We start from the raw sequence: 70721 nt of genomic DNA, 5'->3' as shown, positions 1-70721 counted from the left end.
TTCACCGTTCCAGCCGAGGGGCCCCTTCCTTTATAGCTGGGGACCTTGAAGCCCAGCTTGGTCAGGGACTTGCCAGTATCACACTGGGATTGAGGACTGGCCCTAGGACTACCCTCAGCCTTTGGAGCCCCAGGGCCAGGCTGGGAGTCAGAGCACCACCCTACTCCGTCTTCTTAGAAAAGTGGCCCAGACTGCTGTACCACACTACTGATGTCGTACAGGGTCAGAGACCCACAGCCGGTCTGAGGCCCTACGGAGGCCTGGTTCTGAGATGAGGTGTCTGGGAGAAGCCCCCTTGGACGTCCTTTCTCTAGCGGAGGCAGAGCTGGGGTGCTTTGACCTACTAGAAAGATTTCAATGGCTCCCACTATACTCAGCAGACATGGCGGTCCTTCAGCCTACTTACCCCCCTGACATTTTACAATTTTATTTTCTGTGCTAACATTAGAGGACTTTCTATTAAAAGCTAGCTTTCTGATGTGGAAATACAGAAAGACCACCCACATGAGAACAGGCAGAACCTTTTTATCTATAGCTGCTCTAGCAAGGGGGCTGGACGCCGTCACTGCATTTGGCCAAGACTCGCAGGCAGGCAGAGGGAAAGGGAGGGAAAGCTTCACAGTGGAAAAGGGAGGCTCAGGTGAGCCCTGATGGAGGCAGCCGGCCTGGGGAAGCAGGGGCAGCTCACTAGAAAGGGGGCTGCCTATGTGTTTGGTTAGGAGAGCATATATATATATATATATATATATTTTTTTTTTTTTTTCTGGCAGGTCCTAAGTTGGAAGGAGGGACAAAAATTAGGGAAGCTGCCAGTTATTAATCAAGTCCGGGCCATTTGGGGCCAATTGTTAGAAGGGTTATTGTTTGGCCTCCCAGGATCGTTGCTAGAGAGAGTGGTCTGACTTCCTATGCATTTGGCTGCACAGGAATAGCAGGCTGGCATCCCGACTGGTTGCTGCAGACTATGTTCTACTCGTATGTATGCCCTGGCCATTGTCCCATTTGATATTTAGTCTCTCCCTGGCTTCTCCTGAGGAATCAGAAGAAAGACCTTTGGCAGCTAGGCAATCCAGATCAACCTTCCCTAGGAGGATGACTCAAGAAGCTGAACAATAATAGCCCCCAAAAGTCTTACTGAAAGCATCACTAAGCGAGCAAGATCCGGAAGAAGACAAGAACCCAGCGGGTGAGCCTAGACGTTCCAAGCTGCTTTTGCTCTGGAGGCATTTCCAGTTCCAGGGAATTAGCCTGAAGATAAGCTTCGTTTCTGGTTAGAGGGCTAGACGCCAAACCCAGTAAGATGTAAGAGGAAATTTCACCCGATTTTTAATGTAGCTCTGCCAGTTTTCTTTTGGCAATATGTCTTCTTATTGGTGATATTGATCTTGATCAATTTTTGGCAAGTGTCTCCACTGCTCAGAAAGAGACAAGCAGCCCTGAAATCCAGGGACCATGCCTTAGGGTGCTCCTGCTGAACATGAACAATTACTGAAAACATCGACCTCAGAGAAGCCAATTCCATAATCTAGTGTGACTCAGAACATCAACTAACCACAAAATGGTCCAACAGCGCCCTCTCCTGGGTTATGTGAGCAATTGCTGCTTCTTTACCAACCATAGCTTTAGCTGAAGATAACTTCATCACAGAATTACTCCTGCTGCCTGATAGCCTCCCATCCAGAAAAAAGCCCTGTTTTCTTAAACCCTCCCCCAGAGTCAAGGCCCAATCTCATGAGGCCTTTATAAGACCCACTCCCTGAGTCGCCGCCTTATGATTCTCCAAAGCCTGTGTTCTCCCTTGTTACTGCAGCAAGAAATAAACCCAACTTGTTCAACCTGGTGTCCTTCGCCTGGAGGTCTTAACACTGAAAAGTGACTCTGCGTATCTCTCTCTTTGTAGTTAATACATATCCTGTGGGGTGAATTTGAGATTATACTAATAACTTGTTCTTTTCAAACTCGTGCCCGCTAATTTTAACGTTCGTTGGTGGATCTTGTCTGTACCACTTATTACTGTAGTGTTTGCCTGATGGTAGTTTTCTTTGTCCTCGTTCTTCTACATGTATTAACTGGAATTATTCTGTACGGAAGGGCTGCCCTTTGCCCCATCGTTTATTAGATTATTTAGCAATTTGTTCCAGCTTTGGCCATTGGGAGCGCCTTGAGATTGGCTCCCATGTTCTTTTGACAATTGCTGTTTTTTTGAGCACTTTCTCACTTTCTGGCATGAGAAGATGCTCCAAACTCGTCTTGTAGCCTCCCTGCCTCAACCCGGGAATGAGACATTTTTCTAATGATCCTGGTGCCTTTTTACTGGAGAATGGTGCTTAAAAGCCAAGATCCGAGCAGAGCTGTCCATGCTCCTGGGGTGTCCCTTGTTGAGGGTCTCTCATCAGCAGACAGGCTAGGAAATACATGCATGTCTGCTGACCCATGTGTGGACATGCATGTGTATTTCTGTGTCTATCTGTTTGTATGCATATTAAAGTCCTGAGTTTATATTGATACCTTTGATCCCAAACCAACACAATGGGACTCATTTTAGCCTTTCCTCACTTGTACTTCTTTTTCCAACAGTGAGAAACCCAGCTGTCATTATTATGATATTCTTACTAATTTTTTCAGTTCTAGTCCAAGCCTAAAGTAGTTTCAGAATTGCTTGCCACGCCCTTGGAGGAAACACATTTACTGACTACGTTACAGCATTTCCTTTTTTTTTTCTTTTCTTTTTTTTTTTTGAGACATAGTCTCGCTTTGCCGCCTAGGCTGGAGTGCAGTGGCACGATCTCGGCTCACTACAACCTCCGCCTCCCTGGTTCAAGTGATTCTCCTGCCTCCACCTTCTGAATAGCTGGGATTACAGACCCATGCTAACATGCCCAGCTAATTTTTGATTTTTAGAGGAGACAGGGTTTCACCATGTTGGTCAGGCTTGTCTCGAACTCCTGGCCTCAGGCGATCCATCCGTGTTGGCCTTCCGAAGTGCCGGGATTACAGGCGTGAGACACTGCACCTGGCCCACCACAGCATTTCTGTGCGATTCTTTTGTTTTCACAATGACTTAGGTGAGCTCTTTTCCTCCCTGCTCCCTTCAGTGCAGCTGTGCTCTTCATTTGCAGTGCTGTTAAACTCAGGTGCTACTGTCTGCATTCCATTTTGGGTTTTGCTTGTTTTTTGAGTGTGTGAACTCTACTTTAATTCTAAAAGTCACACAAAAGGCTAGAGATGCAGAGTGTACCCCTCCCCATCCTATTACTTTGTTCTCATCCCCCTGGGTACCCCTTTTCCACCCTTCTCTTAGGTGACCAATTTCTTTAGCTCCTCATTTATCCTTTTCCATTTTTCTTTGGCACAGACGAGCACGTACATGTCTATTTTCTTATCTCTTTTTGAGATAGTTTTGCTCTTGTCACCCAGACTGGAGTGCAATGGCACCACCTCTGCTCAGTGCAACCTCCACTTCCTGGATTCAAGTGATTCTCCTGCCTCAGCGTCTCGAGTAGCTGGGACTATAGGCATGTGCCACCATGCCCGGTTAATTTTTGTATCTTTTGTAGATACGGGGTTTTACCATGTTGGCCAAGCTGGTCTGGAACTCCTGACCTCAGGTGATCTGCCCGCCTCGGCCTCCCAAAGTGCTGGGATTATAAGCATGAGCCACTGCGCTGGCCCATACTCTACACGTTTAATATGTAGTAGTTTCATTATTGTTCAGTTCAAATATTTTATCATTCCCATTTTTATTTCTTCTTTTGCTCATGGTTTATTAGAAGCATATTTCTTTAGGTGTTAAAAAGGAGGAAGAGCTCCACAACTGAGGTAAGGGTATTTCTAACACATACTTTAAGTGAAAAAGGCAAAACACAAACAAGTATCCATAAAATGTTATCCTTCAGGTAGGAAAGAAGGGGATGTAAGAAAATAGACATGTAGGCCGGGCGTGGAGGAGGAGCATTTCTTCGTTTGCTCTTTCTAGCAGCCCTATGAGCAGGGTCATCTACGTTCTGCAGATGAGGAAATGGACTGAGAACTTTTAGACAGGGAGTGTGTCTTCTTTCTCTCTGCACCCCGATGTCTGAGAATGTCAACTGGAAAACACCTAGGGCTGCAAGGCTGTGAGGGAAGTCAGGAGGTCCCAAGGGCTGCCTGTGGCCACCCTAACTTGGATCTGGAACACCTGTTCCTCCTCACTCATTGCTGCCTGGTGTGGCTCCACACGTACCCACTCCTCCAAAAAATGGCTCTGGCTAGGTTGGGTTTACTGTGGATTATTAGTGCTTTGATAACTCTGCCTGCCCCCTCCCTCTGCCCTCTCTCTGTCCCCCTAGCCTCCTGCTCCTCCTCTGGTCTCCCTGTCCAGTCATGCTGCCACTGTCCTGCCTTTATTCTGTAGGCTGAAACATTCCTGCCTCCTGCTTCTAGTCTTCAAGTAAACTTTCAAGTAGCATATGTTCCTCAAACATGGCTCTCAGTGGGCACATCTTACCAGGAGTGGAAAAGGCTCCCCACTGCCTGTCATTGGTATATACACTTCTAGAAAGCCCTCCATAAATCCATTTCAGTAAAAGGGACATTTATCACTGCTAAGAAGGGATGGCTGAGCACACTAGTTCTTCACTTAACAATCAGAGTTATTTGCAGAATCTCCTTCCTACACATGCTTTTGGGATTTCAAGTTTGAATTATGACTTGAGTCTTACTCTGTCACCCAGGCCGGAGTACAGCGGCCCAATCATGGTGCACTGCAGCCTCAACCACCTGGGCTCAATCAATCCCCTTAGATCAGCCTCCCAAATAGCTGGGACTACAGGTGCACATGACCATGCCCATGTGATTTGCGGCCTCCCAAATGAACTCTGACAATTTTTTATTTTTATTTTTTGTTTTATTATTTTGTTTTATAGAGACAGGGTCTCACTATGTTGCCCAGGCTGGGCAACTCCTGGCCTCAAGTGATCCTCCTGCTTTGGCCTCTCAAAGTGTTGGGATTACAGGTGTGAGTCACCGTGCCTGGCCTGACTTAATTTTTAATGAAATGTGTGTTTCAGTAGGGTTTCCTCTGTCCTGCATGGCTGATTATTGTACTGAGCCATGTCACCCGTGCCCAGGGGACATCTGTGTTCCAATCAATGGACCCCATTGCTCCCTGTCCTTGCTCACAGGTGCTCAGGTTGCTCCTCCCCTCAAGCTCTTAGACTCATGCATCAAAACGTCCAAACAAGGTCCCTCTGTCTTCCAGACATCCATCTCTTCTCCTACAGTGTCTCTTCCTGCCTGAGTCCACCCGGGTTCACTCTGTCCTCTGCTTGCCCGTGTGTATAAACCATACTCCTCAGAAGCATGCAAAACTGCAGGCTGAGACCTTATTAGGCTGGGCCAACGTGGAGCGCACTGGGACTGCCCTGCAGTGCAGGAGTCATGGGGCGGCCACTGCTCCTGCCAGTTCAGGAGTGGAGGAGGAACATTTCTTCATTTGCTCTTTCCAGCAGCCCTATGAGTAGGGTCATCTATGTTCTGTGGATAAGGAAATGGACTGAGAACCCCAGATACCTTCTTTGGAGTGGAGGGAGGGTGAAGACAAGGTGTGTAAAGATGAAACAGGGGAGCAGAGAGCGCATCAACCTTTACCCAGTACAGGAGGCAACAGAGCCATCCATAGAAAGTGATAGGGACAGGAATGCAGCTGATGCCCTGGGGCACTGGAAGGTCTCTGTGAATAGCAGGCAGCTGTCCTTCGTGGGGCTTTGGGCTGAGCTTTGTGGTCAGGGCCTTAGACTTCATCATTGTCTTAGTTATCTCCACAAAACCCTTCCAGACCAGACATTACCCTCATTTTACAGACCAGGAAACTGGGTCTTAGAAAGGCTAAGTAATTTCTCCATGTGACATAGTTGGGAGGTGATGAAGCCAAGACCTGAACACTTAACCCCATACCCAGGAGGCGATCAGCTGTGGGGAGATGCTGAGCCCTCCGACGAGGCTGCCCACACAGCAGGACCGCTGGGCTGCTGCAGGGGTGGGGAGACGCCATTTTTATAATGAAATGGAGAGACCCATAAGGCAGGCATAAGTATTGCTGAGACTTTTATTTTTGATTCTAGAGAGTCCAGAGTACATGATTTGATGCAAGGAGGGCTGCCTTATCTTGGAGAATCAGATCAGGAATGTTCTGGGCCCCCCAGTTCTACCGGGTAAGGGCAGCACAGGCCCCATAGGTAGGCGGGGCTCATCAAACACATTCTCAAGACAACCTTTTCCAATCTGGGCAACATAGTGAGACCCCAGCTTTAGAAAAAATAAATTAGGTGGGCATAGTGGTATGTGCTCTTAGTCCCAGCTATTCAGGAGGCTGAGGCAAGAGGATGGGTTGAGCCTGGGAGGTTGAGGCTGCAGTGAGCAATGATGGTGCCACTGCACTGCAGCCTGGGTGACAGAATGAGACCCTGTGTCAAAACAAACAAACAAACAAACAAAAACAAACAAAAAAACAACTCTGTGCTCCAAGGTAATGGGAGCTACTTTGGCATCTGTGGCCACCCACCGAAAACCAGAGCACGGGAAAAGCTTGCCAGGGAATGCTGATGGGGGCTACCATCTCTGGGACAGTGGGAGAGGCTGCTGTGCTGGGGATTGCTCCAGCTTCTGGTCTGGGGCTTGGGGCTCCCCAGCTGTGCCTCTGCACCCAGGGCCCTTGGATTTGGTCTCCTCCTCCATGGCTATAGGGACCCTACAGAAGCGTCCTCTCAGCCTCCATTCTTCTGGAAGGCTTGGGACAGCCTGATGCAGACCTGGGGACTATGGCTAGTGAGACTGGGAGTCCCAGACAGAAAGCAAAATGGGAGGGGTGGGAGGTGCAGAGGCCCTAGGCTGGGCCCGTGTGGTTGGAGAAGAAGGTTTAAGATACAGTCAGGGAGGCTCTGAGGGCTGCCCAGACACAGTCTCTGAGGGGCCCTTTTGAACAGCATTAGGCTGGTACTAGCCTAGGAACCTCTAGGAAAGGAGCCAGGCTCACCCAGGGCTGGAACTTGTAATAGTTGAGGTGTCCTCTTCAGCGTTGTCTGTCTCCTAAGCATCAGGCTGGGGGGCTGGTGGACATCAGGCAGTGTACCCAACATGGGGCAAAGGGGCTTTTACAGACAGTGGAGCCAGGTGCTGTGAGCAGTATGAATGAAGGCAGGCCGGGAGCAGGGCCATGGGCCTGGGCTCGGGAGGAAACCGCAGAGCAAAGTGGGCTGTATCCCCAAGTGAGGAGTCCCGGCAGGGGGTGGATAGGAGTTGACTGGCTCAGGTTGAGCCCCACTGGGCTACACTGAGTGTCTCAGGCCTCTCCATCTCAGGCCACGATTGGTCCTGGGGCCAGCTGTGGTGGAGGTTGCAGCAAGGTCAAAGGGCAAGAGAAGTAGACAAGGCTAGAAGCACTAAATGCTCTGGGAACCCCAAGTGTGACTCAGTGATGACTGTGGAAGGGAGGGCAAGGCGGGTCACCTACTGAGCAAGAGGCCAGGGGGCAGCAGTCACACAGTCACTGGCTTCAGAGACCAGACAGGAGCAAGAGTCGGGCCTTAGGCACGGAATAGCATGCCCTGTTGCTGCCCCCGAATACCCACTAGGCTGTCCTAAAGTAGACTTTGTCTAAAGCCCAACAAGAAATGGTGCATGCCTCGGATGAGGCCTGGTCCTGCAGCTGGATCTGAAGAAGGACTGGAGCATGGGAGTACATGGGCACTGGAGTTCTCTCTGCCTCTCCTCTCTGGCTGCATCTCTCAGCAGTGCCAGGGTTCTCTACTCCTGAGTTTCGGGAAACTGTCCCAGGCTGAACTGAAGTCTCAGTCCAATTTCAGATTCCCAGCAAGGAGAGTTTGAGCAGGAACTTGGGTGTTTTGTCCATCTGACCATGCAAAAGGAGGGGGGGCACTATGTGACTAGCTTACACTCGCCTGGGAGGTTGGAGATGCAGGTTGGAGGTGATTGGTTTGCACACTGGCCAGTGGTCCCAGGAAGCTCCTAGGCACATGGGGAATGTCACGTGTCCAGAAGATGCATGTGCAGTTATGTACATACATGTATGCCCTACATGCGTGTGTGGGGATGCTGTGAAAACTTCAAAAATTATGTAATAAAAATAAATTTTGTAATAGAAATATTGTTAAAACTTCAGAAAAGACACAAAAGAAACTTAACTGATTATCTCTGGACAAGTGGGACTGAGGCGTTAACATTTAGCACTTTTGTAACTAAAAACATTATTTTGTAATAAAACGTTTCATAATAAAATAATTTTAAATAAAAATATTTATCATAAAGATACTGAAATTGAAAATAAAATACACATTAAATATTTTTATAATAAATATGTAAAAAAATAAAGTGACAAACACTTCACAGTATATCAATGTTTAAAACAAGAAAATGAAGACATACATAAGTATAAAAAATGCAAAGCTACAGAAAGGTACAGAGTGTTTGGGTGAGGGTAAGTTCATTTAGTTCTGTTCCAGGCATTTGATGGTGAAACCCAGTTCCCGAGCTGGGGATTGGGGGGTGAGCACAGGAGGGCACCCAGCCCAGAGATCAGATGTGAGAAAAGGGTCAAGGAAGGCTCCTCGGAGGAGGTGACCCCGAAGCTCCATCTTGGCAGGTGAAGTTGAACCAGGAGGAGACTGAGCTGGGGGAGCTGACCTGAAGGAGTAGGGTCTCAGAGCGAAATGAGGAGCCGGTTAATTCCAGCAGAAGGCAGAAGTGAGCCGTTGAAAGCTCAGAGAGCGTACGTGGGCATCCTGGTTGGAGAACACGCGCGGCTCACCGCCTCTAGGCTCTGAGCTGTGCAGAGAAGCGGGCCAGGCTCAGCCAGTCCTCGGCTCCTCGGCGGCAACCGCACGCACGCATGAGAAGAACAGCGTTCCTGTAGGTCAGACACGGCCGAGTGGCAGCCACAGAGCTCGCCCCTTAGCCTGACCGGCTTCTCCTCCTGTCCTGGCCTTTCAATGTCGAGCCTGCCGAGCCCCGTGCTTTTGCAGGGTTTCTGCCCAGGTCCAGCCCGGCAACCCGCCTCTCCCTGAGCTCCTGCCAGCCTCACAGCACCCCCTGCCAGACCTGGCTCCTTCTCTCCACTACTGCTCCTTGCCACCATCCAGTGCCTAGGCAGACAAGCTGAGCCTTAGCCCTGGGGCTGCTATTCTCTAAACTCACCGGCTCACCATCTCCCCATCTCTTTCCCTGCGGAGGCGTGTGTCCTTGTGCTTCGGGTAGGTCCTCCGCACTACTTCTCAAAGTGCCATGTGATGTCGCACTCCTGAAGCACGGGCGCAACCTGCAGAGGGCATTTGTTCGTTTGCTCATTACACAAGTATACATCAGGCACACACGTTGTACTCAGCATTGTTCTGGGCGCTGCGTTACAATAATAAACAAGACAGATGTGGACCCTGCCCCAGGGAGCATACATTCCACAGAAAGGCATACAATAAACTTGAACATGATTCATTCCCCTCAGCCAACCCGGCGAAGGGGAAACGGGGTGCGATATGAAGTCAGCACTGGAGTGCAAGAGGGGCTCCCCAACTACTACCTGAGGGACTTCAAGTAAAGCAAATCAGGTAATTAACCAGAAAATTACATTTAAAAAAATTTATTTATTTAGACAGGGTATCACTGTGTCACCCAGGCTGGAGTGCAGTGGCATGACATCAGCTTTGACCTCCTAGGCTCAAGTGATTCTTCCACCCCAGACTCCTAAGTGGCTAGACTACAGGCGGGTGCCACCATGCCTGGCTAATTTTTTTTTTTTCTTTTTTTGTAGAGATGGAGTTTTGCCATGTGGCCCAGGCTGTTCTCTAACTTATTTATTTATTTTTGAGACAGGGTCTCACTCTTTCACCCAGGCTGGAGCTCAGTGGTGCGAACACGGCTCACTGCAGCCTTAGTCTCCTGAGTAGCTGGGACCACAAGCGCATGCCACCATGCCTGGCTGTTTTAAATTTTTTTTTTTTTTTGTAGAGACAGGGTCTTGCTTTATTGCCCAGGCTGGTCTTGAACTCCTGCGCTCAAGTGATCCTTCCAATTCAGCCTCCCAAAGTACTGGGATTACAGGTGTGAGCCACTGCACCCAGCTATGACATTACTTTTTATTGAAGGATCAGGTCTGTTGTCACAAATGTGGAGTTCAGATGGTAGGTCAGTCAGCATGCTAGCTGGAGATGGGACATCCTCTCCAAAGAGCAGAGTGAAGCAGGGAATGTTTGTGTACTGTGGTGTCCAGGGAGCCAGTGCTGTATAGGGAAGCACACCTGACATCTGCCAACCAGAAAGGGAGCCATCCAGCTGCAGCCCCAGGCCTGAGGGAGCATGGGAAAGGGGCTGGGTCTAGAAGCCACTGGCAGGGCTGCATCGAACCCTCTCATCTGCCACTGGTGCTTCCTATTGGCCAGAAAAGCAAAGGTTGAGGATCTGTGATGTGTCTGAAGTTTAGTGTGGGTGGAAGATCACGTGCAGCACCGATCCAGGGGGCAGATGTGAGTGCCCAGCATGGACAGAAACTTTCTCTCCATCTTTCTTGCCAGCTAACAGAGAGGACTTCACCTCGTCCTCCTCTGTAACAGTGGGGTGTGGAGAAGGACACTGCTAAGTGGAGAGTGGTAGCAGGAGAAGTCACTGACAGTAGTTTTAGCCTGACAGAATCTCTTTGAGTAGAATTACTCAAAAACGAAAAAGGGGTTTCCACCTAGAAAAAGGTGACCTGGGGTTTTTGTTGTGTGACTCCTTCGCAACCAGAGGGATTCTCTTCTCTCTTTGCTTTGAAGGTTTTTCACCTTAAGTCTGGGCTCCATAGACCTTCTGAAATTTGAAAATCATAGAGCCTGATTGTCGGCTGACCCCGGCCAGCACCACTGTTGCACTGCCTTCCCATCCCCTGTGGTTTCCGTGTGCCTTTGTGGGAACCAAGCTGTTTGTGGAGAAAGCATGCAGTGGAGGGTTCTTGGGGGAGGGACCTAGTGGGTGGGTGATTGTCCTCCAGGACCCAGGCATGAACAAAGGGTGACCAATGAGAATAAATAATAGCGCACATGAGGGGAGGATGGACTTGAGGACTGTCCAGCTGGGTTCCCTGGGGCAAAGCCTTCTCTCTGAGGCTCCATTTCCTTGGTATTACACACTAAAGTCCTGAGTCCTGGGGGTGGGTTTTGAGGTTTGGAATTCAACCTGAAGTGACCCAGGCAATAATTTAAACTCTTTTTCCATTACTGAGTATCCATCTCCTCTTTTAAGATACATTCTAATCTGATCTGTCATTGGCTAGATGATGTCATTATCATCTCACTTTAATCAGGTTTGAGGCTGGATGGTAAACTGAGTATCTGAAGTAGTTACACATGGAGATCAGTGAGGCCTAACTTCAAGGATGCAATGCAGCACAACAAGAGGGGTTTCTGACTGTTCTAAGGGAGTTGATGGTTTCAGAATGCATCCTTTGTAGTGGGCCGCGCAGGACCTAGGGAGAGGATTCTATTGGCCTCTTCCCTGGGGAAGCTCAGAAGAGGAAGATCGTGAGGTCATCTACAGCTCCCGCCACTGCTCACATACGGTTGCCCTCTACTCTCCCTCCTGGGTTCCCCTGACTCTTGGCTAGCATGTTGGACAGTGTCTCCCTGGTCTCACCAGCCCCTCCCAGGTCGTAGCTGCAGCACTTGCACGTTTACTGTCAAAACGCAGCCCAGAAGGGCCCAGAGGCCCCTAAGTGGACTGACTGCCTGGGTTTCCTATTTTCCTTCCTGGTCCCGGTGTAAAGTCGCAGCCCTTCCTTCCCCAATGATCAGGGTCAGCTCCTCCCATCAAAGTGGTCACTGCTGTTCTCCCCCTGGTGGGATCAGGATGTCCAACCTGCAGAGCCAGAGTTATGGGCACAGGCAACACGACTTCCCCATGTGGGCCACTGGAGTGATGGCGAGGGACCTCCTGCTTCTTCTTTGATATCCAACCTTGTGGAGTCTGCACAGTAACATGGGACATGTACACTGCATTCTGGAGGATGGGACCTCACTCTCACAGGGCATCACCTCCAAGCTGGCTTTTCAACAGGGTGACCCCTTGCTCCAGCAGGAGGGCGGCTTCTGGGGGGAGCCGTGTGTGATGCAAGCAGGGCTGCTGGGGCTGGGTGTACCTCCCACTCTGCGGGATTTGCCTGTGTGCATTTTCCACCTCCATTCCTGGTGTCTGGGGTTACTCTGGAGGAGCCCCAACTAACACATGAGGCGATTTAGTTGTATGAGTTTTAGGTTATATTAGGTGGTACAGTTTTCTAGGGCTGCCATAACATTTTATCACAAACTTGGCAGCTTAAGCTACACGAATGTGTTATCCTACAGTTCTGACGTGGGTCTCCTGGGCTAAAGTCAAGGTTTTGGCAGGCTGTGTTCCTTCCTAGGGGCTCCAGGGCAGAGTCTGTGTTCTTGCTCTTTCAGGCAGTTGGCAGAGAGCAATTCTCCGTGGCTATAGGCCCTGGGCCCCTGCTTCCTTGCTGGTTGTCGGTGGGGGCTGTTCCCAGATCTAGAGGCCGCCCCGTTTCTTGACTGATGACTCCTTCCTCCATCTTCAAAACTAGCCACGGCAGGTCTTTGAAGAGCTGTGATATCTCACCTCTCTTCCCCGGTCTCATCTCTCTGATCCAGCCAGGAAAGGTTATCTGATTTGAAGGGCTCATGTGATTAAATTGGCCTCCCCACTGTCCCCAGATAATCCAGGATCATCTCTTCACCTCAAAGTCTGTGCCCTTCATCACCTCTGTGTTCATATCAGTCAGGGTTCTCTAAAACAGAGCCAACAGGATGTGTGGATATACAGAAAGATATTTATTTTAAGGAACTGGCTCATGGGGTTATGGAGACTGGCAAGTCCAAAATCTGCAGGGCTGGCTGGCAGGCTGGAGACACAGGGGAGAACCCAGGCTGCAGTTCAAGTCCAGTGCCCATCTGTAGGGGGGACTCCTTTCTTGGAGGAGGTCAGTCTTTTCATTACCTTCAGGTCTTTACCTGACTGCATGAGGCCCACCCACATTAAAGAGGGCAATCTGCTTTGCTCAGAGGCCATCGATTTAAATGTTAATTTCATCCAAAATACCCTCACAGCACACCCAACATAGTGTCTGAGCACGTATGTGGGCACCGTGGCCCAACCAAATTGACACATGAAATTAACTAATCCATCCACAAAGACCCTTTGGCCATGTAAGGTGACAAAGTTTCCGGAGATCAGGTGCGCACATCGTTGGGGGCCGTTATTCTGTGAACCATACTGATCTTTCCCTTTATCTCTTCTATTAAAATCCAGAGCTTCGTCTTTTCCTCAGGGATTCATGACACACAACCAAACCAATGGAGTGCGTGGCCCTGAGCTTTCCAAACCAACAGGGAGCACGTGGTACTGAGCTCTCTGGGGTAAGTGCTTCCTTAGGCCTCACCCTGAGACAGTGGTCCTGGGCACAGAGCTGGCACCCTGGGGCCTCGTGGTCTCTTGCTCCACCATGTCATGTAGGAAGGGGCTTCCTGCCTGCCTCCCTCTGTCACTATGCTGTACTCCCTTAGAGGAGACAGCAAACATGTTCTGTAGAGAATGACCCTTATCATGTACTGTGCTCTCCAGTCTCCAAAGTACTTTTCCTTCTTAGCAGCCCAGGCAACTCCCTCCTAAATGACATTGTTTTTATTGTCACGTGCAGGCAATAAAACTCATAACTCACACCCCAAATAATCATCATAGGTGTTTTTAATTGTTGCAGTTAACTTCAAGCTCACCAAGGTTCAAAGAAGCCAAGAGGTATTCAGGGCCCCAAACTTGCCCTAGGCACCAGCTCTGAGTCTTTCCTCATGTCACCTGGTGGGAGCAGGGCAGAGGGGGATGGGGTCAGCACGCTTGGGGTCAGGTGATGCGATAGGAGAGGGGAGGTTGCGCTCCAGGAAATGACTGTGCTTATTTTGTCCAGCAGGGGCCAACAATGTTCTGCCTGAACACACTCACACATTCTTCACATGCGCACACACTTATGCCCCACACCACAGTCACAATCATGAGACACACGTCACACAGATTCTTATATGCTCCACACACAACACACATGAACACCCACTCATTCACACACCCATACACCACACACACACACACATATCACCTCACAGCATGTACACACCCATCCCATACACACATGCCACATTCGTGAACTGCACATAACACACCCACACAGGTACACATACTCCTCAGTGCACACACATAAACTCTCACAGCACACAGGTTATATAAAACCCACCACTTGCCACAAACAGCAGTGTAGCAAAACGAGAAAGCAGAGACAAGCAGAAAATAATGTAAATTAAACATCACTTCAGATCTTTCCAGAGCCAGAAATGACCACAGATAACATTTTAATGTATTTTCCTCAAGACATTTTCTGATAGGTTTTTCAAAAATAAAATTTTCCTTAAAAAAGGAAATGAATGGCAGATGAATGGATAAATGAAATGTGGCTTATCCATACAACAGAATATGATTCAGCCTTAAGAAGGAAGGATGCCCAGCGCGGTGGCTCACACCTGTAATCCCAGCACTTTGGGAGGCCGAGGTGGGTGCATTACCTGAGGTCAGGAGTTCAAGACCAGCCTGGCCAAACATGCTGACATCCCATGTCTACTAAAAATACAAAAATTAGCTGGGCGTGGTGGTGGGGCCTGTAATCCCAGCTATTTGTGAGGCTGAGGCAGGAGAATCGCTTGAATCCAGGAGGTGGAGGTTGCAGTGAGCCGAGATGGCACCCTTGCACTCCTGCCTGGGTGACGAGAGCAAAACTATGCCTCAAAAAAAAAAAAAAAAAAAAAAAAAAAGGAAATTCTGACCCATGCTACAACATGAATGGATCTTGGAGACATTATCAGCGAAATCAGCCAGATGCAAAAGGACAAATCTTGAGTGATTCCACTTAAATGAGGTCCCCAGAGTACTCAAATTCATGGAGACAGAAAGTGGAAAGGTAGGGGAAGGGAGAGGGAGACATACAAAGAAGAGAACGAAAGAGGGACAAAAAGAAAATGGTGGCTGCCAGGGGTTTCGGGGAGGGAGAATGGATGGGGAGTGAGTGTTTAATGGGGACAGAGTTTCAGTGTGGAAAGATGAAGAAGTCCTGGAACTGGGTGGTTCAGGACTTGCCACTGAACTATGCACTTGAAAGTGGTTAAAATGCTATTTTTTTCTTTTTTTTAGATAGAGTCTCACTCTGTCACCCAGTCTGGAGTGCAGTGGTGTCATCATGGCTCATTGCAGCCTGGACCTCCCGGACTCGAGCCGTCCTCCAGTCTCAGCCTCCACAGTATCTGGGACTACAGGCATGTGTCACCACATATGGCTAATTTTTGTACTTTTTTTTGTAGAGGCAGAGTTTTACCATGTTGCCCAGGCTGGTCTAGAATCCTAAGCTCAAACAGTTAGCCCACCTCGGCCTCTCAAAGTGCTGGGATTACAGGCATAAGTCAACACACCCATCCTAAAATGCTTCATTTGATGTGTCTTTTATTGCAATTAAACAAATGAGCAAACAAACGCAACAGAAGATGGAAGGCTGTGTCTCGATCCGTGGGAAGGTGGAAAACAGCTGATGGTCAGAGACACTCCTTCCTGGAATCACCTTCATCACCCCTTCTTTGAAGATAGGTCCTCTGTGTCCCTGGAGAGGGGTCACGGAGGCATTTCTGATGCGTCGGAGACAGAGGCGCCTCATCGACGATGATACCGTTATTTCAGTGTCTGTCCAGCAGGGGGAGCAAGGTGTCCGGGAATGGCTCCCCTTGGCGCCTTCTCAAGCTCGACCCTCCTGAGGTCTAGCCCCAGAACAAGCAGAGCCAAATCCCAAACCTCACCTGGTTCTGTGCTCAGGCCCTCGCCTGGACACGTGGACACTGGGCAGAAGCATTACTTCCAGGGACAGTGAAGGCCGAGCGGCCATGTGTTCCTCTGATCTCGTAGAAGCACCAGGATGTTGTTTCTTCCTCTTAGAAGAGGCCACTTGAGTGTCAAGAAAATGTTCTCTTACAACTATTTAAGAGTAAGAGGAATCACAGAATAAATATCAGGATAATGGTGAATCAGGACTTGATCAGGAGAGAGACTACACTGCAATCTGAATGGGTAAATTTGGTATAAAGAATTATGAACCGCCCGGGCACGGTGGCTCACGCCTGTAATCCCAGCACTGTGGGAGGCCAAGGCAGGAGGATCACCTGAGGTTGGGAGTTCATGACTAGCCTGACCAACATGGAGAAACCCCGTCTCTACTAAAAATTCAAAAATTAGCTGGCGTGGTGGCACAAGCCTGTAATCCCAGCTACTCAGGAGGCTGAGGCAAGAGAATTTCTTGAGCCCCAGGGGCGGAGGTTGCAGTGAGCCAAGATCATGCCATTGCACTCCAGCCTGGGCAATAAGAACGAAACTCCTTCTCAAAAATAAATAAATAAATAAAAATACAAAATTAAAAAAATAAAGAATTATGAACCATAAGAGGGGATTCCTGAGAGGACCCCAGTGCTCACAGGATCACAGACATAGAGAATGGTGCCAGGGCCAGCACCCACCGAGGGACAAGCAGGGAGACAGGTGTTGTCCAGGGTACACCTCATGGTCAGTCTCATTTATGGTGGCAGCCCTTCCACTCGCAGGGTCCGGAGGATGCACTGTGGAAGGGGTAGGTCCCCCTCTCCCAGTGCTCAGCTCCTCACAGCCAGTGTTAAACCCACCTGCCCTGCAGAGGCCATGGGCAGCACTGGGCAGAAAGGAGAAGTGAGGGCCCTGTCTTAGAGGGACATAGAGGACAGTAGACACAACTCCCTGGGAGTTTGTCAGGGCATGGTTGGTTCCTTGGAGAAGAGGTGTTGGAACCAACTCTGCAGGATGGCCAGGGCTTCCCCACTGCAGAGCCAGAGTGGGGAGTCCAGGAAAGGGAGCATTGCTCCCTGGTACAGGCTTGGGGGAACTGGCTGCCCCCGCTCCCACCTGACAACCCCATCCTCCTGTTCTAGCCTGTAAGCTGTGTGCAACTGCCTTTGGGGCTGTGGGACTGAGTGGGGACTAAGACTCTCCTGGAGAGAGCTATAGGGCCGAGTCTGTGTGGGATGTGGGTGGACACCCGGGCCTGGACCGTCCTCTTGGTTTGTCGTGGCTGGTGTAGGGTATGTGTGTGTGAGAGCCAGCCCCCTGCTGCCCTGGTCGGCTTGTTTTGTGGCCCCGGCCTGTGGGCACCAGCAGTCTCACTGGAGGCTCTGTGGCCACCCCTGCACCTGCTGCCCACCCCTCAGGCAGAAGGCAGGACCAATGATCAATTTTAATTAGTTTTGACTCCTTTGAATTAATTCTGGCTGCAATCAGAATTTCTTCAGTAAAAAAGCACAGAAAGTTCTGCTCCCAAATAAGGGTCTTGTTAAATAAAGTGGGTCTTTCTAAGCCAGGAGAAGGTCAGCTCAGCTCCTGGGAAGGTAGCAGTACCTATGGCTCAGAGGAGTGGAGGGCCCATCCGTGTGGGAGCCTGGGCCTGTGCCCCAACCTCAGACCAGTATGCGCCCCCAGGCAGAGAGGGGCCTCTAGCTGGCTCTTGGAAGTCCTGGCCAGTGACAATTCTGCAGACACCATCAAGTGTCCACTGGAGCTAGGGCCTGTGGTAGGGACTGAGGATGACAGAGGCGACCCATCTGGCTAAGTGACCTGTGGCTGGAGAAACTGAGGTCTTCCTTCCCCTCAGGAACCCTGACACTCTCCCAGGCCAGGTCTTTGGGGGCGCCAGATACTCTTGTCCCTCGGTTTGCTTGTGGCTTGGTCCTTGGTGTGTGATATGTCTCTGTGTGTAGCTGCCACATCCTCCAGTCTCTCTCATACACTGTTTCCCAAGCACACACTCACAAACACACCTTGTCTCAGACTCAAACTCACACATGCCACACACACCATACATCACACACTCCATGCACACACATGCATCTACACATACCCCACATGCACATCACACACATACTCCATGAACACCACACACACACACACACACACACACACACACACCCCAACCTCCTTCATGCACTTTCCTGACCCTTGGAGACCTGGCTCCTAGATGTGTCTCTGCTCAAAGGTCCCCTCCCTGCCTGGGGGCAGCTCTGGACTCTGGTCTACTTTCCGCCAGGGCACACCTAGCCCACCCCTAGGTCCACCTTCCTCCAGTCTACCCGCAGCCTCCTCTAGGCCATCATCAGTCCGCGCTTCATCCTCACCTCAGCTCCCTCCCCGGTCTACCCCCACACTCTGCCCCCCAGCCTGGACGGAAGTTCCCCAAGTCCTTCCAGCCTGCAGCCCAGCCTACCAGCAGCCAGCCCCCACTCTCACTCCAGCTCACCTCCCAGCCTGCCCCTGCAGTCTGCTCCCAAAACGCTCCTTTGCAGCTCAGCACCCCAGTCCCGCCCTCAGAGCCGGCACCCCACCTTACCCCAGCTAGTCCCCAGCTCGAAACCCAGCCCTCACCCTACTCTCACCCCCGCTGAGATTCCAGCCCAGACTCCAGCCGCCCTCGTCCCTCCCACCAGGCGCGCCTGCAAGGCCTGCACCCCACATCTGGAGGTAACGGGCACGGCTGGAGGCGTGGTCTGGGGGGCGCGGCCTGGGGGCGGACTCCCTGAGGCCCCGCCCCACCCCAACCCCATCCGGGCGTCCCCGGTTGCACCCCCAGCCGGACCAAGCGTGACCCAGCCGCGGCCGGCCAGCCATGGAGACTGGAGCGCAGCGGCGCCCGCAACTTCTCCCGCTGCTACTGCTGCTCTGCGGTAAGGGGGCGTCGGCCCGCACCGGAGGCGCCCCCACTCCCCGGAGTTCATCAGACCCGCGTGGACCCGCGCCTTCCTGCACCTGCGCCGCAGTCCTTCCTTTCCCCCTGAGCTCGGGAGGGGCGCACAGCGACCCTGGCGGGCTCCCCAGGCTCTGCGGGAGGGTTCACCCGGGAGAAGCTGAAGGCAAAGAACTCTGGCGGGCAAGGGAGGCACAGGGTCCCCTCCGGGCTCTTCTGCCGGCGGGGTCTGGCAGCCCCGCTCCTCCTAGTTGTGATGTCCCCCCACGCCCCAGTTCTGGGGTCGCCTCAGGGTGGGCGAGAGAGGAGGCAGACCAGGTCTGGCTCCTTCCCCCTTCCCCCTAGGATGGGCTGTCGGTGAGGTAGTGAGCTCCCTGTCCTGGCATTGAGTGCCTGCCCACCACTCACAGGGGCGTGGGAGGGTGGACTCCCGACTGGGTAGCTGGTCCTCCCAGGACCCTTCATTGTGTGGACGCCTGTGTGTGTCTTGGAACTGGCTGACGGGGGAAGCGGGGCGACTCTCTGAGCCATCCTCTTCTAATGTTTTCTTCCGCAATAAATCAGGACTCTGGGGAGAACCGTTGCTCACAAAATGGAAATAGATTAAACTAAAAGCTTATTTTGAAGTACCTTACTAAAGAAATTATCCAAGAGAAAGTGGGGGGGGGGGGGGGGGGGGAGAGAAGGGAGAAAAGGGGGGGGGGGGGGGGGGGGGGAGAGAGAGAGAGAGAGAGAATGTGTGTAAGGGCTGTTGGGGAAGAGTGCTTGCTGAGGGCTGGGGTCCACTAAGCAGTGACTGAGCCTGGCCAGTTCTAGGGGGGACACTGATGATGGAGGGCCCTGGTCTGGTGGTCCCCAGTTTCCCTGACTGTAAGATGCAGTGTTGGGCCTGTTTTGATGATTTGAGATTTGGTAAGGGAGGTGGGAAAAGGGTGGACCAAACTCAGTGTTCATTTTCCTTCCATTGAAGAGGTCTTGGTGTGCAGAACATGTGTGGCTTCATTTGGTGTTCCAGGGCTGGAGCCTAGGACGTGGTTGATTTTGTGTTGAAGTGCAAAGGTGCCTGGCAGCTTCTGAAATCAGGAGCATGCTGATTTGGGATTTCAGCAAACTTCCAGTGAGCGCCCCTCAGGTGGAGATCCTGGTCACTATAATGGAAGGAAGGTCCTCTGAATTCATTCTGGGAGAAGCTGAGGCTTTCCTGACCATCTCCAGTATGGAATTGAGAAGGACCACAGGCTTCTGCCTGCACAGAATCCCTCCTCTTAATAATCCTGTCTCTCGTGGACCCAGTTCCTGAGGGTCACTTCTTTGTCTTGTTGTGTTGGTCCTGACTGTCCCCCTCCAATGGGACATGGTTTCATGCTCTCTGGCCAGAATGGGGACCAGGCCCAGCTTCTCAGCAGACCCTCCCAGTGTTTGCCTGGCTAGAGTGAGATTCAGAGAGAGTAAAACTTGCTCATGGTCCCAGGCTGATGTGTCAGAGGTGGGACTGGAGCCCACATCTGCCCTGGATGCTGCTGTATCTGGAAGGAAGGAGCTGGGTGGGTTCCTCTTGAGTGAGGACTGGCTCAGGGGGACCAGCAGGGAGGGTGCTGGCCTCTGGGGCTTCTTTGAGAATTCCAAACCTTTTTCCAGAAAGCATTTGATGCTGTGCAGGGCTGTGGGGATGCAAAGTCCAGCAGTTGTCTACTCAGCAGGATGCTTTGCTGTTTTCTATTTTGATTCAGTTCCTGCGACTTTTACTAATGCAGCCAGTAGTCCAGCCCTTGACTGGACTCTTCTGGTCTGGGTGAAAATCCCGATCATGATCCCAAGATTACAAAGCACTCACTGGCCTCAGTTGCCCAGCTGCAATGTAGATGTAATAGTAGCAACCTGCAAAGGGCTGCTGAGACCGTCAGTTTGATTCCATTCAGTTTAGTCTTTATCGTCTTGTGTTGGGCATGGGATTGTGGGGTGGAAGGATTCATGCTTAAACAAGGGGAGGTGTAGGAAGGCACCCACCAGTGACTGCACTGGGCCTCATGAGGCTCACTCACAGCACCCAAAGATGGAGCACCATAGTGTGTGTGCCTGTGTGTGCAAGCATGTGAACATGGTACCACCATTTTTATCACTAAATGATGTCCTGCTACCATGTTACCTGTGGTCACATTGATTCTGCTGAATCAAGTGGGCCCAAGGGCCGTGGTTGGATAGCAGTAACTCTGGTGAATTAAAGACTTGGAGGTGGCAGGCCGGGGGCAGTGGCTCACGCCTGTAATCCCAGCACTTTGGGAGGCCGAGCAGATCACGAGGTCAGGAGTTTGAGACCATCCTGGCCAACATGGTGAAACCCTGTCTCTACTAAAAATACAAAAAATTAGCTGGGTGTGGTGGTGCATGCCTGTAGTCTCAGCTACTCGGGAGGCTGAGTCAGGGGAATCGCTTGAACCTGGGAGGCGGAGATTGCAGTGAGCCGAGATCGTGCCATTGCACTCCAGCCTGGTGACAAAGCGAGATTCTGTCAAAAAAAAAAAAAAAAAAAAAAAAAAAAAAGAAGACTTGATGGTGGTGATTGGCCAAGAAGAGGCCCATAGATTTTTGGCACTGGAGGTTCCTTGGAGGTTATCTGACCTCCATGCTCTTACCTACTCTTCATAAGGAAACAGAAGTCTGGAGGGTTGAGAGGAAGTTGCCCAACCACAGAGAACAGGGGCAGAACCACCCAGAATCCACAGCCTCCCAAGGTCGACTGACCATGGCCCATGGCAGCCACTTGCCAGTCTGATCGATGCTCTTTCTGTTAAGGATGGGGAGAGCGCCTGCGTTTCATTTCCAAATGACTAGCCACAAAAGCCCTTTCTCGCGGAAGTGCATCTGTTTGGCTGTTTATCATCTCTCGGCGTCTGGAAGTCCCTGAGACAAAAGAAACACAGGCCGGCATGTTCTTTGTTTCCCAATGAAACCAACCAAAATGGATTTCTATTTTGATTCAGTTCCTGCGACCTTTACTAATGCAGCCAGTAGCTTGATTGGCAATGACCCTCTTTTGTGGTATTGCCAGGAATCTGTCTTTACACCATTGTTCTAACATTGGGTGGGTTGTCAGGTTTTGCTGGGAGCCCCTCAAGCCTCATGTGCACTAGAAATGAGCTTCCTGGGAGGACACTTGGTCTCTCAGGGTGCCTGCCTTGTGCAGGCCCAGGGCAGGCGCTGTCACAGGCATCCTCATAGCACCTCCATGGGCAAAGAAGTTATCTCAGAACACCTGCCTGAGGATGGCCTGTGGTCCTCAAAGGCACATTTACAATCTGCCCAGGCCAGGTCCTTGCCATGGGGCATGTGGAGGTTCTGGGGTATGCAGAGATTTGGGGCATGCAGAGATTCAGGGAGGGGCATGTTGTCAGGGACCCCTTCTTCTCTTTAGGTAGCTATGCCACCTGGGTGGGTGTTTGTAGAGTCCTAGGGGAGGGGCTGGGCAATGCCCTGGCACTGGGGGTGGTGTGGAATTGATGCTATCTTTGCCTGGCTCAGCGGGGGAGATCAGGGGCTCAGGGAGAATAATAGTTGCCGGAGGGTAATGGATACTTACCAGGACCTTGTCCCAGAGCTGTGTTTCAGAGCATCATGGTTAATGTGAAAATGCAGCAGATGCAGGCCCTGTGTAGGGAGGTGGGCTGTAGGAACAGCCACAACTTGGGCTGGCTGCGGCAAATACCTGCTAGGAATGGGCTTGGGGGGAGAAGGCAGTGGTTCAGATTCGTTCTAACTTCCAGGATGAGGAGGAAGGAAGGAGGGGAGAGGAAACAGGGGATGGAGAGGAGGGTAAAGAGGGACGGGGGAAGGAGGAAGAAAGAAAGAAGGGGAAGGAGAGGGAGGCGGAGGAGGAAGAAGAACTGGGCTGGGTCTTGGTCTGATAGGTGACAGTCAGAGCACGCTGAGGGGTACCAGGCCAAGGGGTCCAGGTCTAGGGGTTCAGATTCAGACCTAGGGGTCCAGGTGGGCCAGGCTGCAGGTGTGGGCGCTGGCCAGGAGGGACAGGGTGGGGCTAGCCTGGCTCGTGCCCACTGGGATGGTGGGCCGAGCTCAGGAGACCCACCCAAGGGTTCTGAGAGAATCTGTTAGGGAATGACGCCAGGCCCAGGGATGAGGACAGGAGCTGGATGTGGAGAGCAGCTAGGCAAACCTTTAGAGTCCAAGGCAGGGACAGCTTTAGGGTGGAGGTGCACAGGCCTTAGTTCTCGTCTGGCTCCACGTGGTCCCTGGGGCTTGCATCCCTTGGTCACTTATGCCAGGGCTGTCTTTTCACCTGCAGGCAGGTGCCGCTGAGCAGGGTGGCAGAAGGAGGCCTTGGGAAAGTTGCTTTCTTTTGGGCCTCCATCGCCCCATCTCTAAACCGAGGGAGGTGATGAAGAGGGCATGATGTTTTTCAGGCCCTTCCCAGAATCGATGCCGACCTGTCCTCCAGAATCTGATGCAGAGCCCAGGCTTGGCATGGGGCTTGGAAATGCCCACTGGGAGAGAAGGAAAGGAAGGTGGGGGTTGGGGGCCAGGGCTAAGTGTGGCCACTCTAGCCAGGAGCCCTCAGGGCAAGGAGGTAAGCCTTGGATGAAGCCCTGCTTGGCAGACCAAGGGTGGGAATTGGAGTGAGGGCGTCAGTCTGAGGCAATGGTGACGTGCCACCTGGAGACAGCTCTGTGGGCAGATGCCCCGGCTTTGAACCTTGACTCCCCTGCCGTGTCTCATTGAGCAGGCAGCTGACCCACCCTGTCACAGAGTTTCAGTCTTGAAGTACCTGCCCTGTCTGGCTGTTGTAGGGCTTGGTGGGTTGGGCCACACTTAGAACAGGGCATTCAGGGAGCACTGGTCAATACTGAGGGAGGTGGAGAGCCAAGCTGAAGGGAAAGAGAAATGTGGCAAGGGTCTGCCAGGTAGGTGCCACTGGTTCCATTTCTGAATGGGGACACTGAGGCTCAGGGGGGCAAGTGAGTAAGTGTCAGGGTCAGGGGCAGAGCCAAGGTGAGCACCTAGAGCCTCCTGGCTCCTGCTTGCTGCTCTTCCATCCCCCATGCCCTTACTCCTTGGAGTGTGGTCCTCGGACCTGCAGAAGGGGCTTGCAGAGAGGGGTGCTTTGGCCTCCAAGCCTGCTGGACTGGAATCTACGTTGTTTGAGGTCTTCAGGTGATGGTCTGCACATCTGAGTGGAGACACATTGCTTTCCATCTCTCAATCCCGGACTTGACCCTACGTCAGAATCCCTTGGGGGTTTTAACAAACATGAATTCTCGGTTTCACACTCCAGAGGCTCCCATGCAATAGGCCTGGGCTGTGGCCTGGGTGAGCCTATTGTACAGTTGACTCTGCTGGGTCTGTCCTATCTCTGGTGGCTGTCCTGAAAGATGACAGTGCTCAGAGGAACTAGGGATAGAGCCCCCAAGCCTCAGGGCTTTCTGGGTGGGTTCATGAATGGTGGTCCCCACCAGCCTCATAGAAGAATGGTTTCACTTTTGAGTCTCTTATTACTCATTGGTTCCTTCAAAGCACTTCAGAGTCTAGAGCTGTGCTACAAGAGAACCTGGGGTCAACAGCTTGGGACCCACCGAAGTGAGAGCTGCTGGTGTCCAGGAAGGAGGCTGTGCTGATGGGGGACAGTCTGATTGTGGAGGAGGAGGGGCAGGTGCTGCCAGCAACCAGAGGGTCCTGGAGCAGCAGCTCATGGCTGGGACAAGCTGGAGGCTGGGGTCAGCAGTGGTGGGAAGAGGAAGTTGGGGCCCGATGGAGACTAACCTTGACAGAGATTTTGTAGGTGCACAATTATTAACCAATGAAAACACACAGAATCAGAATCACTCTTTTTTACAAATGGGGAGACAAAGGTCCAGAAAGGTGAAGGGCCCGGTTTGGAGTTACACAGCAAATCAGAAACTAGATGGGATGAGGTCTCTGCTTTCTGGCAGATGTACCTGTGGGGCATCTGGAGGGTGGCATGGTCAAGCTTCAGAAGGACATAGGCCTCCCTTCCTGCAGAGATGGTACAGGCTTCTCTTGAAGGGACACCGGCTTCACTCCTGGCTGGTGCTTGCCCAGGATTCCATGATGTGAAGCCTGAGGGCCTGTTTGGGTTAAGTGGGAGAGTACTGTGACTGAAAACCCACTTCTGCCTTTCTATTAGACTTTAAATAAACTCTGAAGACCTGTACATTCTGCTCCAACCTCGCTCTAGGTCTACCTTTCCAAAGTCACTTCTTTCCTTTACACCCACAAAGGTGTGTACCCCACCCCTCCACACACAGTATACCCAGCTCCACTGTGCTCCTGCCTGTGCCCTGGACACCTCTGTTCCTCTGCTGTTCATGTTTTCTAATAGCTTCCTGATTTTTATCTACTTGTTCTGTAAATTATTGAGAGAGGAGTATTCTCCAACTATCTCCTGGGTGCTGTGGCTCATGCCTGTAATTCCAGCACTTTGGGAGGCCAAGGCAAGGGACCGCTGGAGCCTAGCCTGGGTGATATGAGATCTTGTCTGTACAAATAACAACAACAAAAAAAAATAGCTGAGTGTGGTGGCACATGCCTGTGGTCCCAGCTGCTCAGGAGGCGGTGACAGAGTGAGACCTTGTCTCAAAAGAAAAAAAAGAATTCTCCAATTGTAATTGTGAAATTGTGGATTTGTCATTTTCTTCTTGTAGTTCTGTTTTTGCCTTGTGTGTTTTGGTGCTGTTATTAGGTGCATAAATGTTTAGGATTGCTATGTCATCTTGATGAATCGAACCCTTTATTGTATTGAAAAGACCCTCTTTAGTGATATTTTTTGCTTCCAAACATACTTTGTCTGATATTAATATAGCCACTCCATCTTTCTTTTGATTAGTGGTAGCAAGATGTATCTTTTCCCACTCTTTTATTTTGAACATATTTGAGTCTTTTCATTTAAAGTTGGATTCTTGTTGGCAGCCTACCGTTGGGCCTTACTGTTTGTTCTTATTTGACAATCTTTGCTTCTTAGTTGAAGTGCTTAGACCATTTACTTTCAGTCTGATTATTGATATGGTTAGATTTAAATTTACCATTGTACCATCAATTCTTTTCCTTCCTTTTCTCCTTTTCTGCCTTCTTTTGGACTTAGTGTTTATTATTTTTACTCCATTTCTTCTTCCTCTTGCCCTTCTCTTCCCCCTCCATCCTTGCTAATTGGATGTAATTTGTTGTTGTTGTTGTTACTCCAGTGGTTGCTTCAGGGTTTATGGTATACATCTTTAACTTATCAGTCTATCTTCAGGTGACATTACACTGATAGCCTAAGAACCTGCCATTTCTCCCTGCCTGAACTTTGTACCATTGCTGTCATACATTTTACTTAAACCAAAGTTATAAATCTCACGATACATGATTATTATCTTTTACAGAATTTAAACATTGAGAAAAATTCTACATATTTACTTACATAGTGAAAATTTCTGATGTCCTCCATTCGTTTGCATAGGTCCATATTGGCTTCCGATAGGCTTCCCTTGTCCCTGAATGACATCCTAAACATTACTTGTAGTTTGGGTGTGTGGGTGACATTTCCTTTCACCTTTTGTATGTTTGAAAACGTTTTTATTATGCCTTAAGAAGCCAGCATTATTGAGATATAATTCACATGCCCCACAATTCACCCATTTAAAGTATACATCAATATTTTTTAGTACACTCCTAGAATTTTGCAACTATCACTATAATCAATTACAGAACGTTGTTGTCACCACAGAAGTAAACCCCCTACCCATTACCAGTCACTCCCTATTTCCTCCAACCCCCTTAGCCTTAAGGAATCACTAATATGTTTTCTGTCTCTAGATTTGCTTACTCTGCACATTTAGTGTAAATGGCATCATATAATATGTGAGATTTTGTGACTGGCTTCTCTCACAGCAGAATGTTTTTAAGGTTCATTCATATTGTGGTATATATTAGCACTTTACTCTTATGTACAAATAATATTGTATCCCATGGATATGGCACATTCTAGCCATTCATCAGCTGATGGACATTGTTTCATCGTTTGGCTATTATGAATAATGCCGTTATGAACCTTCATGTAAAAATTTTTGTGCGAACATGTGCGGTATAAATTTAGGAGAGGAACTGTGTAGTCATATGGTAACTCTATGTTTAACATTTTGAGAAACTGCTAGACTAGTTTCCAACGTGGCTGCTTCATTTCACATTCCAATCAGCAGTAGTATATAAAGGTTCCAATTTCTGCATGTCCTCACTGACACTTTTTTTTTTTTTTGATACAGGGTCTCATTCTGTTGCCCAGTCTGGAGTGCAGTGGTGCAATCATAGCTCATTGCAACCCCAGACTCCTCAAGCCATCCTCCCACTTCAGCCTCCCAAGTGGCTGGGGTTACAAGTGTGTGCTATCACGTCTGACTGCCTTTTTGATGATGGCCGTTCTGGTGGGTGTGAGTGGTATCTGACTGTGGTTTGATTTGCATTTCCCTGATGGTTAATGATATTGATTGTCTTTTCGTGTGCTTATTGATCATTTGTATATATTTTTGTAGAAATGACTATTCATATCCTTTGCCCATTTTAAATTGGTTTGTTTTTCCCTTTATTATGGAGTTGTAAGAATTCTTTATGCAACCTGGATACAAGTCTTTTGTCAGATATACAACTTGCGTATATTTTCTTTCATTCTGTGGGTTGTCTTTTCACTCTCTTGATGCTATCCTTTGAAGTACAGAAGTTTTAAAATTTGATATGTCTAATTTATCTATTTTTCTTTTGTTTCTTGGGCTTTTGGTGTTATGTATAAGAAGACTTTTTCTCACACAAGGGCACAAAGACTTTCTCCTGTGTTTTTCTAAAAGTTTTATTTATTCATTTATATTTTTATTTATTTATTTTTTGAGACAGAGGCTTGCTTTGTTGCCCAGACTGGAGTGCAGTGGCACAATCTCAGCTCACTGCAACCTCCGCCTCCCAGGTTCAAGTGATTCTTGTGCCTCAGCCTCCTGAATAGCTGGGTGATCTAAGAGTTTTATAATTTAGCTCTACATGTAGGTCTGTGATCCATTTTGAGTTAATTTTCGTGTATGAGGTGAGAAGGGTCCGACTTTATTCTTTTGCAAGTGTATATCCAGTTGTCCCAGTACAATTTGTTGAAAAGAGTATTCTTTCCCTGGTGAATTGTCTTAGTGCCTTTGTAGAAAATCAATTTATCATAAGTGTGAGGGTGTATTCCTGGATTCTGAATTCTATTCCATTGGTCTATTTATCTAACCTTATGCCAGTACCATGCTATCTTGATTACTGTTGCCATGTTGTAAATTGTAAGATTGGTATAGAAAGACATCCTATGTTAACACATTGGAACACTTAATTGTTAAGATATCAGTACTACCTAAAGTGATATACAAACTCAATGCAATCCCTATCAAAATCGCAACTGGCCCATTGCAGTAATTGATGAGCTGATCCTAAAGTTTCTATGGAAAAGCAAGGGACACAAAATAGCCAAAACAGTCATGAAAAAGAACAAAGTTGGCCAGGCGCGGTGGCTCAAACCTGTAATCCCAGCACTTTGGGAGGCTGAGGTGGGTGGATCACCTGAGGTCAGGAGTTCGAGACCAGCCTGACCAACTTGGAGAAACCCCGTCTCTACTAAAAATACAAAATTAGCCGGGCGTGGTGGCGCATGCCTGTAATCCCAGCTACTTGGGAGGCTGAGACAGGAGAATTGCTTGAACCCGGGAGGTGGAAGTTGCAGCGAGCTGAGATCACGCCATTGCACTCCAGCCTAGGCAACAAGAGTGAACTCCGTCTCAAAAAAAAAAACAAAGAACAAAGTTGTACAACTTACAACTTACAACAAGTTAATGATGGCAGTTTTCTGAGGGCTGCAATGATGGTGCCCTCCTCTAGAGAGGGTTTGGGCTTATTTGCTTCTGCGGGGGCCTGTCCATGGTGATCAGTTTAAACTTGGGGTTTCCCTGGGTCCATCCGGGTCATGTGAATTTGGGCTATGAATCTACAAGAAGGTCAGCCTGTGCTTATGACCTCTCAGAGAGGGGTCCCCCTCCCTGCTCAGTGCCAGGTCCCATTCCTCCTAGTCGGCCGAGGGTGAAGAGTTATTTCTGGTTCACCTGCCTCTGAATGTCAGTTTATGGGGCCTTTCATTGGACTTCTCATCTTGGCCTTTATCCACCCCCAGTTTTCCAGGCTGGGAAGATGCCTCCAGGGCAACAAATCCATGGCCCCCTGGGTTCTGCTCCATCTAGTCTTTAGCTTGATAATTTCTTGCCATCTTGTCAGCTCCTTGATGATTTTATGAATGTATTGTTTATACTTTATCCAGGCTTTCAGTTGTTTTCAGTAGAAAGTTTGTCCAGACATCTGCCATATGACTGGACATGGACGTGTGTCTGCTTATCTTCTCTACAAGGATATAGTGAGGCTTGTATAAGGCTTTTACAAAAACCACCGCAAGTGGTGTCCATCAGAAGCTGTGGGTGGTGCCCGGGTGTCAGGACCCTGGGCTATTGTCCAGGCTGTCGCTAACAAACTGTGGGATTTTGGGTGAAGGTGTGGCCTCTCTAACATCGCTTTTATGGAAGGAAGGACACATGCCCTGAGGTGGCTGGGGGACCAAGTGGGCTTGTCCCTGTGAGGTCCCAGCTGTGTCTGTGGACGGCTGAGCAGGAGGTGGTGGGCAGTGGTTTTTACCCCCAAGTTTCCTAGTGCCCAGTGAGCCCTGATGGGCTTTGGGAAGCGGAGGAAACCCCAGCATGGAGCTGACTGCCCACTGTGGGAAAGCTAGCCTCTGTAGGCTTCTGCCACTTCTGATAGTGTGGGGAGGACCGCAAGGAGCAGGGCTGATCGTCCAGGGCACCTGATTTCTCTTGGGGACTGTCGGCTTCTTTGCCCACAGCTCACACTGCTTCAACGGCTACCATCCTGGGGTCCTCGCATTCATGGCACAAATGCTGCTGTGGACCTCCTGACACCAGGCCTGAGCTGGGAGGAGGGGAGAGGCACATAGCAGAGCCTCGACAGCAGGGGCGCAGTGGGGCTCAGCCGCCAAGGAGAGGGGTGAGGTGGGGGTGTTGGTGGGGGTGTGGATTTCCTCCTAGGGAGATGGGAGTGGGCACTCCCAGCTGAGGAAGTGGACAAGGCCCAGTGAGAGCAGACAGGATGGGGAGCACCTTGCTTTGGCTGGAGGAGTGAGCCAGGAGGGTCTTGGGTGCTGTGGGTGAAGACAGCAGGCCAGCATGCACAGATGACTACCCCAGAGCTGTGTGACCCTGGGAGACCTTTCTGGGCATCAGCCTCCCCATCTGTGTAGTGGCTCTTACGGTGCCCTTGGGGGCTCCTGTGATGCCTGGGACAGATGACGGGGCTTAGGGGCCAGGGAAAGTACAGGCTGGGTCCTCAGGGACCTCCTGACTCCCCTGGCCTCAGCAAGCCCTCACGTGTGCGACTGGCCATTGTCCCCACACTGGCTGCTGTTCTTGGCCCGTCTCTGGGCCATTGACTGGTATTTGCTGAAGCCGTGTTGCTTTGGGCACCTGGACCCATCCTGCTCCATGCTCCTCCTGCTACCCGGGCAGCTCAAGTCCTCTTAGATGATCCTGATGGGGCCTGTGCATTTTTTAGCCCCCGATAGCTACTGCACCATCCCCTTCAGTGGCCCTAATGCAGCCCTGGTCATGCCCCCTTCCTGCCACTGACATCGGAGCTCAGGTCTCCTTCTGACTGTGGCTGCCTGTACACGCAGCCCCTGTGTGGCCTGTGCATCTTGCTAAGACTTCATGACACTCTGTCCTGGATTCTGCCCCATCTATTATATGCTGTATCTTCAATCACTCCCCTCGTTGGACTGAGATCCCTGTGTCTTCCTCTTGCCCCCTGGACCCCACATGGCAGGTCCTCTGAAGACAAGAACCAGATCCTCTCCCTTTCCCCTTGTCCAAGGATCCAACACAGTTCGCAACACATGACAGCGGTGGTCCAGCATGTTTTGCTAATCTTTGGATAAAATTCACTGGGTTGACAGTGGGTACTGAGCCACCATCTCCATGTGCAGACCCTGTGGGACCATGTGGGGGACCTGTGCTACATGCAGGGATGGGACAGATACAGAATGAGCACATGAGCACATGGCCCTTCTGTGAAGAGATGTGAGCACCCCAGAGGCTCACTCAGGGGCCAGGGCCCTAAGTGGGGTATGTGGCCTTTCAGAGAAGCCAGGCCTGCAGCTGTGCTGATGAGACAAGTGAAGTGGGGGTCAGGGACATTCCAGGTGCTGAAAACCATGCAGAGTGGCCAGAAGGCCCTGAAAGACCTGTTCTGGGAGAGCCAGTCACTGACCCTGTGTCCAGGGGCCGTGGTGGGGACTTCACCCAGCCTGTGTCCTTGCCATCTGCTTACACATGGCAGCGGGCCGACCACTGAGCCATAGTCTGTGTGCTTCCCATCCCTGGGGTTCCCTGGGGCCTCAAGATGCCCTGGGTCCTGGGGAAGCTTGCATGGACAGAAGGGGAGATGCGAGTGCCTACACAGGCTTGTGGGACCTGCGAGTCCCCTATCCAACTTTACCAGCTGTGACCCCCAGGGGCCCTTCTCAGTGCTGTCAGCCTGTATTCTGAGGTATAGGTTTGGGCAGTCACAAAGGGAAGAAGGTGCCTTGAGTCTGGGAACCCATGACCCTGAACAGCTGGCAAGCCCTTTTGTGTTCTCCTCTGTGGGCTTCCAGTTAACACCTGTCCTCCGTATGTGCTCCAGGTGTCCTGCTGCAGGTGGGGGTGGGCTGAGCATGCCAGTTCCCTTAACCCTGGGATCTGGACCCCTCCAGCCTTCCTTTGGCCTCAGACAAGCCACTCCCTTTTGCTGGCATCAGGCCCTTGTTCAACCAAGGGGCTCCCAGGGTCTTCCCTAATGTTAGGATTAAGCAGGCTATGCCTCTTGAGGAGTGTCTGGGGTGCTGTGGTCTGGTGGAGCAGGTCACTGCACCAGAAGGTGGTCCTGTCTAAACGTGCCATTTCCATATTAAAGTGACTTATTCAGCACTTGCTCAGTGCCCACGGTGAGCCACACGCATGGAAGAAGATCAGACTCTGAAATGCTCACTGCTTTCCCTATCATTGAGCCAAGACTTATTGAGGGAATGAATGAATGATACATTCCTGGATGGTGGCACTAAGCATTTCAGACCTAAGTTAGCCAGCTCAACCTCCTTGTGAGGTGGGGCCTGTATCCCTTATCTTGCGGATGGGGAAACTGAAGTTGAGCTGGTAACCAGTGCAGTGTGGGTGTGAGCCAGGTCTGTCCCTGGTCAGTCAGACATTGTCCCATGTCAATCTGGAAACATTTTCTTGTCTGCTTCTTCATGGTATTTCCTCTAGCCCAGCACCGGCCACCGGAACACAGATGACAGGGCTGTGTACACACATGCACATGTAAACATACACATACACACTAAGACATAGATGGCAGGGCTGTGCACCTACACACACACATGCACACACACCAAGACACAGACAGCAGGGCTGTGCATGCGCACGTGCACACACAAACACACACATACACACACCCCAGACACATATGCCTGGGCTCTCTCTTGAGTATATGATGAGCGCCAAAGCAGAGGTCAGGTGGGGGAAGTTTAGGAGCAGGGAGGTCCTGTCATCTGGAAATGGGATGACCGTGGAGACAGCCCCTGAAGGGCAGGGGGTGCTGCTCAGTGAGAGGGAGGATGTCCCCCATGGGGAAATGTGTGGAGCAAAGGCATGAGGTGGAAGGGGAGGGGATGTTTTGGTGGGCAGAGGTTGGGAAGGGCAGTGGGGAAATCCTGGGACAAGCAGCTTGTGTCAGACCCTGAGAAAGTCCAAAGGACTCATTCCCATTGCTGGCAATATGAGTCCCTGCAGTGGCCTCAGCCCCTGGTTTTTCCCAGAATCAGAGGGGGGCTTTGACCGGGAGGGGGTGGTCCCTACTGGCCTGGAGCCCTCCTCTGCTGCCCCTGCAGGCACTGGGATGATCCCCAGGTATTAGAGTCCTCAGGATGTTTTCAGGCTCCTGGGACTCCTAAGCTGGAACGGGAGCCTCTTTGCCAGCCCTGATCTGCCCGAGACCCTCTCACCACCTCCCAAGGAGTTTGGCCCAGGGTCTCACTGCCTGATGCCTCCCTGTGTCACTGCCTGTGAGGCGGTAAAGTGAAAAGGTGGACTTGTCCTGTCTTGAGGAGAGGTCCCTGTGTGGAGCCTCCTTTCTGCACTGACAGGTAGGTCAGGGTGGAGGGTGGAGGACCCCACTGGAAAGGTCTCAGGCTTGCAAATGGAGCCTTGCTAGTGAGTCCTCAAGTTATGGCCCCTCGGGCCTCCCCTGTCCTGGCACCCCTAGTGTGAACTGCAGTGGAATTCTCACGACTGTCCCCTCTCCAGGTGGGTGTCCCAGAGTGGGCGGCTGCAACGAGACAGGCCTGTTGGAGAGGCTGCCCCTGTGTGGGAAGGCTTTCGCAGACATGATGGGCAAGGTGGACGTCTGGAAGTGGTGCAACCTGTCCGAGTTCATCGTGTGAGTGCCACTGCTGGGCATGGGATTTGCTCTGACCACAGCGCTGCCCACTGCCCAATCACTGCCTGACTGCAGCCCGACCGCACTCTACCCAAGGCCTCACCCATGCCCCACCCACAACCCACTGTAGGCTGCCCACAGCCCTTTCATGTGCTGCTCCACACTTTGCCCAGGACCCCAACCACGCCCCTATTCACACTCTGCCCTTGGTTCTTGGCTCTGGCCACCCCACCCACATCCCGCTGGCACATCACTCATGGCCCCACCCGTGCCCCACCCCTGCCCGCGGCATTTGTGCTCCCCACACCCACAGCGCATTGCCAGCTTCCTATCCCCCATTCCGCATCCTCACTCTGATGTTATAGCAATTCTACACTGTGTCTCTGCTTCTCCCTCTCCTCTGTTATTTGGGAATCCTCCCCATGCCTGCTTTTCCTCCTGTTCCAGATTAGTGCCATGCCCTGGGAGTGTCCAGTTCGGGGGTTCCCTGGCCTGGGGGTGCCCTGTCTGGGGGGTGCTCTGCCTGGAGGGTGCCTTGCCCAGGGAGTGTCCAGTTTGGGAGTGGCCTGGCCTGGGGCCGGTGCTACCCTACCCCGGGGGGGGGCCCTGGCCTGGGGGATGCCTTGCCTGGAGGGTGTTCCACCTGTCCTTGCAGCTGGAGCTGGGTGGACATTGTTATGTGTGTCTTTCTTACAGCACCAGTCATGGCTGGATCTGTTCTTGGTGGTCAGGGGACTTAGAGGAATTGGGTTCCAATGGTTTATACCAGGTGCAATTGTGGACAACACCCCATAGGGAAGGGAGGGCCCCTTGTTCTAGAAGCTTCCCAAGTTTTTTATCTCCTTACCTCCTTGGAAATCACTCATGGCCTCACAGTCCTCTGCCCCACCCCACTCCACCTCTGGCTTTGCAGTCTTGTGCCACTCCCTGGTGGCTGCTGCCAGACCCAAACTGTGCTGGCCTCATGCTTTTGCATGTTAGCACCCCAGCCTCTGCCCTCTGTAGAGACACTGACCATGGCCCTGCCCCAGGAAGCCTCCCCGGCCCTGGCCATTCTGGTGGCCCAGCAGATGGGGGCTCCTTGAGGCTGTCACATCTGCAGCCCCACTGCCTGGGGGAACTGCTTGCTGAACCAAGTGGAATGGAATTCTGAGTCTGCTGGGAAGGGGTGCTGGGATTCAGGAAAGGGTTTTGCAGGCTCCTCCTGGTCCTCAGTGAGCCTGGACACAGGCGTGGAATGGAACCACGGGTGGAGGTGGAGTCAGGGAGGAGGAGGTCATAGCTTCATAGCTTCTGGTCTCGCTCCTCTCTGTAACCTGCTAAAGCCTCGGTAAAGAGACTAAATAGAGATGTCTAGCCCTGGGTTGGGAGGACAGGAGTGGAGGCAACCCTATGGGCATTTAGGAGTCAGCGAGTGAGTGGGCAAGAGCCACTGACTGAGCGCCCTTGGTGAAGTCAGACCTGATGCTGGAAAAGGGAAGCTGGGAACAGCCAGGTTGACACTGCGGCCTCCTGAGACCCGGCTGGCAGCACCAGCTCCCAAGAGAGTGGCAAGAGTGGCTGAGAAGCAGTGAGGTGTCCATAGCCCTCCTCCACCCCAGCTGGACACTGGAGGTGTATTCTTGGAGCTGGCGACACCAGGGTTTCTGGGCCTTCCCCTGTAATTGAGAACGTGTCATAGTGTCCCAGAGAGGGAGGCTGGAGAAAGCGGCTGACATGCATTGTCTTTTGCCACTGAGTCCAGGAGGGTGGTCTAGGGTAGGATTGGAGCTGTCCTTTCTGAAGAATGAGACCATCCAAGAGGAAGGACCTAGAAGCAGTGACCCCCCACCAACTCCTGGAAGCTCTGGGAACAAGCCTTTTTGCAGGGTCCCAGTGTCTCATCAGCTCTCAGTCCCTACTCCACATCACAAGTGTCCAAGCAGGGTCCCTGGACATCTGATCTAAGGCTCTGACCCTGAAGGACAGAGACCAGAGAGATGGAACCAAGCAACCCCAGGGGCCATGCACCAAGAAGAAAACGCCAAACGTCACGACTGGTATCTTCAGAGGGCAAACAACTATCTCTCATGTGATGAATGAGAACAAAGAAAGAGCCTTAGAAATGGAGGACGCGATAGAAGTGAAATGGAATAGAAAGGTTGGAAGGGAGATGTTGAGGAAATCTCCCCAGAATAGGAGAGAGAGAGAAGATGATTAGGAGGTCAGTGGTCAGTCCAGGTGTAACACCAAGATAATAGGAATTCTAGAAAGAGAACAGAAGAATGGAGGGATAAAGGGCCCTTGCCAGGGCCTGAGGGCATGAGCTTGCAGCCGGCGAGGGCTTGCCCAGTGCTGACACGAGGGAGGAAAAAGCCCTGCATGGATCCTGGTATATCAGAGCTGTAGAAACAAAGGAAAACTTCTACACCTATCCAAAAGGAGGAAAAAAATGAGCTCCAGGTTGGAGATGAGGGGATCAGAGGCCTTCAGGCTCCCCTACAGCAGCCCTGGAAACCGAGGACTGTGGGATGCAAGGACCTGAGAATTTCAGACTGATTTCTCGGCTAGTGTGCTATTTCCTGCCAATTTGTCCACTAAATAGAGAGAAACGAAAATACTGTCAGACGTGTGGCATCTCCAGCATCTTATTCCCACATACCTTTCTCAAGCTCTGGCGGCTGTGCACCAAGATGTGGGGCAAACCATGACAAAGGAAGCTGTGAGATTTGGGGAGCAGAGCCAAGGCAGGAGAGGGAAGCCTCAGCGAGGGCAGTGCCCCAGCGTGGCAGCACGCACTGGGTGGAAGCGGCCTGGCCCACGTGGAGGGCACCCGATGCTTATCTGACACGGCGACTGCCTGCCCATGCCCTGTAGCCCAGCTCAGTCAAGAACGAAGGACACCCCTCTTTCCCCTGAATGTTCGTTCTGCTTTGGTCCCCACTGAAGCAGGGTGGGCCTTGGTGAGCTTAGAGGAGAGGTGGCTTGCTCCCCTCAGTAGGACTGGTCCACATGACGGTCCCATCAGGAGTCATGGCTGGGAAGACCCTGTTCCCCAAACTCGCCCATGGCCTGCCTGTGGCCTTCCCTGGGGAGGGGTCTCATCGCCCCTCGGGGCAACCAAAGCGTGTACTCTCGGGGAACCTCCCTCCAACAGCAGCAATGGGCTCCTTCTGTACCCAGTTAAGGAGCATTGCTCTGGGATTTCCAAATGCAACACTGTATTGCCTGGGAACACACACTCAGGTGGTGAAACCTAAAGCAAGGTGGGCAAACCCCCCAGAGGTGGGTCGGGGGAGAGGGAGTCTGACTGGGGGGTTTGTCTGGCATCCAGTCTACTGGGTTCCTCTCCTTCCCATCCTGGGTTGTGGTGCATCTTTTTTAGGGAGAGTGCTCTCGGGAGCCAGACTGAAGGAGGAGTAGGGAGGCCCCAGATTATCCAGGGGATGAATAAATCATAAATAGTTCCCGGTTTTCTAGAGAAGCACTGAGTGTGGACTTCTCTAGAAATTCGACAAACATGCAGATTTTGTGGATCCACAGAGATGGGTACTGTGCTCAGCTCTGCCCCAAACCTAACAGCTGGGGTGGGCTCACCCCATGACCTGCTCTGTGCCAGGCACTTGCTGGGGCACATGGACCTCAACTCATTTGGTTCTCTCAGCCACCTGATTGGATAAATGTTATTAAACCCACTTACAGACGAGGAAACTGAGGTCCAGGGAGGTTAAATGACATGGCCCATATCACAAAGATGGTGAGTGGCTGAGCTGGAGTTGGAGAGGCCCCGTCACGTTGGCTCTGCAACCTGAGCCTGGAGCCACTGTCCATGCTGTCTTCTGGGATTACCTCTGCTCCGTGGGCTTCTCCATGTGGCCTAGCTTTGGCTGGGAGTAGGGTTTGGGAACAGCAGGGCTTTCAGCCCTGCCTCACCTCCTCTTGGGACAGTTCTGGGGCTGCACATCACTCCTCTTGCTCTGTAGACTCGCTGTCCACAGAGGGTCTTCTCCAGGGTCTGTCTGGCTCGTCTCAGCCCTGGGGATGGTTGTTGGGGGTGGCATTCCTGGGTAGCAGTTCGGTGGAATGACTTCGGAGGCACAGAGGTTACCGCATGTGATTCTCATCACGCACATAGATGCTGGGAACTTCAGAAGGTGAAGGCTGTTGCATGGTGCTGTTAGACGGCTCCCCAGCTCCTGGATCCGCTGGCAGGGGGTTGGGGTGGACAGCAGGCCACTGAATCTGAGGCCCTGTGGGAGAAGCAGGTCAGGGGAGATGAGGGTTTGTCCATGGACCTAGCTGTTGAGGTGCCTCTAAAGCCTGGGCATGTCTTAGGGGCTGCATCGTGCCTGAGGCCCAGGATAGCCAACAGCTCTGTACTTGGATTCGAGGCTGTTCCTTTTGCTCTGGCTGTTCTCTGCCGACACTACCTGGAAAGGCACAGGTGTGTGTCTGACTTACATTCTAAGGTGCTGAGAGCCAGCCTTGGATCAGTCAGGAGTTGGTCTGAGTAACTGTACCTCGGCTCACCAGACCCTTCCTGGGGCATGGGGTTGGGAGACCAGGAGAACCCTGGGTGGAGTGGGTCAGAGTCCCCGTTTCCCATCGCTTTCTAATGCTTTGGGAAATCTATGCCCAGATAATGTTCCGTGCAGGAAGCAGCTCTTTCCTGTTGATGGGCCAGATCAGTGGCTCCCTCCTGGGACAGCACAGGAAAGAGGAGATGGGCTACTTTCCCATGGGGAAGCCAAGGCAGGACCCTTCACACTCCTGCATCTGTCCTCATGCAGCACAGGCGTGGGGAAGTGCTGGCCCTGGACAGAGGGGTTGACATCTGGGCAGGAGTTCATCTAACTTCTTCTAGAACATCCTGAATGAGTGGCTGCCACTCTAGGCCTTGCAGACCCCAGTGACAGGGAGGTCATCACCTCCACAGTCTGCCCATTGGACCAGGTGGTGGCTGGGAAGTCCTTTATGCTGAGTTGACTTCTGGGTCTCTGTGGCTATAGCCCTTGGTCAGCATGAGGACTGTCCAGAGCCTGTGCTGGGTGGACATGGAGCATCATGGGTGGTTGCTGAGTGCCCTTCCCATCTTTGATCTCATGGACAGGGGGACCCACAGAAGGGGGCTCCACATATCCTGTTAGATGGGGCGAAGGAGGCAACTTCTGAGAGATGAAGAGGCAGGGACTGGGGCTCACAGATGTGACTCCCACTTGGCCACCACCTGGCACAAGAGGGCAGGCTGACTTGATTAGGAGGTGGCTTGCCCCTGGCCTCAGAGAGAACCTCCTCTTGGGCTCTTAGGGTATCCTGGATGATGAAGGCTTTGCAGGTCCAAGCGGCCGTGATCCAGGCACCCTTTGACCCTGGAGAAGCGTGGCTTGGTGTGTCCTCTGGGCAGACCTGGGTAGTGCTTGGAGGTCCAGGGGAGCTGGGCTGAGACCCTGGATCCTGGGAGCTCATGGCCTCAAAGGCAGCAAGTCATGGTCAAATGGGACTGGACCCAAACCACCCCACCCATCTTCCTGGCCTCAGGTCAGGTCAGGTGTGAGGGGTGATGGCGAGAGCCTGGCTTTCACTCCCTCTGCTTTTGCAGGTACTATGAGAGTTTCACCAACTGCACCGAGATGGAGGCCAACATCGTGGGCTGCTACTGGCCCAACCCCCTGGCCCAGGGCTTCATCACCGGCATCCACAGGCAGTTCTTCTCCAACTGCACCATGGACAAGGTCCACTTGGAGGACCCCCCAGATGAGGTTCTTATCCCGCTGATCATTATCCCCGTCGTTCTGACTGTCGCCATGGCTGGCCTGGTGGTGTGGCGCAGCAAGCGCACCGACACGCTGCTGTGAGGGTCTGGGTGAGATGGAGTGGGGCACACCTGGCAAGCTGGAAGAAAGTTCCCTGGGGATGGGAGAACGGATGGGTGCTGCCAATCTCCAGCTACCGTGGCCACACCCCACGTGGTCATGGGCAGACCCCTCCCTTCCTGGGCTGACCTGCTTCCTCGAGGCCAGCCTGCTCCCTGGCCGAGGCTCAGGCTATCTGCCCAAGCTCTTTGCTCATTCTAGGGCCAGTGAAGGAAAATGTGATAAGGCCAGAGCTTATGTGCTGGGCGCAGAAATCACCTGCTGTGTCCTGTGCTCCGCATGCTGGGCCGGAGCCTCTGCCCGGAGGTTTCTATGCCATTTCTTAGCACAGAATCCAGCCTAGCCTTAGCTGCAGTCTAGGTCCTGCTTAGACTAGAACTCCTGGCTTGACCCCATCTCCGGTTCCTGCCTTGGCTCCTGCCCCAGCCCCGGCCCCTGCCTACATCCAGACAGAAAGACAGGCAGGGGCTCTTGAAAGATGTTCCATGCTGTGGAAGACGTTCCGTGCTGTGAACTCCGGGTCCTCCTGGTGGGAAGACAGCTGGAAAGGCTGGGAGGAGAAGGGAGGGGCTGGGGGGTTCCCAGGAGCCACGTGTGGCCTGCAGAGTCCATTCCATCATGATGCTGTGCCCACTATGGGCTGTGTCCGTGACCAGAGGCTGGAGTGGGGGTGTGTCAGAGCCCCTCACCAGGGCTTGCTGTGCGGATGGGGCCTGGGCCTCCTTCCTACAGGGGCTCCTCTGTGGGTGAGGGGCCCTCTGGAATGGCATACCATGAGCTTGTGGCCTCTATCTGCTACCATCTGCATTTTATCTGAGTAAAGTTACCTTACTTCTGGAATTTCCTGTTTTATTTCGTGTTATTCAGAGAGATGGTGCGTCTCTCGGGTCTGATGAGTCCCCTGTACATATTGTACAGATAGGGAACAACTGAGGTTCTGGAATCCCAAAATGTCAGTGCTTGGGGGCTCAGAGGGTGTTACAATAGGAGAGGGGCCTGTCAGGAGGAGAAAGTTGCCTAGCTATTGGCAGGCCCCGGGGTACCTCCCACCCCGACCCGTCGGTTTGAGGATGATGGGGAAGATTTCTTTCTCTTCTGTTTTCTCTTTGCAACTGCTTTGGGCTTGCTAGGACCCCTGCCTGGGTTTTCTGGGGACCGAGAGGCCCTGGCCAGGTCTGGCCAGGGTCTGATGAGTCCCTTGTACATATTGTACAGATAGGGAACAACTGAGGTTCTGGAATCCCAAAATGTCAGTGCCTGGGGGCTCAGAGGGTGTTACAATAGGAGAGGGGCCTGTTTTATTTCTTGTTATTCAGAGAGATGGTGCATCTCTTGGGTCTGATGAGTCCCCTGTACATATTGTACAGATAGGGAACAACTGAGGCAGATGCTAGTCCTGGGGGTCCCTAGAGTGGGTGGAGAGGCTTTATCTCCAGGCCTGTGGCCAGGCTCTTGTCCAGGTTCCAGTTCTGTAGACTTGCGTCTTTTGCATGTGGGCTGTTGGATCCAGCATCTTCTTGCTGGACCCCTGTGAGTGGAGACAGATACGACCCTGGTAGTTCCTCTGCCCTTAGAGGCCCAGCTCCCCTTCGATGCCCAGGCAGGCAGGTTCTGGCACTGGGGATCTGCATGGTGGTTGCCACTGGACCGGAGGTCTGGGTGGGTGGCCCGAACCTGACCCCGCTGGGAACACAGTGTGGGGGACAGAATCTGAGTCTACTTCATGTTCTTGGGGCAGCCTCAGCCAGGCATGAATGGTTGGGATCCCCACCACCCAAGCCTTGGCCAGCTATCTCTGAGATGGGACACCATCTGCCCAACGCGGTGACTGTGTGGAGCCTGTGTGACTGTGTGGAGCCTGGTGACCTCTGGCCTGCAGTGATGCCTCTGTGTTCAGTGGATCCTGGGGTCCGGGCTGCTATGGTAGAGGTGCAGCCCTGCCCCTTGGCTCGCATTAGGCACCTCCTGGTTGTGCATCCTTGAAGAAAAGCTTGAAATGTGCTGATGGAACCACCCCCTCAAAGGGGACTGGGACGCCTGCAGCTACCTCCTGGGTGCCCTGGAACCCAAGTCCTGGAAGCTGCTCCGAGTAGGGAGTGAGCCTGGAGTCACACTCTGGCCTCCTCCCAAGCTCTTGGGCACTGTCTTCTGATCTGCTACCTCCTCCCTAGGGACAGGGGTCCTGGGGGGCCTGGTGAGATTTCTGTGAGGGTTTGGATTCCTGGGGATGGGGTGAGGGTCCAATGAGGGGTGTCCTAGAGGCTGGGAGGTCCCAGGGCAGGGCCCTCAAACACTGTTTCCAGGCTAGGTAAAGCGTCAGGCCCTAGTTCAGCCAGATGCTGCTTTTGCGGAATACACTCTGGAGACAGCTTGTGTTTTTCTGCTATGCAGACTCCAAACTTGGCAGGAGTTTCAAGCTCCCTCACCAGGGACAGGGCAAGTGGGTGCAGCTACACTGCTGTGTGGGCAGATCAAGGAGCTGGATAGGGAGCCAGGAGGCCTGTCCACATAACCCTGCAGAGGCTCACAAGGAAGGAAGGGACATCAACATTCACTCAGCCTTGATCAGGTGAAAGAGAAGTAATTATTTAGGGAGTAAGAGGGTATCTATTCGTGTTTCCTATCTGAATCTTCTTTCAATTTTTACTTCTCCATGTGTTTTCTCCAGGGCACCAAGCATCTAGGGTGCCAGGCCCATAAAGGGAAAGTGCTTGTGTGGGTGTATGTGTGTATGTGTGTGAGCGTGTGTGTGAGGGTGTATGTGTGTTGGTGTGTACATGTGAGTGTGCATTGGAGGCAGGGATAGCGTGTGTATTCTAGGAGCTTCCTTATCTAAAAATCTCTTACATTTCATCAGTTTACACAATCATTATTAACGCCCCATTTTGCAGATGTGGAAATTGAGGCTCAGAAATATAAGGGGACTTGCTGATGAGTGGTCTTTTCTGTTTTCCCGGCCTGCTGCCCTTCTGACTCCAGCCCTGAGAGGTGACAACTGCCTTGAGGAGCCCCTCTGGACCCCGGACCTGCATGGGTTTCCTCTAGCCAGAGCGGGTCCCTTCCTAACTGTGGCAAGTTTCGGGCATGCAGGAGGCTGCCGGGGTCCCCTAACAGGGTGACTGGCCCAAGCGCTCAGTCTGGTGCAGCCTTAGTACTCGGGTCATCATGGTGGTTGTGGTGGAGTGCAGCCACAGCCCTGCCTCATGGGGGTGGAGAACTTATCCCCAAGTCTTTTCTCTAGGCAAACCCAGCTGTGGCCCACAGGTCTCCCTTTCTGGACACACCCAGAAGACCCTACCTGCTTCACTCCTTGAAGAAGGAATCAACCCTTAGCCCTGAAAGGCTCCCTGTGGCTCAGCTTCAGGCCTGGACTGGCTGTCAAAGGTGATTAGAATTCATGTGGGAATGACCGCTCATAGGAAGCAGACGCCATGAGTATGCGTGTGTATATAAGTGTGTGTGAAAGTGTATATTTGTGTGTATATGTGTGAGCATATGTTCATTAGTGTGCATGTGTGTACATGTGAGTGCATATTCCTGAGTGTGTGTGTGACTGTGTGTACAAAGTGTTGGCAACTACGGCCAGATGATGGCTGAGCCCTGTGTGGGTTGTACACATTTGCCACAGTCCATACCCTTTGTCACGTGAAAACATTACTACTTGTAAGTGAGGAGAGTGAATGCCAGCAACTCATGGGGGCTGTTGTGGCTGGGGTGGGGTGTGTCTTTAATCATTTCAGTCCGCCAAGGTTTTTGCACCACTGTGTTGAGAGCTGTGGGGATCACAGAGACATACAGGGCACAGCCTGACCCCCAAGGGTTCCCTGACTTGTTGGAGAGGCAGCTATGCAAGGCCCAAATGCAGTGTGCACAGTGAGGGAGGCAGATGAGAGGTAGGTTCCTCCGGGGACTTTGAGGAATGTTGATGGTTGATGGAGAGGGTTTTTAAGCTGAATCTTTAAGGGCGAGTAGGAGTTTTCCACTGCATGAGAAGAGTGTCATGAGCAAAAGCCTAGCGATGTGCAAGAACATGGCTGTGTGGGTCAGGTGGGACTGAAAGTGTGAGCAGGGCCCAATTTGGGGAGGCAAGAGGGGATGGTTTGGGGATGAAGGTGCCTGCAAATGCACATTATTTAAGTCATTGATGGCTTCTCTCATGGGGCCTCTGTGTAACTTGCTCCCTCCAGCCCATTCTGATTCCAGAACCACTCTGCACTGGGTGCCATGCAAGGCTCTGGGAGACAGTGGGAAGGGAGCCGCTGTTTCTGCCCTGCAGGAAAGGGAGAGACTGTCCATATCAAAACACGACACGGAACAAGGCAGCTGCTGTTTGTACAGTGGCCTTAGCAGAGGCACTTCTGTGGGTTGCAAAGGGTCGTCAATGGAAGTGTGAATTCTTTTTGGCCACCTCACCCCTGACTACTCAGCAAACAAAACCTGGGAGTACACAGGGTTTGTACTGAGGGCAGCTATTAGAGGGTAGCCGCCTTTATCCTTGGCAGAGGATATCCTGCGGGGGTCTATGGGACCTGCCACTGAGGTCACTGTGGTGGTAGCTGTTGACCTCATTCACTGGAGGCTGAGCCTATGGGAGCATCTCATTAAGGAGCAGGTGACCTTTATTCCCTGCAATTGCCCCATGTGTGGTCTGCAAGCCAGTTCTCATCATTGAGGAGTGGACTTGCCAGGGTCTGCAGAAGTCATGTTGCCAAAAGGGGAGATCTTTAGAACACAGACCTGCATCTCCATCAGGCCCTGGCAATTACTCATGGCACCCGGGGCAGTCCAGACAACGTGGGGGCCAAGCAGCTGCATTGTGAACGGGGTCCTTGAGGACTCTGACTTCCATCTGAAGAGTGGTTGTGCGAAATTGAGAAGGAAATCTTCTGACCCTGTCTGGCAGGTTTCTGAAGGCCTGAGTACAGCGTGCTCTAAAACAGGCTTCAAGTCCACGCTGAGACTCAGCCCTGAGGACGTGGCCAGTGATGCTCACTTAGGGCCCTCCTGTCCTTACTCACTGGGGGAGGCATTTATTCATGAAATAGATTTTAACTTTTTCAACTGATGGGATTTTGTGCACTTTTAAGACCCCAGTGGATTGGAGAGGCTTTAAGAGCCCGTGGAATTTCTTCTCATATATATAAAGTGAAAAAGTAGAATATAAAACAATGTAGAGGAACTGCTTCCGAAATGACATGAGAACTTCATGGACCAAACAACCATACCTAGTGCAAATTATAAAAAAACCCCAGACAACTTTTAAAGTCTCTGGAAATTGTCTTAAGGCTACACAGCAAATGAAACATTTACTACAGAAAATGTGTCAAATCTGGATAAGAACAGGAGCATCTGTAGCACTGGAGCTGTGACTGGTTCACCTGCCCTTCCCCGCCCCCATCCCAGAGTCCCAGAAGACAGGGCTCCCTCTCTCCAGCTCCCAATCAAGGCATCTTGACACAATGCCCCTGGGAGGGGCAGGTTGCCAGCACTGCTCACCCCCACGGCAGCTCTGCGCTGCAGAGACCGAGCTCCAGGCAGGAGTGAGGAGTTGGCTTCCAACAGGTCCTTGAGAAGGCGAGGCACTCCTTGTCTACAGCCTCATCCCTGCCTGCTGAGAGCCATGCACTGGGCAGCTACTGGCCCTCTTGATGCCCACTGGCACAGCAGACCATGAGCGCCAGCACACACTCAAATCCCCCACCTCCGTGAGACTACTGGATAAGGTTCCAGGAAGCACGAGAGTTCATGGGCGAGAGGAGTGGGCTGGAGGGTGGGGGCCTGGATTTTCCTGAGGGGTGCTGAGGAGTGAAGTGGGCTGGCCAGAGGCTGCTGGCCCAGGCCTTTTTACAGAAAGCAACGGGAAATATGGGAAGGGTGTGTTAGGGGTGCAGGTTGCATGATGGGAGCGGCACATGGCAGAAGCGAAGGATCTTGAGGGGTCTTGGGCAGAAGGACCAGCCCCACCTCACCCCATGGGTGGGGACAGTGGCGGGGATCTGGGGGCATCCTCTTCAACTCCAGCTTCCTGTTGATAGGTCTGTCAGGGGATGGAGGGCCCCTCCCCCGCACAGGCATCTCTGTTTCCTTCAGGCCCTGGGCCAACCTCCACCTCTCTTGGTGGTTTCTGCTCTATTGGCCATCGAGGCAGCATGACCCTTCTTCACTGAGTGGGAGAATGCTCCGTCCAGACCCCCCGCTGCCAGGACTGTGAGCTCTGTGTCCATCTCTGTTCACACAGAGAAGCCGGCTGGCATTTCAAAGTACTGTCTTAATACCTTGATGGCCCCTTCTCTGCAAGCCCCTATAGACCTCCTCTCCGTGTCCTTGCTTGGACTGGCCTGCACTTGTGCGTCACAGGCATTGTGTCCAGGTGGCCTGTGATGCATGTGTCAGCTTTGGTTACATGCCTGGCACATGCCGAGACACAGCGATGGAGCAGCCACCCTGGAGGGCGCACAAGACCTGGCACCAGGGAGCAGAAGTGGGAGCCGAATATGTAGAGCCTGCTTTGGGGTAACTGAAGGGAAGAAGGAAAGCAGGACCACAGGAGCATGGGGCCTGCACTGTTGCCCACCAGAAAACCACCTGATGTTCAGGAGGTCCACTCCTGGCCATGGTTACCAAGGAAGCAAGGTCGAGGAGGGAGCTGGTTGAAAAGAACTTCCTGGCGGGCGCGGTGGCTCATGCCTGTAATCCCAGCACTTTGGGAGGCCGAGGCAGGCAGACCACGAGGTCAGGAGATCGAGGCCATCCTGACTAACACAGTAAAACACCGTCTCGATTAAAAATAGAAAAAATTAGCCAGGCATGGTGGTGGGCATCTGTAGTCCCAGCTACTCGGGAGACTGAGGCAGGAGAATCGCTTGAACCTGGGAGGTGGAGGTTGCAGTGAGCCAAGATCATGCTACTGCACTCCAGCCTGGGCAGTCAGCAGAGCAAGACTCCTCAAAAAAAAAAGAAACAAAACAAAAACCAAACCAAAAAAAATCTTCCTGTCCTTTTTTTCTTTTTTTATCTTTTTTTTTTTTAATCAAATTCAGTTAAAATTGGATTCAGTCAACTTGAAATATCGTTGAAATGAATCCGGCAAACGGAGGGTGATCGGTCAGCGATGGGTGGCGAGGACAGGCCACTGGGAGGAAGAACCCTCCTGAAGGTGCAGGCCTTAGTCAAGGAGCTGTCCAGGAAAGTGGAGGAGATGACCGGAAAAGGCCAGTCTTGGCACCTCTGACCTACTGGTACCAAGCACATCGCTGGCCACATGTGGACCCCACCAGCCTGCGCCTCCTGAAGGGAGCCTGCCTTAGGCCACCAGCCATTCGCAGGACTGGGAGGCCACGCACTGGGCTGGCTTCAGCACTGGGGCCTGGCTCTTTTCCTGACTTGCTGAGGAGCTGCAGGAAATCCCCTCACACCCCTGTCCCACCTCAGTTTCCTGTCATTTGTGCAGTGGATCTGCCAGGGGGCCTCAGTGCATCCTGGGATCCCACCCTTCTTGTCCTTCCCTGAGACACCCTCATTCTGTCTGGAATCCTCTATGGCTGCTTTTCCACAAACTACACTCACTGGCAGAGTGACCCCTGGGCTTTGGGGCTCCGGGTATTATCAACATGGTAATGAACCGGCAGGCCGGTCATGGACACCTGGGGGGCGATTGTGCTTGTCCACAATTAGGTTTTCTGATGTATTTCTCTGTCCCTGGCTGTGACAGCCTGTGGAACTCAGAACGGAAGACAGGAAGGGGCCCGGACCCTTTGTTCCCACCTTGACTGGAGGCATCTATCTTCCTCTTGCATGCCAACGTCATTGTATACCTTGCTTCTGGGGCTGCTGACCCTGTGTGGTCCAGAACCTTCCTTTGGGTCTCCTCAGTGAATCAAACATGTCCCTATTCCAGTACATGTCTATTAAAATCTGCCGAGCCCCATGAAGAACCAGGCACTGCTAGGAGCCTCCCGTAGGTCTGTAAACTTACATGCACTCAAGCCGCTTGCCTCCAGGCACTGTGTTGGATTCAGCCTGTGGCCCCTCGTCCTCACTCAACCCCCCTGCTCTACCCACCAACGCCTTCCATGGGTTTGCCTAAAATTAAACATTAGTAAATGTTGAATGGATCCAACTGGAGAGAAAGATGTTCCTTTGCCTTAAGCATCTATGCTCCATATGTTTTGTTTCCAAGCAGTTTCATTCAGAAGGATGTGAAAGGGACTCTGTTCCACAGCTGCACTGGTTCATGGCGGCGGAATAATCACAAGATAAAACAATCTATCATTGCTTTTCCAGCAAAGTCAGGCACTGTGCTCACAATACGCTGCATTCATGGAAGCCTCTTTGTTATAGGGATTTACTCTAGGGGCACTCTTTTAATTTTATAGTTGGAGGATTGAGTTTTCAATTAAGGGATCAGCAACAAATAGATATTAGGTATGATCAATTAGCTATCTGGGAAGTACGGATGTTCTTTCAGCACCAATTAAACAAGTGCCTGGCCTTGTGAGGAGGAGAGGCTTATAAAGACACCCTCTTTTCTCTCAAGGGCTGTCTGTCTTGGAGCCTTGGAGATGAGATTTGTACACAGACCACTCCCTACGGAGCAGAATGAGGCCAGTCCCTCGGAGAGGTAGGTGGAGAGAGGGCGTCCTTGGAGGATTAGGTTAGGCTCAGCTCCGTGCCCTCGAGGAGCCCACAAGGGAAGTGGCATTGAAGCCAGGTCTTAGCTGATAGGTAGGACTGGAGGATGCAGAGAAGCAGCTACGTATAGCATCATAGCTTCAAAGGATTCAGAGCAGGATTGTTGGAGACAGGAGGAGAAATTGGCCAGTTCATAACCACCATGGGAGATTTGCAACAGATCTCTTTCAGGAATCAAAAGATCAAGGAATTAAGTAAACACACATTAAAAAGTAGGTATATACAAGTTTTGAATAATAAGCTTCATATAATATATATCTAATATTTATCATCTATCTCTCCATTTGTCTGTCAATACACCCCAAAGGGAAATATTCGTTCTTTTTGAATATCCATGAGAAACTGACAAAAGTTAAAATGATGCTGGCCACATTCTTGGACTAATAGGCAAAAGAAAAAATCTTTTTGTTACTGAAACACCAGGGGTTTGGTCTAGGTCCTGCCACTCGCCTACACAGAAAGCCCATTACTGAGACAATGGAGTATTGCCAAGGAAGAAGGCTTTACCTGGGTGCTGCAGCTGATGAGAATGAGAGAGCAGTCTCCAATCTGTCTCCTCAACTGGCTAAAATTTGTGGTTTATAGAGCAGGGAAGAAATGTGACTATGTGTGGGAAAATAGGAATTAGGGAGGGTTAAGGAAGAGGAGTTGGTCAACAGGAAGCAGGTGGTCAGTTAGGCAATTATGTTAGTCCATTTTCATCCTGCTATAAAGGACCATCAGAGACTGGGTAATTTATAAAGGAAAGAGGTTTAATTGACTCACAGTTTAATGTGAGACATGGCTGGGGAGGCCTCAGGAAACTTAGCAATCATGGTGGAAGGTGAAGAGGAAGCAAGGTATGTTCTTTACCAGGCGGGAAGGAGAAGTGCTGAGTGAACGGGGAAGAGCCCCTTATAAAACCGTCAGATCTGGTGAGAATTTACTGTCACGAGAACAGTATGGGGGAAACCGCCCCCATGATTCAATTACCTCGATTTGGTCTCTCCCTTGACACGTGGGGAATGTGGGGATTATCAAGATTACAATTCAAGATGAGATTTAAGGGGGGGACACGAAGCCTAACCATATCAACAATCATGATGTGTGAGGGGTCTGGTGTCTCATTGTCCAGATGCAGTGATCTGCTGAGTTTCAGGTCCTTGATACTATCTGGGAAGCCTGATGGTTGGTTTTCTGAGAAAGAAATTCAGGAAAGACAAATGTACATTCCTCAAATTTTTAAGACTGGGACAGTCAATTTCTATTTTAATTCAAAAAACCAAAAACATCAGTTCTATGGGACGATTGGACTGGTTTCATTTTCACTTGGAAATTTAGAAAAGCCTTCTATATAATCTTGGATTCAAGAAGAAATAAAAATGGAAACCACAAACTGTTTACAAATTAATAATAAGAAAAGCACCAGCCTTATATCAAAATACATGAGATATGTTTATACATATGTGAAGGGATTAGTATGTAAAGTATCTAGCACCCAGCATGACCACGACAAGGGCACTGACCAGTCAATGGGGAGATAGTTGTTTAAAAGCATGTGGCACCTCTCGCCTCTCTCTCGTTCTCCTGCTCTAGTCACGTAAGATGTGCCTGCTTCCCCTTCGCCTTCTGCCATAATTGAAAGTTTCCTGTGGCTTCCCCAGAAGCAGAAGTCGCTTTGCTTTCCTATACAGCCTGCAGAACCATGAGCCCATTAAACTTTTTTTCTTTGTAAATTACCTAGTCTCAGGTATTTCTCTACAGCAGTGCGCGAACAGACTAATACAGTAGGGGTGTGTTGAAAGGGTCCTGGTTTGATTATAAATTAATTTAGTTTTTGGTGAAACTTTTGGCAGTCTCTATGGAAAAAAGAGAGGCATTCTGTTTTAACCAGCAGCCCTAAAGAAATATTCCAGTGTAAGAAACATGTATGAGGATGTTCCCTTCAGCACTGTTGCTGTAGCAACAGATTGGAAACTATCCCAATGTTCAGCTAAGGTGGCTGGGCCTTTCTGAAAAGCTCAAGTGTGAGCCGCAGCCTGAACGGGAAAGATCTGGGCAACACTTCTCAAAGTGGGGGGTCTGTGGACCAGCAGCATTGCTGGAGAGCTTGTTAGAAACACAGATTCTTGGCTCCACCTGGACCACTGGACCATAAACTCTGGGGCAGGCCCAGCACTTGCCGTTTTAACAGTGCTCCAGGGGGTCCTGAGGCTCAGGTTTGGGTACCAGTGGTCCACAGCAGTGAGGTTCTTGGCCCTGGTTGCATGTTAGAGTCACTTGCAGAGCTTGCAAAAGTTCCAGTCTGGGGCCCTATCCCCAAAGACCAACTACATCAAAATCTCAGTGTGTGGCGCCCCAGTGTGAGCATGTGACTTTAGTAGGACTAAGACTGAGGACCCTTGGACCCTCAGGCCCTCAGGGCCTCAGACCAGGCTCCATGACTGCAGGTATCAAGCTCAGCTGGGTGTCCAGGGTCCACCTGGCTGGTGCCCACTTTTCTGGTCTGGGGCAGAGCCACCCAGAAGTTGGTATTTTTTTTTTTTTTTTTGAGACGGAGTCTTGCTTTGTCGTCCAGGCTGAAGTGCAGTGGCCGGATCTCAGCTCACTGCAAGCTCCGCCTCCCAGGTTCACACCATTCTCCTGCCTCAGCCTCCCGAGTAGCTGGGACTACAGGCGCCCGCCACCTCGCCCGGCTAGTTTTTTGTATTTTTTAGTAGAGACGGGGTTTCACCGTGTTAGCCAGGATGGTCTCGATCTCCTGACCTCGTGATCCGCCCGTCTCGGCCTCCCACAGTGCTGGGATTACAGGCTTGAGCCACCGCGCCCGGCCGGTATTCTTTTTTACAAGCTCCCCAGGTGATTCTAAAGTTTGAGAACTACTGCAGACTTACAGTTCTCACCCTGGACTGAGTGTCCCCAAAAGGAGGGTGAGGGTTGAGCCTTTGAAGGAGGAATGGGTGAGGGGTGGGCGAGTGATGGGATGGGGTGGGCAAGATTATTTTCTAGTGTGGGGAGAAGCATTTGCAAGTTTCAGCCTCTGTGATTTGCACTTTAGAAGACCACTGTGACCCCTGTGGAGAATGCAGGATGCAATGCAGGGCAAGGAGGTTGGGAGGGATCTCAGGGAGTCCAGGGGAGACCCCAACAGGTATGCTGGTGTCACAGTGGGGGGTGCAGAGGGGTGGGTTGATGGTGGAGGAGGGAGGGATGAAGGTTATCTCCTGGGCCTTGCTGTTTTCTGAGATGGTGAAGACCGGACAGGAAGTCTTCCAGTCCAGAAGGTGCTCCAGCCACAGGATGTGATGACATTGGGCAGCGAGGGAAGCCAGCAGAGCAGGTGGACAGCTGAGTCTAGACTTCAGGGTGCTTTGGGGTGGATGTGGACATTTAAAGCCATGGGCTTTAAAGAGCCCAGAGCTCACTTGGGGCTGAGGCCTGAGGCTGGGAAGAGGAGATGCAGCCAGTGGGACAGGAGGGGCTGAGGCCCTTGTTCTTGAGTGGAGGCCGAAGTGGGTGAATGCAGGGGCTTGGCTTAGAGGGAGGGGGCAGAAGAGCTGCACAATTTCTGAGAGATCCTTTCTCCCTCGAGGATGTCAGTCGGCTGCCATTTTGCATGGAGTGCTTGGCTGCAGCCCGCTGGACTTGTGTGTGCATGATGGACTTGCAGCTTCCTCTTAGGGTTGACTGCTCCAGTGAAAAGGCAGGTGACCCACAGTGAGCTCACTGGGTGCTATGACTTCTGGTCTGGGTAGACAGTCTATGGAGTGTGAGATACCTTCCCTCTGCCAGGACCTGCAGAATTAGAGTGCACCTGCTGGATGCCTTTGCAGAGTCTGTGCTGCAGATGAGGACAGGGCCCCTGAATGGGAGGGATATGACTCACCCTACTTCCAACTTTGCAACAATAAAAACAATGAGAGGGGGACATGACAGAGATGACGTTAACAGCTCCAGACTCCACATTGAGGCATCCATAGTTTGGACAGTTATCTGTACCTTTAAATTTAATAGTGGGTCCTCAGACTCCAGAGTGGTATTTAGGGTAACATAGTTGATTGACTGTTCTAGGGTTAATTAAAAATAAAACTATCTCCAATGCGGTAGTTTCAGACCATTTTTTGAATCATAATAAAAGTAGTCAGGGCTTCTAGTTTTGAAGCCTCCAGAACCCATGTGTGCATTTGTAAAGGTCTTAAGAATTTTATAACAATGTTGAAGAATATTTCATTGTGTTGCAGCTTTTCAGAAATGATTTTTTTCTGGGACAAAACTTGGTTTAGGAATAATGTTCCAGCAAGTCCTATTCAGCAGTAGTCATGGATCTAAGATACCATTTATTGTAAAAATTATTCAAGTATAAAAGGGACAAAAAGATGGTCTAAGGTTAGTTCTCTTAAATCATAAAGATGTCATCTTCTTGGTCCCTGGGTAAGGATGGTCTGGCAGGGTTTACTGCTGTCTCTGATGCTCGGGTAACGTTGAATTTGATGGGAGAATGCAGCGTTTCTGGGGGTTTTGTCTGTGAAGATGTTCTGCTGGAATTAAGCTCCTTGATAAACAGCTCCAAATGGTGAACCGGGGCCTGAAGGTCAGATCATGGCTTGAAGGTCAAGGTAGTAGTTTCTCATATGCCAGCTGGTGCCAGCCCTCAGCTGTATTACCTAAGGATGTGAGGAGGACTTTTCCTAAAAAGCCACTACCTCTTCATTGTCATTTATCTACCTGTCTACCATTTGCAAATGGCTCACATCCTGTAGGGGAAACAGTGATGTCCACCCGTAACTGAACTGTGCTATGGTAGGAACTAGGTGGAGGGGTGAGTAGGGCTGTATGACACAAGAGGACTTGCTCAGACTGCTCTTTTCATTCGTGGGTTTCCATGTGGGTGGGAATGAGTCAGTTTCAATCACTGTGTTGGGTGATGTTTACTGGATGCCCACGTTGTGCTGGTTCTGAGAGGATGTCTCAGTTATTGTCATCATGGTTATTGAGGAGCTGCTTTCTACGCAGGTTCCCTTCCTCTGAAGAGTTGGGCTTGTGTCCAGCTGGACCCGTGCCCAGGTGTACATCCTGTGATGTACATCCCCGTGAACTAGGTGCACAGTGAGGTCCTAAGGTGCATTCCTGTTCCTCTTGACATTGTAAATTCATGGATACAGCTCCCAAGAAAAGGACCAATAGCAGGATGGACCACACATCCTGGCTTGTAAAAAAACAAAAACAACAGCAACAAAACAAAAAACTACAATCAACCTAAAATATAAAAAGAGAATGGAGGCTAGGTGTGGTGGCTCATGCCTGTAATCCCAGCAGTTTGGGAGGCCGAGGCAGGTGGATCACCTGAGGTCAGGAGTTCAAGACCAGCCTGACCAACATGGTGAGAACCCGTCCCTACTAAAAATACAAAATTAACTGGGTGTGGTGGTGCATGCCTGTAATCCCACCTACTTGAGAGGCTGAGGCAGGAGAATCGCATGAGCCCAGAGGGTGGAGGTTGCAGTGAGCTGAAATTGCGCCGTTGCACTCCAGTCTGGGCAACAAGAGCAAAACTGCATCACAAACAAACAAAAAACAAACAAAAAAAGGAAAAAAAAATGGAAACAGGGAAGGCTGTGGAGGGCTGGATGACCATGACAGGGGCTTGGCTTTGGTCTGAGTGGAGCTTAGTACATTCTTCAAAGCATGTAACTACAGAACAAAACCACTAAATAAACTGAAGCCAGCACCACCAATGACGAGAGTGTTCCATGAAATCAGAATGAGGAGTCCAGTTCTGAGGTGTTATTGAACTGAACTGAGTCTGTTCACCCAGTGCAGTGAGGCCAAACGTTCACATCAAGGTTTGCAGTGGGAGAAAGAAGGGTATTTGTTTGCATGGTGCCCAGCAAAGAGAATCAGGCAGCTCATGTTTAAGACCTCACTTCCCCCATAGCTTGCAAACAGGACTTTTTATTTTTTATTATTTGTTTATTATTATACTTTAAGCTCTAGGGTACATGTGCACAACGTGCAGGTTTGTTACATAGGTATACATGTACCATGTTGCTTTGCTGCACCCATTAACTCGTCATTTACGTTAGGTATATATCCTAATGCTATCCCTCCCCCTACCCCTCACCCCATGACAAGCCCTGGTGTGTGATGTTCACCACCCTTCAAACAGGGGTTTTTAAAGGCAGGGATAACTTTCAGGAAATCAGAAGTTACAGACAAAATTGTAAATCAATACATGGAGTTTATACATTGATTTGGCCTACAAAAGCAGTGTGTTAGTCTATTTTTGCATTGCTATAAAAAAATAGTGGAGTCTGGGTAATTGATAAAGAAAAGAGGTTTTTATTGGCTCACAGTTCTGCAGGCTGTACAAGAAGCATGGTGCCCGCATCAGCTTCTAGTGAGGGCCTCAGGAAGCTTCAATCATGGCAGAAGGCAAAGGGTGAGCCAGAGCATCACATGGTGAGAGCGGGAGCAAGAGAGGAGGAGGAGTCAGGCTTCTTTAAACAACTAGCTCTTGGGTGAACTCACAGAGCGAACTCACTCATTACCAAGAGGAGGGCACCAGGCCATTCATGAGGGATCCACCCCCATCACCCAGACACCTCCCACCAGGCCCTACCTCCAACACGGAGGTTGTGTTTCGACATGAGATTTAGAGGGAACACATATCCAAACCGTATCAGGCAGGATATCTTGAAGAGGGGACTTATAGGTCACAGATAGATTCAAAGAATTTTCTGATTTGCCATTGGTTAAGCAAGAGAAGCTTTGTTTAAGAATCTGGGATGAGCAGAAGAAAATGTCAGCTCTGGCTTGTGGATGTGACTTTCTCCAGGTCCCTCAGGAAGAAATTTAGACAAAGAACAGTTGGGTGCTGTGGCTCATGCCTGTAATCCCAGCACTTTGGGAGGCTAAGGCAGGCGGATCACTTGAGGACAGGAGCTTGAGACCAGCCTGGCCAACATGGTGAAACCCCATCTCCATTAAAAATACAAAAATTAACCAGGTGTGGTGGCGTGCACCTGTAGTCCCAGCTACTTGGGAGGCTGAAGCAGGAGAATTGCTTTAACCTGGGAGGTGGAAGTTACAGTGAACTGAGTTTGCACTGCTGCACTCCAGACTGGGTGACAAAGTGAGATATGCCGTCTCCAAAAAAAAAACAAAAGAAAGAACAGAAGTCAGAATTCAGTCCCCAGTTCCCCTTTATCTTAAGTCTTTGTGCTGGTGAACCCATTTGGTGGGGGTCCGAGTTACTGAAAAACACTTCAGGACATATATTAAGATGTTATTTTTAGTTTCTGTGGAAAACCAAACTTCCCTTGATTCTGGCTTCCTTGGCTATTGTTTTAGGCTACAATTATCTTCTTGCTTATCACGTTGCTTATTTACTTCTCAGGGTTAGCTAGGTGTCTGGAACTTCCCTTGAAGAAACTCAAGATTTTCCTTTATTTCCATCCTTAAGGGGCCCAGAGGCCCCTAAGAGGGGTCCCCGCTCCATCTCAATTGCTTGTCTTTTTGCAACCCTTTTTGGTACAGACATAAAGTGCTGATGTATTTGTTTTAGCTAAATGGAAATACGTTTTCTATTTTATAAGTAATACACATTCATTGGAGAAAGTTATGAAAAACCAGGAAAATATAAAGCAGAAAATAAAAATCATCTCCAACTCTACACCCAGGCATGACACTGTGTATATAAACATTCTCTTTCCTCTCTCATTATCTATCTATCTACCTATCTATTTATCTATCTATCTACCTACTACTGCATACTTTCCCAGGATTTTTTAGAATTAGAGAGTTGCAGTGTACTATGATGACAATATTTCTGATGATTATTGTTTATAGATGTTCGGGGCTAAATTTGAATTCTGTGAGAAAATAGAAGACATCCAGCTGTTGGGTTGTTTCTGAACTCAGAATGCAATGGCTTCCTGGGGTGAAATGGGATCACAGAATGCCAACGTGCTTATCCAGGCTGTGTTGTATAGCCAGTGACCACCTGCTATCGCCAGTTCCCAAACCCTGTCCACTCTTCTTTGAGAATGCTCTGGACTCTGCCCTCCCCTGAGTGCCCCGTGGTGGCCTTGTCTGGCACTTGTGCTCTGCCCCTGCATCACCCCAGCAGCCTCTCCCACCTGTTCTCACGTGCTCTGCTGTCGCTTCATATGCCATAGAGACTTTCCCATTGCCCAGCTCCTGGCTTCCTGGGGGTGAAGTGCAAAGCCTCCTCCAGGTCTCATGGTCCTCCTCCCTCACTTTGTCCAGCTGAGTGGCATGCCCAGAACACACCCCAGGAGATGTGCTGACCCCATGACCTGGAGCCCCAGCGACACCTTTGTTGTTTTTGTCAATTTCAAAACAAAACAATCAATCAAAAGCTCACTCCAAGATAATGCAATAATAGTTGCCTAAAAATACAACAGAATGAGGCAATGTGGCTCTACCTTAGCAACATACAACTGAGACAATGGATATATCAAGGACTCCACCAAGAACACCAGGGACGTGGATGAGACCTATGGGATGGCTGTTCCCTTAATGTGCTAGGGGGTGATGAGAGTATGTGTGTGAAAATGGGGAGCACGTGCCAGACCAACATTCTAAACCTTCCAGTGATGTGGAACATTCTGTCAGTCACCTGGCTGATTTATGTCCTGGGGGACTAGCAACAGGTTTCACCATCTCTTTCACCTATAGAAATCGTTGTAACTTGTACCACTGAGACCAGCCTCAAATGGAAACTGTGGACGTGGGATTGTGAGAGGTTTGCTCAGGGTCCACTTTTGAGGTCTGGATCTAAGCTCCTGAAGGCCTCTGAGCTGCACAGCCCTGGACGGCTTGCTTTGCAAGACTACGGTGTCACCAGCTGGTAATGCAGGCCCCAAGAGCACAGGGTCATCCAGGTAACTCCACAGCGAAGTGCTCACCTACTCAAGATTCATGAGATTCGTTTCATTTCTCTTAATCTGGGCTTGCCAGAGGTGGAAGGGAGAGGGTGGGGGTCTAGCCTTGGGAATGGAGACCAAGCAGGCTGAAAATAATCCACTGTCTGAAGCTGGTGGTAGCTTTGCTGCTGCCTTTACACGAGGGTGTTTGGGTGTTATGGGCCAAATTGTATCCCCACCAAATTCATATGATAAAGTCCTACCTCCCAGGACCTCAGAATGTGACTATATTTGGTGATTAAGGTAAAATGAAGTCATTAGGGTGTGTCCTTATAAGAAGATGAGATGAGGACACAGACACACACACGGGAAAGACCATATGAGATCACAGGGAGAAGACATTGTCTCCAAGCCAAAGAGAGAGATCTCAGGAGATCCCAGGCCTGCCGACACCTTGATCTTGGACATCCAGCCTCCAGCCCCATGAGGAAGTAAATGTCTGTGGTATTTGTTACAGCAATCCTAGGGGGCTGATACAGTGGGCTGTTTAGGCAGAGCAGGGTCCCCCTCCTACTTCCACCACCACCGCCAGGTTCTGGTCCCCCTCATGGCCAACTTGTAGGGTACCTTGGCACAAGTCACTGTGCCTCTCTGATTTTACTTCTTCAGCAATACAGCAGGATAGATGTGCTGTACACGAGAAGTGCATTCCATTCTGGAATCCCGAACTCAGAGGGAGTATTCCCTGCCCCTCATGGCCCGTAACTGGTGGTAAGATATAAGGAACCATACACTAAATAGATAAAGATCAATGGCAGAAGCTTCGCGAAGGATGGTGCTCATAACATTTTTCCTCTTCTTTTTTTTTTTTTTTTTGAGACAGAGTCTTGCTCTGTCATTCAGGCTGGAGTGCAGTGACGTGATCTCGGTTCACTGAAACCTCTGCCTGCCGGGTAGAATCAAGTGATTCTACCAGCTCAGCCTCCCGAGTAGCTGGGACTACAGGCATGTGCCACCACGCCCAGCTAAGTTTTTGTATTTTTTAGTAGAGACTGGGTTTCCCTATGTTGGCCAGGCTGGTCTCAACCTCCTGGCCTCAGGTGATCTGCCCACCTCGGCCTCTTGAAGTGCTGGAATTACAGGCGTGAGCCACCATGCCCAGCCCCATTTTTTTTCTTTAAAGAAAGAGTAAATGACTAAAACACCAATGATAATTGAAGAACTCAATGGACAGAGATAAATTCTTTTTGAGACCTAAGCACCTGCTGTAGGAGTTAGGAACCAAGGTTATAAAGGGATGGAGGACTCCCCTAATCCCAGTTGTTACCTGACTCGAATCAGCCTCAGGTGAAGCCAGCAGCAGAACTCTCCGGAAGGAGCTCAGGAGTCAGGGATAAAGATGCCAAGCAGCTGGGGATATTCCAAACTCACTGTTTCTCTTTTTTCTCTTTTTCTTGCTCCTTGTCTAAAAATGAATTCTTCAATTCATGGGACACATTTGGAGGACACCAGAAAGCAGGGTTGAGAAGACAGCTTTCCATTCCTATGAACCGGTTCCCGGCATGGAGGAAGTGAGGTGGCTCAGGAGAGGGGAGCAGGCTGAGTGCCTGGGCCTGCAGGGAGGGAGAAAGAGGGGTATGTGTGAGGTCTGGGGATGGGAAAGGGATCTTGGCAGCCTCTTTAACCAGAAATTAAAGGGTTTCCTGACAATAAAGGTACTAGAATAGGAACTTGGAATCCTGGCTTCCTGGAACCAACGATAGCAAATCCTGAGTGTTGGCTGCATTCTGGGAACCCTACGCAAGTGTCCGAGAGCCTGTAATCTTGCCACGACTCTCTGAGGCAGATTCTATTTTTTACTGCTATTTTGCAGACGAGGAAACTGAGGCTTCACTTGGTTAGGTAGCATCCCCAAGGCCACACAGCTGGTTAGTAGTAGAGAACAGATTAATCCCTGGTTTTATCTGATCCCTAATGCCTAGGCTTTTAACCACCCCTGAATTGATTTGGGCATGAGAGAATCACAAATGCCTCTGGACAGACAAAGTGACAGCTCAGCCTCCCCTCCACTGGGCATCCACTGAGTTCTGAGAGGCTCTGCCTCTCCAGCCTGCATGGGACACGCAGTAATATGCTCCACCATCAGCTGGGCGGTGGGAGGGGGGTCGTCTTTGAATTGCTGGAGCATTCTTGGAGCATAAGCTTGTCCACTTCCTCTGATATCGTCCTAGATGTTAAGCAGGGAGACACAGGGGAATTGTCCGGTCCAGTGTCCCCACCCTCACGATCACTTATTAGTAGGAAAACTGAGGCACAGAGTATTGAGACTCATTTAAGGCTGCACAGGGAGCAGCAGCGGAGCTAGGGCCCATCCCGGACTCCATTTCCCACAACTCTGTATGTGATGCTCAAGTCTTTACTTATGATGTCCCCCAACCACCCCATTTTAAAGACCCACTGGCTAGGTGCTTGGGCATTAATCTGTCTGCAGCTTTCTTGGCATGAGGAGGGGGACTGTCCTTACCATGTGTGACTGTCTGGCACTGCCTGCATCCTATCGCTGGTTGCAAGACATAAGCTTGATCAACTGTCTGGGACATGGCTCCCTGATTGACCAGCAATCTTAAACTGACTGTAGTTCCAGATCTATCCACTTGTAGCAGAGAGATGCAATATTTATGAAGAATTGCTGGAAGGCAACATCTATGCCTCTCGATATCCAAAGATCTACCTTCATTACATCAGACCAGCAAGACTCTCTGGTATTATTAATGGCATCTCTGGGGCTGATTTGTGTTTTGATATGAAGACATTTGCTTCTTTTTAGCGGTATATAAGAAACAGCCCTTGTTTACTTATTGCTATGTCTCTAGTAAGGATAAATATATTGATTTTGATAATCACTCAACACCCTCTATCTAAGGACCTGTAATCCCAGCACTTTGGGAGACTGAGGCAGGCAGATCACCTGAGGTCAGGAGTTCGAGACCAGCCTGCCAGCCTGGCTAGCGTGGTGAAACCCCATCTCTACTAAAAATACAAAAATTAGCTGGTCATGGTGGTGCACCTGTAGTGCCAGCTACTTGGGAGGCTGAAGCAGGAGAATCTCTTGAACCTGGGAGGTGGAGGTTGCTGTGAGCTGAGATTGCGCCACTGTACTCCATCGTGGGAAAAAGAGTGAGACTCCATCTCAAAAAAAAAAAAAAAAAAAAAAGGAAGTAATAGTAGATCTGAATGGCACTGTAGCTATTAAAGAAATCGAATTAATAAAAAGCTTTCCTAGAAAGAAAACTCCAGAGCCAGATGGCTTCACTGGTAAATTCTGTCAAACATTTAAGAAAAGAAAAAAACACCATTATTTAACTAATAAAGCAGAAGAGGAAATAATGTTTTTGTTTCTTCTTCTTCTTCTTCTTATTTTGGATGCCTCGGCATCCCAAAATGCTGGGATTACAGACATGAGCCACTGTGGCCCACCCAGAAATTTTTTTTTTTTTAATTCACTTTATGGGTCCAGCATAACTTTGATACCAAAACCTGACAAGGAAATTATAAGAAAAGAAAATTATAGACCAATATTCTTTATGAACATAGGTGTGAATGTCTTTAACAAAATATCAACAAATTGAATCTAGCAATATATAAGAAGCATAATACACCTCAACCAAGTGGGTTTGATCCCAGGAATGAAAAGTTGGTTTTAAGTTAAAAGTCAATAAATGTCAATCACCACATTCAGAGAGTAAAGGTAAGATTTCAGATAGATGTGGACAACTAAACTCAACATTCATTTATGGTAGACTCTCAGCAAAGTAGAAGCAGAAGGGAACGTCTTTATGGTGAACAGTAAAAGGAGTCGTCTCCGTTGGGTTCTAGGGTAGGAGCCCTTGGGGTGAACCAGTCTGTGGGAACTGGTGGACAGCTGATTACTCACAGGCCTATCCCCATGGTGGCGCTCTCCAGGATTGGGCAGCCACTCAGGGACCCTGGCTGTGGCTGTGGCTGTGTCCCCACCTATTCTCTGGACTTGGCTTTGCATTCTCCAATCAGCTTGAGTTGGCAAGCATTGGCTTCCACCTAGACTTTCCCCTAGGATGGGCTGCACTGGCCTGAGGTGTGGCATGCCGGCCATTTGGCAGCCCCATTTGTCACTGTGGATAAACCCACTGGCTCTGGTTCAGGCACCTGTCTCTGTGGGCTGGTCAAGTGTCTGCACCGGCTGACCGGGGGCCCTAGTGATGTCAATGAACATTCTGCAAACCCACCCACTCACAAGTTGAGTCTTTACAGGTAGAAACAATCCGGTTGTTTTTTTAGGGACTTCCCGCCCCCTCCCCACAAACCACAAACAAAAATGTTCTGGGAGGTTTTCAGAGAGCGTCCCACCTGAGTGTAACTCAGATCCCACTTCCTAACTCATCTCCTGCTCTGAGATCTGCATCTTGTATGTATCCTTCACCTGCAACTGATGCTGGCTTCCTAAAACTCAAGTCTCAGAATGTCATGCCCCCGGTGTAGAGGTTCCCTCCAGCTCCTCAATGGCCTACAAAGAGAAGTCCATACCCTGAGCATGGTCCAGAGTCTTCCATGACCTGCCCAGCCTTCCTCTCCACACCGCCCTGGCCAACTTCAGCCTTATGACCCTTCTTACCTCACACACTTGGGGGCTCTCTCAGGCCCAGTCTCCACACATGGTATCTATTCCTCTCTCTTGTTTTAACTCCTCAAAGGGTCCCCCTCAAAGTGTCCCCTGTGCCCTCCATGGAGACCCCTCCTTCCTCTCAGGGCTCTCAGCTCCATCTCATCACATTCTGTCGGCCCTTGTAAGGACCTGTTGATAACATCTGTCATTCCTACTGATGGTCATAGAGGCCAGCGGTGAGCTCCTGGCATGCTGCACGAACTTTAACTCCCTAAATCCTCACAAAACTTTAGAACGTAGGTTTCTACTCTTACCTCCATTTCTATGATGAGGCTGCCATTTGCCCAAGGCCATTCAACTCTTAAGGGACAAAGGCAGAGCCTGTTAAAGGGTGAGCTTCTGGAGGGATTAATTTCTGTATTTCCAGCAACGAGTATAATACACAAAGTAGGTGCTCAGTAAACGTTTGTGGGTAGAAAGCTGGATGAGTTTTCTGTTTGGGATCCCTTCTCCCGACCCTGTGAGATAGTATCACAACCCGTCGGGTCCTTCTTGCCTGCTGTCCTGAAAAAACCAATGAGAACAGCAGGGGTTGCAGCAAAGAAAGAGTTTAATAATCGCAGGGCAAGCCAAGCGAGGAGAATGGGAGAAACTTCTCAAACCTGCCTCTCTGAGAATTCAGAGGCTAGGGTTTTTTAAGGATACTCTGGCAGGCAGAGGGCTGGAGAACTGAGACAATTGATTGGCTGGGGATGAAATCACAGGGGCAGCTAAAACTGTCTTTGGGCAACTGAGTCAGTTCCCAGGAGGGAAGGTGGTCTCTGGACCAGGAGGTGTCTCTTTTTCTACCAAAATGCTAAATCTGAAAACTCTCTCAAAGAGCAATTTTTTTTTTTTTGAGACGGATTCTTGCTCTGTCCCCCAGGTTGGAGTGCAGTGGGGCAATCTTGGCTCACTGCAACTTCTGCCTCCTGGGTTTAAGTGATTCTCCTGCCTCAGCCTCCTTAGTAGCTGGGATTATAGGCTTGTGCCACCACGCCCGGCTAATTTTTGTATTTTTAGTAGAGATGGGGTTTCACTATGTTGGCCAGGCTGGTCTCAACCTCCTGACCTCCAGTGCTCCACCTGTCTTGGCCTCCCAAAGTGCTAGGATTACAAGCGTGAGCCACAGCACCAGGTCTAAGAGTTTAGGTTTTGCAATAGTGATGTTCTCTATAGAAGTACCTGAAGAAGTTAGAAATCTTGCAACCCTTGGTTGCCTGACTCTGGGGCAAGAAGCATCCTGTAGAAAAACAAACCAGGCAATGGCAGGTCATCGTTAATGATGCCTACGCTTTAGCAAAGTTCAAGCCCCTACCATATTTCTAATCTTGTCTTACGAATGCAGCTTCAGTCTCTAAACAAGGAGGGGGATCAGTTTCCCTTGCCTCAAAGTTTAACTATAAACTAAATTCTTCTCATAGTTATCTTGGCCTCTGCATGGGAAGAAGCAAAACAAACAAAACAACAAACAAACTCATTTAGCCTGTGAGGTCAGAAGCAAGATGGAGTCAGTCGTGTTAGATTTCTCTCTTTACTCATAATTCTGCAAAGGTGGTTTCAATAGGCAGGGCTCTGTCCACTTTAGGCCCAGGCAGACTTGAACTTTGCTCCTGGCGTCCTATCTTCCAGGGCAGGACTCTTTCTCTAGAACACATGGCCTCTTTTCTCATCTCATTTAAGTCTAGGTTAGCTTTTCCCAACCATGGGCTGGAGTGCAGTGGCACAATCACTGCTCACCGCAGCCTTGACCTCCTGGCTTAGGTGATCCTCCCACCTCACCCTCTGGAGTAGCTGGGACTACAGGGGCATGCCACCATGCCCAGCTAATTTTTATATTTTTAATAGAGATGGAGTTTCACCATGTTGGCCAGGCTGGTCTCAAACTCTTGGGTTTAACCAATCTACCAGGCTTGGCCTCCCAAAATGCTGGGATTGTAGGTGGGAGCCACTGTGCCTGGCCTGGTATTCAGTTTAGAGCAGAATATTCATCTCCATCACCAGTTCAAGGGTGAGTATCTGTGTGGTCACTGTGCCTGCTCTTGTTACTGAGTGGAAGCCTGGATTTGTGACCCTCTTCAGGGACCCTCTTTCTCTCAGGAGGGCAGTGGGTAGCCCTCAGTCTCCCTGGCTCATTGGGGACATGCTGCCTTTCATCCTGTGAGCTCCAGTTGGAACCCTTGAGTTATCTGAGAGGTAAGATGGGGTGGGCCCCATCTAAAAAGACAACTGCTGCTTCCTCAAGGCCAATGAACCTCAAATTGTCAGAGTTGCAAGGACATTTTTTGACTATTGGTAGATTCAACCCTACCTCTATGCATGCTATCAATGGGGAGGTGGACACTGGGGGCGAGGGAAGGCCAGGGACTTACCAACGCCACATCTTTAAATCTATTATGATTTTTTAAGAAGTCCCTGTTTGGGATGGGAAAGGCATGGTCTAAATAGCTCTCAAAGAAAAGCCATTTTAGGACATTTTTGCACTTTGGGACATTGGCTTGTGGTGGGTCAGGGGAACGGGGAGTGTGGTGTCCAGTCTCTGCTGGGTAATGCCTTAGATGTTGATGTCAGGGAGGTGCATGAGCTCAGGTGACCTGGGGTACACAGGGCAGTGTCCTGGAAGGAGTATGGGCAGCAGTGGTGTAAGGAGTTCTCCAGCCCCACAGGCCTAGGGCCTGGCTCCTTGCCTGTGCCTTTGACTGAACCAGGGAATGGCCCCAGCAGCTCACTCACAAATCGTGGGGTGGCCAAGGCACTCTTGCGCTTAGATGTCCTGGATTTATGGTGCCAATTGGACAAGGTGCTGGTGCCTGTGCCTTCTGTCTCTGCTTTCCCAGCCCCAGCAACTCCAGCTCCTCTGGCCACCTGGTGCTTCTGGTCACCCAGGCCCTGCAGGCCCCATCCCTCCTCCTCCCCAGAGCCTACACTCAGGCCTTCCTCCTCCCTGCAGCCCCACCTACTGTTTCCCCACCAGGGGGACCCTCTCGCTACATCCCGCACAGCCTCCAGCCAGGCAGGGACTCCTGTGATGAGCTGCCTGTGAGGAAGATGCCTGGAGACTGTATCTCTGAACCTGGATGAGCTTGGCTTGTGGGTGGTCGATGAGCATCTGACAAATACATGAAAGTGACTTTCAGAGGCAATGTGGACGTCCCCATCTGCTCCCATCTGTTCCTCTTAAGTTATTTTAAAATTTTAAAGTAATATATAGACATGGTAAAATGAGAAGGAAACTGTAGTTCTCTCTAAACTTCTGTCACCTAATTTTGTCCTCTAGGGATCAATAATCAGCAAGTGGCATTTTGGGCTTTGGCACAAAACAGCCTTTTCAGGTGTTGGCAGGTCAGGCTTCAGTCCTTACAGAGAACTCGGGGCCGCTGCGGGGTAAACACTCTAAGTGGTCTGCAGACTGTGAGGAGCTGATGGAGAGAGACCCAAACATAGCACTGACAAGCTGGGAATGAGAACACACAAGAAAAGAACCAGGGGAGGCCAGAAGAGGAATTCCCACTGGTTTGGACCCACGCAGTTCTGTAGTCATGGCTGGTGTCGTGTTCCAGTAACTCTGATGGGGGAGGAATCTCACTCTACCTTTCCTGTGGTTTTTGGAAATAATCTTCGTTGTGTTAACTGTGTGTGGTAAACTGCATAGAGCCCAGTTCACAGCATGGATTTGTACGGGGAACACTTTTGTTGTTTTCATTTGAGCCAAATTAAAGAGCTCGTCCAGGAAGTGTCTGGAAGCTTGGTCAGGAAGGACGGGTCCTGTCTGATGGCTACAGGCGAGATTCTGGTGCCCAGACTGGGCGGGCAGTATCAGCGTTCCCGCCCTTTATTGATTGGCACTCCATAATGCGTGTTCCAGAGCAACTTCTGGCCAAGGCGTGCCTCTCTGGCTTGGCTGCTGTCATTCCTAGTGTCTGGGGTCTGCCCATGTAGGACCATGTGCCTCAACCCAGAGCTCTCCCAAAGCCCCACAGTCCAGGGCAGCAGCAGCCCACTCATGAGAACAGGGGTCCACATAGGTCTCAGGAGGAGAGGAAAATCTTGGCTAGGTACGCTAGTTTGACACTCTTCTCCAAAAGAGGCAGCAGGAGAACACTGATGTGTCTGTCCCTGAAGTTTCCAGCTCAGGTTCAAGGTATACTTTACTCCCCAGGGGTAGGGAGGTTGAGGCTCAGGACAGTATAGAGTGGACAAAGCTGTTATAAGAACTCTCTGTCCAATATTTGGCTTGAGACAGAAGGAAACTTGGAAGGCAAGGGGAGCGGTATTCACAAATAATCACACTGAATTCCAAGCCTTGTGTCTTTTCCAACTAAGGAAAAGACAGTTGAAGATGGCATCCTCAGACTTCCCAGTTCAGGCTGAAGTGTACTTCCGAACAGCAACGATGTAGAGAAACTAAACACTCAGAAAGTTCTGCAGGCTTCCTTGGAGACTAGACTCTATACAAGAGAAATAGAAACTAAAAGCAGCACTCAGGATATTACCCAAGGGTAATGAAAGCAAATGTCTCTCTCCAGGCCCATCAAGAGGTAAATGTGTATGAAGCCTCAGGGCATGCCTGGTGGGGCAGAGGCTCCTCAGGGCTCTTGGGAGTTAAAATGGCCAGAGAAAACCAAACCTCACCCAGCTCCTGCTCCTCTCTGACTCGGTCTCCCTGCTTTTCCTTCTTCAATGTTACTGTTGATATGATCGGTTTTATCTCCGTCTTTTGGCTCTTTGCTTACTTCTGTCTCATTACTGCATTATTTCTTATTCCTCCTTTACTACCTCTTTTTCTGCCTCCTTTTGTCTTAAATGGATGTTTTAAATATAATATTGTAACTTCTTTACTCATTTAAAAAAGTGTATTTTTGAGTTATTTTCTTTTTGGTTCTCTAGGGCTTAGGTATATACCTTAATGTGGAATCTATTTCGGATTTATACTAGCTTAATTCCAATAAGATATAGAAACTCACTCCTATATTGCTCCCTTCTCTCTCCTCTTGTTTTGTGCTATCACTGTTACACATATTACATCTATGTATATTACAAACCCAACAATACACTGATGTAATGATTGCTTTGTATGATCTCATGTCTTTTAAAGAAGCTAAGAGAATAAAGAACACAAATGGATTTATTGGGTTTTAAAAATAGTTACATTATTTTTTACCATTTCCAATTCTTTTCATTTCCTCCTATGCTCTCCTTTTCTTATGCCACTTCCTTTTCTACCCCTTTCGCCACTTTCGTTTTCACTCCTTCTGTTGTATTGTTATTGTAAAATGTATTACATTCTTGTTGCTACAGGCCCAATAATGCAATTTTGTAGATACTATTTTATGCAATTTTTTTTACATTAGCTAAGAGGAGGAATACAGAAAAATTTAATTACTTTTTGTTTTATCATTACCTGTATCATTACCTTTACTTGAGTTCTTTGATTTTTCCTGTGTATTCAAATTACTTTCTGGTGTCACTTACTTTTAGCCTGAAGAACTTCCTTTCATACTTCTTGTAAGGTAGGTCTGCCAGTGATGAATTCCCTTAGCTTTGCTTATCAGTAAGAACAGTAAAATACTATGGTACTCAACTTCAGAGTTTCAATTTGGCTCTTTTTAGCTTTACAAATTATTTCTAATTTCTATGTCTTCATTAATGTTCTCTATTTGGTGAGTCATCATTGTTGTACCTTCTTTTAATTCTTTAAACATGGTTCCTTTTGGTTTTTGACCACATTTATAATAGTGGCTTTGAGTTTATGTCTGTTAAATTCCAACACCTGGAAGCCCTTAAAGGCAAAGGCAGTTTCTGTTGCCTGCTTCTTCCCCCATCCTCACTGGGTATGCGTTATACTCCTTTCTTTAAGTTTCATATTCCTTTTGTGAAAATTTGGACATTTTAGGTAATATATTTTAGTAGATCTGGGTATTGATCTCTACTCCTCAGGAGTTTGTTGTTGTTTTCTTGTCTGCTAGGCCATTTATTTAGTGGCTTAGCTGTATTATCCAGTGAAGTTCTATATCCCCCAAAGTGTGCAGTCTCTGAATGCTCCCCTGAAGGTACAGGACATCACCTGAACTCTCCTCCCCTAGGGTTAACAATGTTTTTGGTGGGCGTCTCTGACTGTTTCTCTGATATCACTGTTGAACTTCTAGCTGCCCTGCTTCTAATATTCCCTCCAGGTGTTATCCTCCATTAATTGCTAGCTGATTGCTGTTTTTATTGTCAAGCCCTGAAGAATAAATTGTCCCGCAGTCTGATCCAATTAATGTCTTTCTGCTTAGCAGGGCTTTCTTTGAGGCTGTCTTTGAGACTTGCTGGCAGCCTCAGGAGAACTCTTCTTTGCTGTCTCTTTCTCTTTTTCTCTCTGTTAAATTTCTAGCTGATCCTATTTCACTTGTTGCCATCATGTAGTTATCAACTAACTTTTTTTTTTTTTTTTTTTTCGAGATGGAGTCTCACTCTGTCACCCAGGCTGGAGTGCAGTGGCATGATCTTGGCTCACTGCAACCTCTGCCTTCTGGGTTCGAGCAATTCTCCTGCCTCAGCCTCCTGAGTAGCTGGAGTTACAGGCATCCACCACCACGCCCAGCTAATTTTTGTATTTTCAGTAGAGACTGAGTTTCACCATGTTGGCCAGGCTGGTCTCGAACTCCTGACCTCAGGTAATCCACCTACTGAGGTTTCCCAAAGTGCTGGGATTACTATTAATTGCTGATCATGAAAATCTCAACTGTCTTTGATAATGCCCTTAGGCATGAACTTCCCCATGCTCTATTCTAAATGAAGTCAGTTCCACTGGGGAGAGCTATAGAGCTCTCTGTTCTTACTGATTTTCTCTCCCTCTGAGAAGCAGCTCTGTGCTACTGCTCTGAAGCTGGCGTTCAGGACAGTAGCTTGCTTCTCTTGGAGTAACACCCTGCTCCACCCTTGGGGTGATGAGCATAGTCAGTAGACTCTGGTCTTCTTGGCTTGCCTATCCTGGCATTGAATCTCCATCCTATAAGCAAGCTGGTTTGAGGACAGTTGGGCCCAGATTTTTTTCACCCTGCTGTACCTGTGTAGAGCTTCTGCCCTATGAATAGGGGTTGGGTGAAAGAAGAGATCCCACGAGTTCTCAGCCACACTTGCTGGAATTAGAGATTCTTCAACACAGAGCTGAGGTGGGGGAATGAGAAATGTTGGTGTCTTGCCTCTCCTAGTGAATAATTATAATTCTAGATTAGAAAGTAGGGGGAGAAGGAGCCTCATCTTCTTGACTCCACCTGCCCAGAGTACAGGTTTCATCACACTGAGCTCTGGGAAGGGGTTTGTTGAAAGAGTGGGTTGGTCCTCAAATGCCATAGTATGTTACCATTCTTTCTGAGATTGTTCAGAGTCTCCTGAATAGTGTTTCTCCATTGGCTGTATGCCTTTGGGACAATTTCCAGACATTTTAAATGATTGTTTTTGTTAAAATTTTTTTCCTCCACCATTTAGTGTCATTTTGCCAAGAATAAAGTTTGCAGAGCTCCTCATGCCACCATTCCAGAAGTGCTTGCCTTTGTTTTCGAAACATATTTTTGTTGGGTATGGGAGTCTAAGTTTACACTTTTTGTATGGTACTTTAAAGGTTTTGCTTCACTATCTTCTTGCTTGACTTGTTTCTGCTATCATCCTTGTCTTGCTTCCTTTCTGTGTTTCATGCCATTTTCCTCTGGCTAATTTCAAGATTTTCTAGTTGCAAGTATTTTGATTATAATATGCCTCTGTGTATTTTTTTCATATTTCTTTGGAGTTTGTTGAGTTTCTTGGATCTGTGATCTTATAGCTTTCATTGAATTTGGAAAAATATTTGGCCCTGTTTTTTTCAGACCTTTTATTTCCTGTTAACCCTCCTACATCATCTTGATTTACAGACTCCAACTCCATGTTTATTAGGTCACTTGAAGTTATTCCTCAGCGCACTGGTGCTTTTTTACGTTTTTGAGTGAAAACTTCATTTTCACTTCACTTCATTTTCAATAGTCTCTATTGCTATGTCTTCAAATTCACTATTCTTTTCTACTTCAGTGTCTAACCTGTCGTTAATCTCATCCAGCGCATATTTCATATCAGTTATTACAGTTTTCACCTCTAGACGTTTACCTTGGGATTGTAAAAATACTTCTGTGTTACTACTTTAAAGCATTAAATCTTCCCTTTAGCTTTTTGAATACAGTTATAGTATTCTGTATATATATAGTATTATTTACATGTTTTTATGTCCTTGTGTGCTACTTTTGCGTCCGTTCTGGGTCACTTTTGATTGATTGATTTTACACCTTATTATAAATTGTATTATCCTGCTTCTTTGCCTGTCTTATATATTTTTGATTAAATACCATGTATTATGAATTTTATCTTGTTTGTGCTGGGTATTTTTGTATTTATAGAAATATCCCGAGTCCTGTTCTTGGATGCAGTGATCTTCACAGAAATCATCTGAATCTTTCAGGTCCTGCTGTTAAAGTTTGCTAGGCTGTACCAGAACAATGTGTAGTCTTGGGCTAATTATTTCCCACTGCTAAAGTTAGACCGTATGAGTACTTGATTCAGTGAACTGTGAATTATGAGGTTTTCCAATTTGGCTGGTGGGAATAGGTATTGTTACCAGCTCTGCGGTACTGGGGTAGTGTAAATACTGGATCCTATTTTCTCTAACCCTTTGAAGTGGCTCTTTTCCTGGCTTCAGGTCATTTCTTCATGCATGTAGTGATCATTTTTAACTGAAGACTCAAGGAGAACTCTCTGCATATCTTCAGAACTCTCTTTCTCTCTGTGCAGCTTGAATCATATCTTGTTACATGTCCTGAACACTCTAGTCCCCTGAGTCTCTCAGCTCCGTATTCTCAACTCCCCCTCTCTATTCTACAACCTGAAAATTCTAAGACAGTAAGCTGGGGCATCCTAGGGCTCATCTTGCTTGTTTTCCAGCTCTCAGGGACCATTGTCCTTCATTATTTGATGTCCAATATTTTGAAAACGGTTGTATTTTATCAATTTTCCCTCCCTCCCTCCTTTCTTCCTTTCCTTTCCTTTCTTGCATTTTCAGACTGGCAGGTAACTACATTTCCTGACACTGCTCCTTGACTTGCAGCATACATCCTAGTCTCATAATCTCCTCTTCAACGCCTGCATTTCCTATTGTGATTCTTTCTCAGAAAATGGATCCATCTTTTATTAAACTCTCTAACCCAGAGCTGGAGAATAATACA

General features: G+C 49.8%; 1 protein-coding gene across 3 annotated transcripts; it reads left to right on the top strand.

Annotated features, from left to right (window-relative positions):
- The first annotated feature begins 18714 nt into the window (after positions 1-18714).
- RAMP3 (receptor activity modifying protein 3) lies at positions 18715-42250 on the top strand. 3 transcript variants are annotated; one of them, XM_025379563.1, is made up of 4 exons: positions 18738-18833; positions 33271-33403; positions 38982-39245; positions 42147-42250. In XM_025379563.1, exons 1-3 carry the CDS (start codon positions 18776-18778, stop codon positions 39235-39237), a joined length of 447 nt encoding a protein of 148 aa, XP_025235348.1. In that variant the 5' UTR covers positions 18738-18775; the 3' UTR covers positions 39238-39245; positions 42147-42250. The 3 variants fall into 3 exon arrangements, with proteins under 3 accessions (XP_025235347.1, XP_025235348.1, XP_025235346.1); XM_025379561.1 differs by having other exon boundaries at positions 38982-39233; positions 42147-42246; XM_025379562.1 differs by lacking the exon at positions 42147-42250 and having other exon boundaries at positions 18715-18833; positions 38982-40095.
- The last annotated feature ends 28471 nt before the right edge of the window (positions 42251-70721 follow it).

The sequence above is a fragment of the Theropithecus gelada genome, chromosome 3 (genome assembly GCF_003255815.1).
Source record: "Theropithecus gelada isolate Dixy chromosome 3, Tgel_1.0, whole genome shotgun sequence".
Taxonomy (NCBI): Eukaryota; Metazoa; Chordata; class Mammalia; order Primates; family Cercopithecidae; genus Theropithecus; species Theropithecus gelada.
The sequence above is the reverse complement of the archived record's forward strand: the minus strand, read 5'-3'. Positions and strand labels throughout refer to the sequence as shown.

What these genes read in the sequence shown, in the direction of transcription:
- RAMP3 (XM_025379561.1), top strand. Translation starts at nt 18,776, where the DNA reads ATGGAGACTGGAGCGCAGCGGCGCCCGCAACTTCTCCCGCTGCTACTG. An exon ending in GCTGCTACTGCTGCTCTGCG is followed by an intron (nt 18,834 to 33,270) that starts GTAAGGGGGCGT and finishes TCCCCTCTCCAG; the next exon opens with GTGGGTGTCCCAGAGTGGGC. An exon ending in AACCTGTCCGAGTTCATCGT is followed by an intron (nt 33,404 to 38,981) that starts GTGAGTGCCACT and finishes CTGCTTTTGCAG; the next exon opens with GTACTATGAGAGTTTCACCA.